The 60,948-nt window shown below is 39.6% G+C and overlaps 1 protein-coding gene across 2 annotated transcripts; it reads left to right on the top strand.

Moving 5' to 3' along the window:
• The first annotated feature begins 26,135 nt into the window (after nucleotides 1–26,135).
• MYB (MYB proto-oncogene, transcription factor) lies at nucleotides 26,136–60,502 on the top strand. 2 transcript variants are annotated; one of them, XM_079781360.1, is made up of 16 exons: nucleotides 26,136–26,185; nucleotides 30,453–30,570; nucleotides 33,029–33,100; nucleotides 34,619–34,711; nucleotides 34,959–35,179; nucleotides 36,873–37,107; nucleotides 38,541–38,621; nucleotides 39,078–39,182; nucleotides 40,474–40,728; nucleotides 41,617–41,967; nucleotides 43,494–43,636; nucleotides 44,862–44,976; nucleotides 45,065–45,187; nucleotides 46,039–46,149; nucleotides 47,804–47,911; nucleotides 59,939–60,502. In XM_079781360.1, exons 1-16 carry the CDS (start codon nucleotides 26,163–26,165, stop codon nucleotides 60,053–60,055), a joined length of 2,271 nt encoding a protein of 756 aa, XP_079637486.1. In that variant the 5' UTR covers nucleotides 26,136–26,162; the 3' UTR covers nucleotides 60,056–60,502. The 2 variants fall into 2 exon arrangements, with proteins under 2 accessions (XP_079637486.1, XP_079637487.1); XM_079781361.1 differs by lacking the exon at nucleotides 41,617–41,967.
• Nucleotides 60,503–60,948: the final 446 nt, after the last annotated feature.

Below are 60,948 nucleotides of genomic sequence, written 5' to 3' on the forward strand. Positions count from 1 at the left end.
TTTGAACACAGTTCTATCTCATTTACACAGTTCTTCAAAAAATACAAAAAGTTAAAAAGGACATTTTTATTTGAAAGCTTTGACTGACCATCCATATTCAGGAGGGAACTTGAGCTTTGTAAGAAGCTTGACTACACAGCCACTTTGCTTACTAGGGGGGGCGGGGGGCGGGAAACACCTCCAAGAAATAAAAAGCAGCAGAATCATAGCAGTAGTTTTCAACTCTGACATAGTCAAGTCGTCTGCGCAGTTTAAAAAAAAAAAACTGATTGGGGGCTGGATGAAAAAGGTGAAGGGATTAAGAAGTACAAATTGGTAGTTACAGAAATGACACAAGTATGTAAATTACATCTCAATAGTACTGGGATAACTATGTATGGGGCCAGGTAGGTAGTTGAAATATCGGGGACACCACTCTATAAAGTACATGATTTCCTAAACAACTATGCTGTACATCTGAAACTACTATAGAATAAAATGGAATGTAAACTGTAATTGAAAAATAAAAATTAAAGTAAAAAAATTTTAAAAACCTAAAATTTGGGGCCCATTCCAGAGCAATTAAATCAGAATTTCTTAGGGGTGGGGCCTCAGCCAGAGCATTTTTAAATGTATTCTAAGTCCTTCATATGCCTTTTCTACCTCTTCCACCCCAACCATGCAGTTAAAAAGAAAAAAAACACTTTGTTGTATAAGAAAGATAAAAGGAAATTTTTGTTGATGTTTTTAAATTCTTTTTGTTAATAGGCCTAATTTGTAAGTTGATATGGCTGCTTGTAATTGTTGTTTATTTTATAAACTTATCTAAGCTCTGCAACCAAAGTTCTCTAGTTTCAAAAGTTATACCAAAAGGCAACAGTAGATGGCCCACCTCTCTCAGAAAGAAAGATAAAAGAATTGTGTACGAAATGGAAGGATCAAAACTTTCCTTGTAAATTAGCTTGAGGTAAGGAATGAGTAAGAAGATAAAAGCATAATGAGGAAAATAAGAAATTAGAGTCTTTCCAAGAATAATTGAAAATTGGGTCAAAATAATCACACACACACACACACACACACACACACACACACACATACACACACACAAGCTAAGAATGGAAATGAGCAAAAGTGATTCCAGTGTATACAGTCTTGATTGATACTGATAATGAAAGTAGTGAAAGTCTGAACAGGGAAGTTGGCAAACCATAAAAGTTGAGTCCCAAAGTTCCCCCTAATCATGGATATGTTTTCCCCTTTTTCGGTGAAAGTGAGAATGGAAGATTGGTTTATATGGACAACATCTGTGAGGAAATTATGTCTTTCCCCTGACTGTCAATATGCACCATACAGAAGGGCCAACAGGCCAGAAATTTTCCATTGCATCATCTATTCTTAAAATTGTTTTCATTTTCACTTTTACCACTTATATTTTACTTCAGAGACACAAAGTAAACATATCACTCATTAGAGATGAATGAAAATTAAAATCTAGCTAAAGGCTAACTTTTATATGGTCGGTCAGTCTTCTAAAATGAAGTATTTGTCATAATTGAAATGGAATGTAAGGAGATTTTCTTTACTTTTTTATACAAGTGTAATTCTTAACTGAATAATAATATCCTCCTTCAAGAATTTTTTCCTGCAGGTCTCAGTACATACTCAAGGGATATTCATTTTCATTGAATAGAAAATAACAGATTATTATTTTCATTTTCCAACTGGACCAACTGAGAAAAAGAGGGGAAAAATGGTTTCACAAAGATCTTCAAATGAAGCTAATTTCATCACTCCCAATCCAGACTTCTAATCTAAAATGCCTTTTCTCACTTTACTACCTCTAGGCCAATAAAGATTTGACGTTACATTTTCACTGGTAAGTATAATTATGTCCTAGTTCGAGGACCTATCAAAACTAAATGCTCAGAGTCCAACTTTAGTCATTCATTTCAACTTTTGACCCAAAACTCTGGACCTGTGTAAACCCAGCTACCCACTTAAAGCTGTCATGGGGGGGCCAAGAGAACACATCTTTCCCACAGTGCTTATAACCCAACCCACGACTGAACTCTAAACCACACTAGTAGTAAGATTCTGCCATACATGCGATAGTACATCAATTTCCATTTCAGTAGGCCTAAAAAATTGTTGAACTTTAATTTCGACCTACAATCTGGCAGTGTTTGTGCAGTTACAGCCATGCATTGTCCCTACCATTAAGCTCTGATAGATAAGAGACTTTTTCCTTCAAGTCCATTCATTACCAGGACTAGTGAGCAGAGAGAATGGAATAATGGGGTTGGCCACGGGTAGACAACTGTGGCTAAAGCAATGCCAGTAGCCATGGCCATGAAGACAGGTAAACAGTGGGTTACAGCTTAACCACATCCTTCTAGCGTGAGGTCATTGCAACTTTGGCTCAGTTCTGCATACAAATAGTAAAGGTCTAGGGATGCGTTCTGATTTATTTATTCTACCTGTGGGTGTCAAGTTACTTTTAATGAGGCTGGTTCCCGTTAAGTGCTCAGATAGGGGCTGGCTGACAAGCCTTTTTAACAGTGCAGAAAATTTCAGCCAGTTTACACAAGTGCTTCTGCAAACACATGTGGTGGTGGTGGATAGAGTTGTCCTATGGTTCATTTAATTCTTGAGTACTTGATTAGTCCCAGTTGTAACTATAAACAAGTACTACTGCATCTACTCCTCTGTACACTACATCTGTGAACAGATCATGTAAATGCATATTTGGAATTGGTTTTAAATCTTAAAAAATAAATTATTCTGAACATTTTTAGGAAGTTTTAATAAATCCAATTATCATAGCATTTTTACACATAAAAATTATTCTATTGTTCTCTATTACCTCTAGAATAATGATTTTCAACCAGTGTGCCACAAGAATTTTTTAAACATGCAATACCTGACTTAGGGGTACTGACCTCTTTTCCCTTCGATTGTGAAATAAAAAAGACAACAGCCAAAACAACAATAGCTGTCCAGTATGTATGAATCAAAATTATATCTATTTTTTGTCAGATCAGCAAAAATACATTTTTTTGGTGTGCCACAGAATTTTTGTAATTAGTTTATGTGTGCCATGAGATAATAAAGGTTGAAAATTTCTGCTCTAGGAATGAATTCCAAACTGCCAGATAAGGAATAGGAGGTTTTTTATAAACCATCTCCAGCCTATCTATCCATCTTTATCTTTTACCACTCTCTAACACCTCTCCCATTCCCCAGAACATACCCTCTTCTCCTGCTACCCAGAACTAAGCATTTCTGAAGTGTGTGATTGGCCAAGATTGCCAGCTGAAGGTCTGTGGACCCATCCATCCCATAAATTTTGTTTGAGCTGTACAATGTTTAAAAAGATTTTTGTTTGGACATTTCACAGGACTTATATCTACTTGTGAAAAATGGAAGATTCCCCAATAGTGGGCCAACATTCCTGCATGGCATCAACCAGCTGAAGCAAGGAAAGGGCTTTCTGCTTTCAACATAACATGAGTCTCTAATTCTCCATAATCCCCACCCCTTTCCTAGACTAGTCATTCATTTTCTTATCAGCCTGGACCCTCTTGGGCCATGCACTTCACACTTTCATGTTATTCCCTCAAACTAGTGCCTCACTGGGAAATGTTCTTCTGTGTTTCTCACTGGTAAACTTCCACCAGTCCTAATTCAATGGCTCCTCCACTGTTAAGTCTTTTATTTGTTTCCTTCATCTATGATCCCTTATATACATGCTTATCATAGGACTGCTCACAATATTTTAGAGTTTATTATAAGCATCAACTCCCTGACTGCCTGTACCCTCAAGTTCAAGAATTTGGATCTATTTACTTCTTCATTGCCAGTATTTAGCAAGGTGCTGATAAACTAGTAAGTATCCAAGAGGTTCATGATATAGAAAAGAGTAAACTAATTCCCATGACATTAAAGGAGTGACTTTTTTTTCTGAGGCAGGCATCATTTGTACCAACAGTGGTTGAAAGTGGGGCAAAAAAGTAGTGTAGCAAAAAAGTTAATAATACAAGCAGAATTCTAGCTTAAAAACAAATTCATAAAGCAGGAAACATTGTACATACCTTACAAATGCAAATAGGTAAATAATAATAATAATAATAGTGTGAAGGAATCATAGACATGAAAGTATTTATACTTATAGTCTCTAGCTGAAAATATTTTCAACTGTAATCATATTGTTCTTACAATTAAGGAAGGACAATTTCTGAAATTGTTTATAAACCTATTCTTTTACAATATAGAGGTAAGAGGTTCAAATTCCCAGATGTGTTGTGGAAGAAAAAAATAAAAACCAGGAGAAAGTAACTTATTTTTCTAAACCTTTTACTAAAGAATGAAGGGGAAGAAAATGCTTTCATTAGCATCTTAATATTTTGACTCGTAGGTAGACCAGAGTCAGTTATACTTTTCCAAAGCAACAATGACCATTACATGGTTTGTAGATCTCTGATTCTTGCATCTTAAATGAATCCCAGTAAGCAATAAAAATAGGGAAACAGTTGAACAGTTGTTGACTGGGTGAGGCATATGAAAAGTAAAAATTATCTGCACACATCACAACAACATAGTTAATGCCCTGTACTAATAAACAACAAGTCTGGTTTGTGTGATGGAGTCTTCTTTATTACTCTAAGAGATACACATGCCCTTTTGTATAATTCTAGAGCATTTCCTTTAGCCTCTAACTGAAGTACTCTGACACATGTGTTCTTACATGCATTTAAATGTTTCCTTTACATTACCTACTATTACTTCTACTCCTACTTCTTTTCCATTAGTTATTTAAAAAGGAAGAAGAAAGAAGCATAGTAATTGACCTAGAAAGACCAGTTGCCAATTTTTTAAATGAAGGCAAGGAAGTGTAGTGTCTATAAGGTGACAAGTTTATGTGGGAGTGTTATTTTGAGTGACTTCAAGGAACCTCATATTTTTCTGGTATAACAGCAAGTTAGTGGTATGCTCTTAATTTTTAAAAAAGTGTTCTTTCTCTTACAAAATCCTGTTGAAGAAATAAAACATGCACATCTAAGTATAAGATACTAATTTCCTCAAGTATCTTCTATGAGGTTACAAAACTCATGATGAAATAACAGCCTCTTTAAACACTGTGTTCAGTATCTCTGACTTCAGTTTATGCCGTTAGAAAGTGCCTGGCAAACATTCATTCTCAATCCCAGGTCCCCCAAACCTTTGCTCTATAAGCAAGTAAGAAGTAGAAATGTTAAGAGGAAGCACTGAAATGTCTTATTCTGGGAAGAAGAAAGTATGTCTCCACGTTATCATTCTGAAACATCTATTATCATGGTCAAATCCTTTCCTGTCACCAGTTCTTTTTAATTAAATGTTTTATTTTACTTGCATGAACGGCAAATTATCAGCTTTACAGTCCATAAACATTTTTTAAAAACCTAATTTCTCAAATCCATTTTCTTGATCCTAGGAAGTTAAATTGTTTCCTTTGGACAACTAACTAAAGTTTCACTGGGATATTTAAGACATAATGACGTTAGTTATAGTTTTATTTCTGTTCTTTACCATAGAAAAAAATTCACCTTTGACTTTTAAGAAAAAGACAGGGTGGTGTGTTTTTTCCCCAATAAATTAGTTAGCATGGGATCTTATCTATCATTTCCCATTGAAATAAACGACCTCCCAAATACAATAGTGCCTACCGTAATTCAACTTACTTAACAGTATATGCTTTTAAAAGAAAGCTTCATTTTGTTTTTATAGCTTTATTCTGTGTTTGGTGGGTTCATTGCATTACCTGTTAACATGTGGTCCAAACTATTTGCAAATGGCCCCATTTTATATGTATATATCAAGTATCCAAATATAAATCTAAAGGAAATTAGGGATGGTAGCAATCTGAGACTTTTTTTACTTTGCCACTTACTGTGTAACCTTAGACAAATTATACATCAGAAGGTGGTTATGAGATAAAGAGAAACATTTAGCAAGGAAGGGGCATTGGAGATGTGGGAATGGGGAGCAGAAATATTAGAGTACACAGGAAGGCCTCACTGAAAAGGGAAATTTGAATGAAGACCTAAAGGAAGGAAGGGAGCAAGTCATGCAGATACAGGAAAGAACATCCAGGCTGAAGAAAAAGCAGGCCCTGAAGTAGGAGCATGCCTAGCATTTTTCATGATGAGCTTAAAGGCTGCAGAGATCGGAGTGGCCCGAGCAAGAACAATAGGACTCAGGTACAAAGCTGGTAGTGGGAGCACTGGGAGAGGTGCAAGGGATGGTGAATCATACATTTGTCATTATAGGGACTCAGGGTTTTACTCTAAAATGGAAAACCATCAGGTTTTGAGCAGAACTGGACTGACTTCTTCTTTAAAAAGATCTGGCTGCTATGTTGAAACTAGACTGAAGGTAGCCAGTCTAGAACAGTATAATATTATGAGAGATGATGGTGGCTAATAACTAAATAGTAGCAATGTAGGTGGTGAAATGTGGCTACATCCTGGATTTTTTTAAAATTAAATTTATTGGGGTGACATTGGTCAACATAGGTTTCAGGTCTGGGTTTCTATGTTACAAGATCTGTATGTTGCACTGTGTGCCCATCAGTCAAAACATCCTGGGTATTTTTTAAAGGTAGAGCCAATATGATTTCTTTATGGATTATGGAGAAATCAAGGATACAGTAGTCCCCCCTTATCCAAGGTCCACACATTCCAAGACCCCCAGTGAATGTCTGATATTACAAATAGTACCGAACCTTATATATACTATGTTTTTCCTATACATACAATAAAGTTTAATTTATAAATTAGGCACAGTGTGAGATTAACAACAATAACTAGTAAAATAGAACAATTATGATAACATACTATAATAAAAGTTATGTGAATGTGGTCTCTCTCTCTTTCTCTCTCTCTCTCTCATAATATCTGGAATTTTCAATGTAATATTTTTGGACCATGGTTGACCACAGGTAACTAAAACTGCAGAAAGCGAAACCACGGATAAAGGGGGACTACTGTAATCTCCAAGTTTTATAACTGGGAAAATGGAGTTGCCCTTTACTGAAAAAGGAAAGACTTGAAGGGTCTGGAAATGAGGACCAGGCTTTTAGCTACACGAGTCTGGAGTTCAAGAGACAGATCCAGACTAGAGATAAAATTTCAGAATCATAGGTATATAGAAGTATATAGAATATAGTATATGTAAGAAACTCTAAAGCAACAAGGGGATAAATCCCTAAAATAGACTTAGCAAGCAGAGCAGAGGAGAGCAGAGAAAAAGAATACAGAAATGCAAGAGGATGGGTTATGAGGGTTTGCTGCAAGGGGCTTCAGGGTCAAGGGTGTCAAGCACACTTCAGTGTAACAGGAAACTGGCCATGGGGCAGGGCTGTGAACAAATATGAGCAATTCTGCTTTCTCCTTGCCTGCCAACAGGCCCTGATGATCTCACCTTACTGTTAGTTCTTACACCTCAGCTTACTCTCCATATTCATTGAAGGAACACCTGCTTCATTATTTAATTCTAACTTAATTTTTCAACTGAACAGATAACAACTTACTAGAGGACCTACTACATAAGTAAATAATAGTTCTAAAGTTTAGAAAGGGAATGTTTATCTATTTACTTCATATGTAAAGAAAATGTAATGCTTTTGTGAAATTTGGTTGCACTTATTAGGAATCATTCTTATAGATTTTTAAAGCAGGACCTTGGGATGGGCTATGCTCGTTTATCACAACACTAGAGGCCCGGTGCATGAATTCTTGCATGGGTGGGGTCACGCCCACCTGCCCCAATGGTGGTCCATCGGGCTGGGCTGGCCAGGGGGAGGGGCTGAGGGCAAATTGGCTTGCTGGCCCAGCCCCCAATTGGATGTTGGGGGCCGATCGAGGGCCAGGCTGGCAGGGGAGAGGGAAGCAGAGGCTGATCAGGCCCTGGATCAGGCTGGTTGGCTGCCACAGTGTGCATCATAGCCACCAGTCATTCTGCCATTCAGGTCGCTGGGCTTTTATATATATAGATGGCCTGTGACACCCAGAGCTCCTGGGATTTTTTTGTTCATACTCTGCTTTTAGCTAACTTTTCCTCCCCACCCAAGGAACTCTGTTCTTGGGCTCTTCCCTCTGTCATCTTGCAGACACTCTCTTGGGGAGCTCAAACACTCCATACCACCACCACCCAATACTGATGATATTGATGCTCCTTATTTTCCACTGCTCAGCATCAAGCCAATCAAAACAGTACCTCACTGGGCATCTCCCATCTTCCATAGGCATTTCAAAAGCCACATATCCCAAACTACTATTTTTCTCTCTTCCTTATCTAGAATTACCTCTCCCACAAGATGCATCATCATTTTGTGAAGTCTTCAGAGCCAGAAACCTAGGAGTGACCCTTTGCCCCTTTCTCAATTTAATATCCAGTTAATTTTGTTAATTCTGCAACTTAAATGTTACTTCCTCCCTTATCCCATGTCTGTAATTCCTGCTTTCGCAATTATGTGTTTCTATGTCTGTGTTCCCTATTAGCCTGTGAATTGCTTAAGGAAGGATACTGGATCTTATTGTGGAGATGATTGACTAATTCCAGATTTCAGCAGAGGGAGACTAATTGGTAAGGGTGGGAGCTAAAGACGTCTGTGACTGTAGCAAGTGGCATTGAGAAGAAAGGGGCTGATATTTTGTAACAGAAGAAAGCATTGCAAAGATGATGTTGAATGGTGCCTCCTAGAGTGGTACATACACAGCCTGCACTGCCACATGCAAAGATCCTCCTTAAATACACTTGAAGTCATTAATGAGAATTTACTAAATGCCTGCCATGGTAAGCACTGGTGAGGAATGAGGAAGTGTTAGGCATAGTCTTCCTCCCTCTAGGAGCCTTTCATCTAGTTGGAGAAAAGAGATGGATGCACAATACATGACAGTGCAAAATTAATTGACTTACATGATGCAGACTGTGTCCATTGAGATTCATAATGAAAGACATCAAGAGTCATTAATATGAGCAGATTATAATTAAAATTTGATCCTATTTGCTACTTAAGATTGATATTTCTTTTGGCTCAATTGAATTGCCTTCAGTCTTCTTACACAGGAAGCGCAATGACATGGATCCAGTAGTCTGCAAAAGTAAAGGAAGGGAGAAGGCGTGCCTGATGTCAATCAACCAAGGGAAACACACCAGCTGATCAAGGAGGGGCATCATTTCACTTTAAAAGGAGCCTCTTGCTTCCTCCCATGGACTAAAAGTCTGATCACTTCGACAGGAAAGGCCACATCGAAAGGAACCGAGAGTTGGGCAAACAAGAGTTAGAACTCCACATTAGAACTTCAATTAGAGCCCCTACGAATGTGTGTTTAAATACAGAAAGAGCATTTAGAGCCTGGTCCAAAGAAACATCTTTGTGCGTGAGTGTGATGAAAACAGAAGCTTTCAGTTAAAGGCAGGACAAGAAAGGAAATGAAAGAGAGGTGTGAGGTTTGTCAGCCTTTTCCCTAAGCACCATCTTCAATTCGCAGTGAGTGCAGTGTAACTCCCCAACAAGACAGAAAACTCATCATGAAACTCGAGCCAGTGGCAAAGCAGAATGAGCAATTTCATAGAACAACAACGGACATGAGCTCTGCAGCAGAACTACAAAAGGAAGAAAAGTTAACTGTTAAACCCCCAACTGTTATGTTCTGCCTGGTTTAGAAAGAACAAAATTTAGAAGCCATGTAGTTTTAACTTTAATCCCCAGATGTAAATGTTTGCCTTTTATAAGCTTGCTTAGAAACTGAACATACTAGACTCTAGGAGATTTTTTTTTCTGTAATTTGTTGTGCATTATCAGCTATTTACATAATTACTCTAATTAAGCTAGTTATAGCAGTTCCTGTAAATATGTGAAAGATCACTAAAACATGTAATTATGTCCTTATATCATTAATTAAACTATATCAGCTGGGAATTACTGTAAATATGTCTGGAGGTGTCATTAGTCTGTGTAATGGAGACATAGACCTCTTTATTGAACTACAGTAAAGTCCTCTGCACTAATAATCCATGTAAGGCACCACTTAGGATTTTTAAAGTTCCAGATCTCAGGCATAAAAGAAAAATGTACCTTTCATACCCATATAGTTTGAAAAGCTGATACAGGTTTTAGACTTTATTCGCAATCTGGGTGGAATGCAAATTGACAAGTGGGCCCAGTTCCCTAGTGGCCATTCCTGGAATTGCAGCGGCAGAGGGCCGAGCCTGAGCCCTGAGTTCTTCCCCTGGAAGAGGCCCAGCCAAGGCCCATCCTGGAGGACTGCCCCCAGCTGTTTCCTCCTGGATTCTCCTGTACCTACAAACCATCCTCTTTTCTCAGCGTTTATGTGTGCATAGCTGTCCCAATGTCCCAGCCAAAATACTCGTTTAATAATAGTAGGACTGCCAGGTAAGACTGTATTTTGAAGGACACAAACATCAGAGGAATGAAAATCTCAAAGTACTGCATTTCTAGAAATAGAATTTCAAACCTTGTGAGCATGATTTGTGAGACTGAGAATCCAGCCTTTTGTCCCTTCAAATCAGACATCTTCTGCCTCCCTCGGAGGCGGGCCCTGCGATCAGCATTTGGAGGTACTTCAAGCCTTATATCAGGAAACAGTACACTGATTCAGTCCAGAAAAATCACAAATAGCTCTGCCAGGGGATGGCAAATGGTGGCCACAGCAGCTCTATCAGCTCAGAGGATGCTTGCCATGAAGGAAAAAGCAGCTAGGACTGAAAAGATGAGGGGATCCCCAGAGCTTCAGAAAGACACACAGGAAACCCCCTCCCTCAGAAAATAACAAACAGAGAAAGCTTTCAGTTCTTCAAGTGCAAAAAATAAAAGCTTATGACTATAATTCTGATTCTCTTTGGTTTAATGTTTATTTCTGGGGCGAGGAAAACTTTGTTCTTATAGCAAAATCTTACACAAGTTTCCATGTTTTTTGGAAATCAACATTCACATTTTAAAGGTTTCGATTCTTATTTGGCTTTGGGTGATGAACCCACAATGCAATATACAGATGCTGTATTATAGAGTTGTACACTTGAAACCTATATAATTTTATTAACCAATGTCACCGCAGTAAGTTTAATAAATTCTTTTAAAATTAAAAAAAATTAAAGTTTTAATTCTTTGAGGTGGACATTTCTAAGTTTGGGAAGAAAGCACATGATTTTATAATACTTCCATTTGTCTCTAATCTGTGTATGTAGTGGATAACATACCTGACCATGGTTTCATCAAATTCACATTTATGGACTAAATAGTTATTTAAAAACTAGATTTAAATGAGGACTTCTGCCTTCTATCAACTTCATTCCCTGAGGCAGAAATAAACTCATTCCATAAAATAGCACATAATAATATACCTCATTTTTGGGGTGCACTAATGACTTCATGAATATAATGACTACCATGAAAATTCTCCCCTTAAAAAATAAAATGAATATACTCATTATAATTTAATGAATTATGAGTTTCAGTGTTAGAAGCTTTGGAGAAAAGTGACAAATCAACAACAAATAATCCTTTCATGAAAGAAAATCATGTGATGATAATGTGTAATACAGAATACTGGCAATAGTATAATGTAAACACTGGTTTAGAAATTAAACCAACTTTTAGTATACAAATACTACAAATTCTGTTAGTTCTACTCCCCTATCTTTTCTTCCTTTGGTGAATTTTCATACAGGTTCAGAATAGTTTACATATATAAACTATTTTCCCACATATTCCTGAGGCAACATTGTCTTCGATGCAGTTTTGCCCTATCTGAGCCCCCAAAGTGAGGTGGCCTCAGCAGATCTCTCAGGAGGCTTCAGATGGGCAGCTTCCGTCTTGACCTCAGGACTCACCTACCTTCAGAGCAATCTGGTCTCAGGTGAAGCATGGCTCCGAAGGCAAGTTCCTTCCCAAATGAACCCTAGTAAAGGCTGGGGCTGGGGGAGCTGTGAAGAGAAAGCAGAAAACTGGAGAGATCTTACTAGTTTTTATCATCCCTAAGGTTGTAACTTGCTAACCAGAGCATCCCAGCAGTGGACATACAACAGTTTCAGAGAAGGGATCTGAGTCTCCTAGAAATCTCTGCGGCTTCTCTTTTGCTTGGCGACAGACAAACCATGGTCTCATTTGAAAGCCCTCAGTTAAGCTGTGCGATGCTACGTTCAAAAATCAAGGTTCTCTCACATCTATATTGAGGAGAAAAAGCAAAGTGAAAATAGCATTTTTCATACTGACCTGAAACTTTATTCCTTGTGGCAAGTAATTGCAGGAGGTAATCTCTTGGCCAGCCCAAGTACCAGTAAATAATAGTTTAGGATCACATACCTGGCCACAGAATTCATCTCAGGATATTGGACTACAAATGGAGTCCCCGATACCATCAATGAATTAACTCACCTCACTTAGGTAGGTAGTTGCTCTCACACAGTAGTTCAAGTGGCATTGGCATGAATGTTTACATTAAGGAAAACAAGAATCTAATATGTAATTTTATTGACTTCAGTGTTGTTGTTTTTAAAAATATATATTTTCTGAAGAAAATTGAATAAAACATTTTACAGCATGCTGAGTATAATGTGCACATTATGGGTACTGTATTTATGTTAGATAGAGTTAAGACCTGGGCAAAATTGAAAAAGCCAGGTTAATTCTAGGTTTCTTCCCAACTCCACCAAATGGGATACACTCACTAGGATTTGTCTTCTACTGAATGAGGTTTTTTATTCCAGTGTTTAATCTGATTCTCAACCAAACAAACCCCAACTCAAAACTGAATGCACACTAACATGTGATAGTTATAAATGGACCAATATGCAATAGTTTGAACAGGCGTGTGATATTACCTTAGGGTTACTGTCAGGTGGACAGGGAAAGTATCCTTGGGCAGGCCAGCCTACTGAAAACACATTAGACTGGGTTATGCAGGGGAAAGCCTCACCAATGTCTTCGCTGGTTGTTTTATATTATGGATAACCTAAGCTCTCTCCCACAGAACTTTATGCATCTTGTATGGTAGTTGCTATACTTCCCTCACTGAGCTCCCTCAGGGCAGGGACTTGTCAAGTTCACCGTTATCATCAATGCTGCAGGACTGGCTGGCAGCTGCGCTGACCTTCAAGACATTACTCTGCTGCTGCTCCTGCTCCTGCTGACCCTGAGGAAGGTGCTCAAGGTCTTCCAGCTATGCTGCCCCTGGGCTGCCTGGGGACCATGCTGGGGGCCGGGGCCGGGCCCGGCCTGCCCAGAACCCAGGAGATGCGGCCTTGGGGAGGGCAGCAGACAGACTCTCTTCTCAGGAGGAGATTGATGGGGTGTCCCAATCTATCATGGATTTTACATTTTAAACCCTGAGTGAGTGTTTGTCGGCCCCCCAAATAGTAATAAGGTGCTCTATCATATCAATTTGGCCAACACACTATTATAACTGTGAATCTTAAAAATTATTTTCTAAATCCCAGAAAAAAGGAAAGACAAATATAATTCTTTTCTACTATACCAAAGCAACATATAATTTGGAAGCCACATTGCCAGAGCTGCCTTACATCCTTTTGGTATAAAAGGGAGATCAAGAAGGAATCTAAACAAAAAACAAAACAAAAAAGAAGGTATCTAAATCTGCAAATGTAATTAAAGCCTTGCCTCTTTTATTTCTGGAATTAACATTGGTCACCTCTGACGATTTGAGTGTTTGCTGTTGATTCCCTTTCTTCTCTGACCATCAAATTATGTTGTCCCTAAAAGCAAAGCTTTCAGATGTACATGAAATCTGACTACAGTACTCCTAGAGCCCAGTTGTTTTCTTTAATGAGTGTATGTCTAATTGCTGCCAAGTAATTCCCATGGCTTCAGGCATGAATCACAGCCAGAAATGCCAATAATTGCTGACCTCAGAAGGTCATATAGCCTTTCTTTGGGAAATTATTTGGAGTAAATCACACTCAAAATCCCCGCGGAGTTTTGCTTCATTCTATTTGTTGCAATGAGTAAACCCTCGTAGAGGCCTGGAATTCCAAAACCCATCGCAAAATGAGTTACAGTCTCAGCTCATTCATTATTTCCAAAAAATCGTAATTGGATTATCTTTTCCCATTATTGAAAAGAAATTAAGAACCTTACCTTTTTGCTGGGGGTTGGGGGAAGGAGCAAAGTTTCTAGGAAAGCCCATAGGCTTTGGGAATTAAAAAGGCTTATGTTGAAATTCTGGCTCTAAACTTGAAAGATCATGTAACTTTGAACATGAACTTAAACTTTCAACTCTTTGTTTCCTTCTCAGTCAAATGAAGAGCATATCAGTTACCTGGAAATAATTAGAATTAGAGTTAGCTTGCAAAGTGCCTGCCATATAGCAAATCTTAATAAATGGTAGCTATTAATCTAGTGTTTCAATTTATAAACTGTATTTGTGTTCTTATATTGTTATCCACAGTTTAAAAAACACTTTGACCTGTTTTTACAATTTGATCCTCACTTTGATTTTATAGGATGGTGCATAGAATAGGTACCATCTCTATTATGTAGATGAAGATACAGGCTTAGATATTAAGCATTTTGCTTGAAGTAACACAATCTGTTTAGGAGTACTCGGACCACTCAGGGACTCTGACTCCAATCACATACATATTTCTGCCCTCAGAGTACCCTGCCTCCTCTCATTGACCCAGTCAGAATTTTCATTCATTTAAGCTAAAATGCTAATTATTCAAGTAAAATTCTAATGTTAGATAATATAAATAAAAACTATTGAAAAAATGTCCTCAATTTTAGCATTCAAAAATTCTGCAAACCTTATTCATAACAAAACAATGAGGGTGAGGATCAACAGCTTGAAGACAGCTGATTAATAAGTATCTTATATTAAACAATTCCATGTTCTATAGCCACACTGTCTAATATAGTAGCCATTAGGTACATATAGCCACTGAGCAATTGAACAGTGGCTTGTGTGACTTTGGAACTGAATTTTTAATTTTATTTCTTTTTAATTAATTTAGTAATACATTTAAAACCTGATACTTGCTTCAGTTACTGGAAAAATTTTAAGCATGTTTTGAAACAACTTGGGTATGTAAATGGACATTTTATAAATTCTAATAATGAATCAAGTATTTCTGGTGAGAGTTTAACATTTGAGTTGAGATGTTCTGTAAGTATAATATGCACATTGGATTTCAAAGAATTACTACCAGAAAACAAGGATGCCAAAAATTCTATATAATAAAGAGGTAATATGCAAATTGACCATCACACCCTCACAAGATGGCTGCCTATGACCAGGCTGGCAGGGGGGTTAGTGAGGGATGACCAAACAACTGAACAAGCAGGCTGCATGGGGCGACCAGGCCAGCAGGGGGGGGCATTTGGGGGCAATTAGGCTGGCAGGGGGGACAGTGAGGGGCGTCTAGGCTAGTGGGGGGGCAGTTGGGGGTGACCAGGCCAGCGAGGGGCAGTTAGAAGTGACTAGGCCAGCAGGGAAGAGGCAGATGGGGGTGACCTGGCTGGCAGCTGGGGGTGGGGGGGTGGTGACAGTTAGGGGCAATCAGGCTGGCATGCGGAGGCAGTGAGTGGTGATCAAGCCAGCATAGGGGGGCAGTTAGAGGCGACCAGGCAGGCAGGCAGGTGAGCAATTAGGAGTCAGCAGTCCAGGACTGTGAGAGGGATCTCGGAATGGAGAGGGTGCAGGCTGGGCTGAGGGGATCCCCACCCCATGCACGAATTTCGTGCACCGGGCCTCTAGTGTTCTTAATAATTTTTAATACTGATTTGCATTGAAATGATAATATTTTTAATATAGCAGGTGAAATAAAATGAAATTACAAAATTATTACAATTAGGATTGTCAGTTTCTTTTTACCTTTTATAACATGGCCACAAAAACAATTTAAAGTAAACATTTAGCTGGCATTAAATTTTATTTGGCAGCACCACTCAACAGGAAATCCAATTATCTATGAAACTAGAGAAAAGCACAGATAATATCACTTTTCATTTTATTGATAAATTTTAATTTTTGACTGGCCCTAGTCTCAGATTCTTCATTGCTAACATCTTTCAGGGATGCTACTTCCTCTGAGACAGCCAAACAGAAGGCAAGGACGTGTGGGGTGTTTTGTTGAGGTAAAAATGGAAAGATAGGCGAAAGGCCTAAAAAAAAAAATCCTGAAATTGACATAATTCTTGATTTAAAAGCTCTGTTCAATTTAACCCAGTGCATGAAACATTTATGGAGTATCTACAAAGTGAAAAATAACTTGTTACATGGAGATTAATAGAACCCCAAATATTGACTTCTAAAGTGCTTGTCATAAACCATCGCATCAGCATCACCTGAATCCCAGTAAGGCCAGTTGAGTTAGACTCTCTGGATATGTTTACTTAGGAATCTCTGTGCTGAATGGCAATTCTTATGCCACTAAAATATGAGACCTGCCCGGCCAGCATGACTCAGTGATTGAGCATCAACCTATGAACCAGGAGGTCACAGTTCAATTCCCAATCAGAGCACATGCCCGGGTTATGGACTCAATCCCCAGTGGGAGGATTTGCAGGAGGCAACCAATCAATGATTCTCTCTCATCATTGATGTTTCTATCTCTCTCTCCCTCTCTCTTCCTCTCTGAAATCAATAAAAATATTTAAAAATATATATATGAGACCTACTATTCCAAAGGGTGAGAGAGACATGAAACAAAGGTTGGATGTAATTTAAGTATTCTGTTAAAGGCACTGAAGCATTCACAGTGTGCCATGGAAGTCTTTCTTGAGCAGAAGGCCTCCAAACTGAGGCTGGGGTGATGATAAGCAGGAATTAGTCACCAAAGCAGGATGAGAGGAGAGCAGCAGGCAGAGGGTCAGAATGAGCAGGGTACCTGGGTACAGATCCTCATGGCATATGTAGTGACATGTAAGCAATGGACTCTTACTAGCTCATAAGTATAACATGAAGAGTCTTAGATATAATGCTAATGATTTTGATCTTTAACCTGTAGTTCGGTTGTTTTTTAGGGTGAAGGGGACATTAGTCGAGGTGGTAAGGGAGACATATATAGTGTGATGACCCAGATATACTGGTCAAGAGCCACTACTATAAGTAGAATTTTAAGCAAAGGAGTATTATGACCAGGTTTATGTTTACAAGTTTTTCTGTCTGGCAGCTATAGCAAGAATGGTTTTAAGGAGGCTAGCCCAGCATCAAGGAGTAGGTAAATGTCTAAACTGAGGTGGTAGTAGAGGGTATAAGAAAAGAGGGAAACTATGGGATAAATTTTAAAGAAGTGAACTTAACAGGAATTTGTGCTTAGTTGAATGTTGGAGCAAGAGAGAGTTTAAAGTGGTTCCTCAGATTCTGGCCTGACTAAAAGGTGGTGATGCCATTCACTGAGAGAGAACACCAGCAAGTCAGCCTATTCCAATTTCAAAACTTTGCTTGGCATGTTCTTTTGAATGAGTCATTCTATGCAAAAACTGTTGACAGTCTTCAAAAGGAGCCAATAAAGCTATAACATGGCACAAGATTATATATCACTCCACAGGAGCTGAATCAGGTATTGCATTAATAAAATCTGTTCCCACATTTTATTTACAAAGAAACCTATTTACTATGAAATGCTTTGGGAGTTTTAATCAACATTATCATCATGAAAATTCTGTTATTCTGAAAGATACCTTTAAGTATATTGCAGTGAGATTTTTTTCTAGGAAGGAAGGAAGGAAGGAAGGAAGGAAGGAAGGAAGGAAGGAAGGAAGGAAGGAAGGAAGGGGAAAAGAAAGAGGAAAGACACAATAGTGATTGGAAAAGATGTCAGTTTTACCAAATGAATTTTACAAAGACTAAGAAAGCTTTTCCTTCTTGCTGAAATTAAGCATTCATTGATTTTATGACTGGTTCAAAAATGGATGGCTCCTTGATGTAAAAAAATGGAATTCAATATTCTATAAAGATATATTAAAATAAATAAATAGAGATAAATATGTAATGATAGAGTGGAAAGGGAAGAAATAAGATACAGACAAACACTGTGTGAAAAAAGCATTTTTTTCTTTATTGATTAAGGTATTACATATGTGTCCTTATCCCCCTATTGCCCCCCACCCCCCTGCTTGTGCCCTCACCCCACTAGTGTCTGTGTCCATTGGTTATGCTTATATGCATGCATACAAAAAAGCATGTTTTGAAAGAAAGTCGTTCCAGACTCAAGTTGCCAAAAGGACAGCAATCTATGCAAATATTAGAAAGAAGGCACTGCTAGTAAGATTAAGCAATGGTTTTGATATAAGGTTATCATCTTTTACTTGAGGACTGAATTGAATCCATGTGAGGTATTGACAATTTGAGTAGAATTACAGGGAAAAAATGTAAGAATGAAAAGTTGGAGGCTACCATAGGGTAGTGGAAAGAACTCAGGATTCGGAATGAAAAAAACTGGTTTTCAACAATCCCAGCTCTTCAACTTATTATGTGCGTGTAACCTTGGCCAAATCACTTCACCTCTCTCAACCTTAGTTATCTCCACCTGAAAATGGGGAAAATAATATGGAGGGGGACTATAGACAGAAAGACAAGAACTACTATAAGGATTAAACGAGGTAATATATGACAAAAGCTCGTTGTATCTCTAAAACCCAAATATAAGGCATGGGGGTAGGGGCAAGCTAGGGGGGAGTGTCAGTGGGGGAAAAGGGGGGTATATGCAATACTTTCAACAGTAAAGAATTAGAAAAAAAACAAATATAAGGTATTATTGAGTATATTTTAAAAGCGCACACATATAACAGCTTCAACTAATCCCTCATGAATTGTCATCAGCACTACAGACATTTCTGTGTATACTTGTGCTTAAAATCCTGATCCAGAAACTTAGTATGTAGAAAGGTAGAAGATACTGTCTCTCCCTTCCAGTTTGTAACCAATAATCAAGATGAGATAAGGCACGTTATAAAATATAAAGTGATAGATATATAGATAGATAAATAGGTAGGTAAGTAAATAAATAGCAAAGGAAGGTATTAAAGATCATATGCTCAGTAAAGGGCAGGAAAGTAGGCCTTATCACAGCTGACATGTGCGAGCAATGATTGTGGATTAGGGAAGTCTAAGATAACCTCATGAGAAAGCTTGGGCTTTAGCTGGGCATGAAGGATGGGGGGGGTGGGCGGGCGCTTATGTAAGTAGAGAGGAGGAAGGAAGGCATTGCAGGCAGGAGGCATGGTGTAAGCAAAGGCCCTGAGATTGCCAATGGTTTTTTAGAGGGAGGAAACAGAGTGAACAGAGGGTGGTAGGAGATAAGGTTGGAAGGTAGGTTGTGTTGTGAAGTAGAATGACGTGCAGCCAGTGCACTCCAGTCAAGCTACACAGGTTGTCTATAGCCTGGGCCCATTCTGATTGGTCAGTACATGAGCCACCAATTATTAAACACCATCACCCCTGGGGGCAAGGTTGTGTGGGCACAGAAGCCAGAGCAAGCTCAAGACAGGGAATGCCAAGTTAAGGAGTTCAGATCTTATCTTTTCAACATTAAGAGGCCAATTATGAGTTTTTAAACATATGACTAAACCGCCAAAAGTGGTTATAGTGAGATTGATTCAGCAGTGAGGTGAGAATGGGTGGGGGAGAAAGAGATCATAGAGTGGAAAATAAGTTAGAAGCTGTGAAGGTAGTTCATGCTGAAGTAATGATCATCTAGAAGAGAGTGGTGACAATGGAAATGGAAAAGAGGCCTATAATGTGTAGGAATCATCTAGCAAAGGGCTCGGGTCTGTCTTTCTAAAAGCCCATGCCTAGTACAGTGTCTGGCAATGAGTAAATACTGTGTGTTTATCAATAAAAGAAATTATGAAAACATTGTCAGGCTTGGACACCTTATTGTTCTGTTGCTTATATAAGTTCCTAAGTGTTATTGTCATTGTTGTTTCTGTTAGAATTTCTATTAATAAAAGCTTGTTATTTTGTTGACTGACTTGGAAAGCTGCCCTTTTACATTTATAACGTACTAGAGGCCCAGTGCATGAAATTCATGCATGGTAGGGTTCCTGGGCCTGGCCGGCAATCAGGGCTGATCGGGGCCTTCCTTCCCTGGCTGCCGGCTGCTGGCCTGGGCTATCCTTCATTCCGTGCCTCCCCCTGGTGGTCAGCACATGTCATAGCAAGGGATCGCCCTCCCAGTCGAACTCCCACAGGGACAATTTGCATATTAAGCGTATAGATAGATAGATAGATAGATAGATAGATAGATAGATAGATAGATAGATGTGGGGAAGTGTAGAGAAGGAGGAGGAATTGGGTAAAATAATTGTGAGAAGAGATAGGAGAAAAATAAATTCTATAAACTTGTTTGAGGACTTTCCCCCAAAGTTTTGAGAAGATAGGACTGTCACTTGAGGAAAAGTTAGCTATTCCAAAAAGCATATTTTCTAAAGTAGGAAGAGGTAAGGCCTTAATCCTTTCAACAGTGTTTTGCAAACTGTGGTTCACTATCTATAAGCAGGGCACAAAACAATATAGGGTTCCTGACCAGGAGTTATTTAGGGTAGAATAGAACATAATAGATCAGATTACATGGTTGGTACTATGAGGTGAGTAGTGTTTGGTGAAACTTTTTTTTTTTAGCTCTGCATGAATATGTGTGTGTTTCTGTGTGTTGAGATGAGATGAAAAATGGGTTTCTTATTGTGAGTCACAGCCAAAAATATTTGAAAACCACTGCCCCAAATACTTTTCCTCAAAGTAAATGAAAACCTGTCAAAATCAGCTGACAAACTACATGAGTCTATCTAAAGAAGAAAAGGCATACACACACACACACATACACTGAGTGGCCAGATTATTATGATCTCTGAATGCATAATAATCTGGCCATTCAGTATAGATAGATAGATAGATAGATAGATAGATAGATAGATAGATAAGATAGATATATTAGAGGCCCTGTGCATGAATTTGTGCATGGGTGGGGTCCGGCCAGCCTGGCCAGGGGGAGGAGACATGGGTGGTTGGCCTACCTGCCTGCTGGTCAAACTCCTGGTCGAGGGGACAATTTTCATATTAGCCTTTTATTATATAGGATATACACTGAGTGGCTAGATTATTTTGCATTCAGAGATCATAATAATCTGGCCACCCAGTGTATAATTTCCTTTGCTCTGAAACAGATCTCTCCACCTAGCCCCTACAGCCAGTCTCACCTTTGAACCTCTTAAGTATTCTCCAAAGTCTTTTCCTTGATCATCTTTCTATACAAATGTATATTAGCAAATCCATGAGGTTGCACAATTGTTGCCTTCATGCAGATAACTCTTGAACATAGCATTTACTCAGTGTTGCCCTGGTCAAGGTTTAACCACCAGTATTCTGGGGGAAGGCCCTATTTATAGTACTTGCTGCTATTTGTGGTATAAATACTACATCCTTAGCCCTTGCAAGCTACCCACATGACTTCACTGAACACAGAATTGGAAAGATATACAGATTAGCATACATTACACAGTATTTCTACCATGCAGATATGATAGAGATAAATAACCTCAGGAGCATATGTAATAGTAAAGTGTAGCAAAATAATTAAGAAATGATTAGCTTTAAATATTTATTGCCTTTACATATATATTTAATTGTAGATTTATATAATTTCAATTTTAATAATGTATGTGTCTAACAACTGGCTCACAACTGGTTCACTCTAGTAAACCACTGTCTAGTTCAACCTCTCCAGCAGAGTCTGATTCCACACTCTCTAGCACCTGCCGAACAACTCTACCCGGATCTCTTCCATATGAAACCACAAACTTAACATACTGAAATCTAAACTCACTTTCCTCTTTGAATCTCCTTAGCGCACACTTCTCTTCCACTCTTGACTTCCCTATTTCTATTAATGGTGCCTCCAAGAGCCATCCAATCAGTTACTAGTCTTGAAGGTTCTGCCTATGTAATGTTCTTCTGATCTGCCCCCTCCTTTTTCATTCTAATTAGGGTTACTGTCCTAGTCCAGAACAATTAACTGACCTCATCCCCTTCATGTTCTTCTCATTCTGATTTATGTGATAATACTATTAGATTAATTTTTCAAATGTAGGTCTTCCATGACACACACACATACACATACACATACACACTTCTCTCTCTAATCTGGCCTTTAAAGCACTCCTTGCTCCAAGCAATCTAGACAGCTCCTTGTTGCAGTGCTTGGAATATGCCTTGTGGTTCCTGACTGTATGCTTTTGCTCACACTTTACCCTTACACAGGAGTGTTCTTCCTTCATCATGCAAAAAAACTCATACCTTATATTCAAGACTCCATTTCAATGGCGATGAAAATATGCAGGTTGGTTGTCATAGGAGCATATAAGTTTATGAGAATCAGGAGGTCGGGAACACACAGGAAATGCAAAATCCAGGAATCAGTAATTTAGTCACTATTTCATATGGAGGCTCTAGGAAACATTGTGCTTCCCCCGTGGTTATTACTAAAAGTTTACTGCTAGCCAACATGAGGTTTATCTCAAACCTATGGATTGCAATTATACATGATCCAGCTGTCTGTCATTCATTAACTGAAATCATCAAGAATTTTATGTATTTTCACCATTTGGTGTTTACTGTAATTATCGCCCTCTTAATGTTCTGACCCAAATTGTGTTGAGGTGGTGGGGAAAGGTGAGCAGTTAGAGACATAGAGTCCCTAAGGCCTTGTCTGTCACCATCATTGATAAAATTCATTCATCTTTGAGACACTGATCACAGGTATTAAAGAGCTACCACAGGCTCAGGATTTCTCAGTAATAGAAGCAAAAACGTTGCACTAAAGATTGTACCTTTTACACATCTTTCTTCCCCAGTGTTCAGAGTAAAATAAAATGCTTTACGTGCTTGCTTTCCTGAGGAGAATCGTGATGACAATCGGTAAGTGATTCCTTTTCTTCCGAATTTCAGAGATGAGGCTGACGTTTCGTAGTAAAGGAAGAAGGAACAGACTGACACAGCCCTGTGGTCACTTGGTATCAACTTTCCCGCGGACTTGAGTTAATTTGGGTTAGTGAGAGCCCGAATCCTTAGCGCAGGAGAGGTGACAGAGAATAAAGTAGGGGAAGGTGGTGAGAGACTACTGGCAAAGGTAAAAATGTATTGAGCCAGATTGACAGTCAGTGGTCTGGACACCTCTTCCACCATAATCACTTGGGTACTTGTCTAAGAGGCAGATTCCTGGGCCCTGCGTCAGACCTACTGAATCATTGTCTCCAGGGGGACTACCTGGGACTGTGCATTTTTCATGGCCACACCCAGTGATTCTGATACACACTGGAGACTAAGGATCACTGGTTTCATGTAGGCCTGCAGCCTGCATACAGGTTTTGAGCTCAAAATGATTTTTTACATTTCTAAAGCGTTGGTAAAAGAAGGGGGGGGGAGAAGAAGAAGAAGAAAAGAAAAGAAGAGGAAAGGAAAGAAAAGAAGAGGAAAGGAAAGGGAAGGGAAGGGAAGGGAAGGGAAGGGAAGGGAAGGGAAGGGAAGGGAAGGGAAGGGAAGGGAAGGGAAGGGAAGGGAAGGGAAGGGAAGGAAAAAGAAAGGAAAATTATACGGAACACAGCCATCTGGCCCTTTCTAGAAAAGTTTGCTGACTCCTGCTTAGTGCTTTGCAATTAAAAGCCTGTGTCTGAAGTTAGCACTATCCTAGCCCTGCCACAGCTAAAATAACTGATTCCGCAGATTTTTTAAAAATTGAGAGTAATGAAAAATATATAAGGTCATCTAAAAATGTGTTTGTAATTAAAGTGGGAAAAGGAAATGTATATAGTTACAGTGAACATTCTGCAATGTTTTTGAAAATATATTTTACACGCACAAGAATTTAGGGTAACTCCATTATATTCTATCCTCCCATATACTTACCAGGTGGCAATATATCCCGAATTAGCCTAGTAAGAATCATTGCATGTATACTGTTTATTGGACTAAACTTGCCCCCAAATATATTTTTGTCACACATACAAGGAAAAATGTGAACTGATACCCCAAAATGTCTGGGGAATGAAAGTAGTATAAATTCTCAAAACAACACATAGGAAAATGATGCACAAAGGAAATATTGGAATTTGGTATCTTTCCCCTTAAAAGGAGTTTAAGAATCATAGAGCCGTTTTAATGCCTAAGAAACCTAGGCAAGAGGCTATGAACTCACTTTGGGAAGGGTTCAGATATTCTCAATGTGGCAGAGGCTCAGCGTTTGGGAATCATGCCAGTTAGATTCATAAAATAATCCCAAAGACAGAATGCAATTCCTTTACGGGTGGTTTCTAGATGTCTGTTCTAGATATTTTTAAAATGTGTTTATTTTTGATGTGGAGAAACTTTGTTAAAGAACCTAGCAATAAACACCGGCTTTGAAAATATATAAACTTACAAGTGACTTGTCTTTCAGAATTGTGAACTGAAATATCTCACAATAATTTTGTTTCAGTGCTGTTGTTTTTCTCACAAAGAAAGGAATGTTTTAATCTTACTAGCAACTAACATTTTTGATAAGAATTTAGACTGTATTTCAATTTTTAAGAAACAAAGTTTAAAACACCAGATAAAGTCTTGAAACCTAACATGCTTCGCCATTTAATAAAATTATGACTCATTTCAGTAAGAAAATGCTTTTTTAGTAAGAAAAAAATGCTTTCTGAGCTAAGTTTGAACTGCCGGGGCACATGGGACACCCACAAACCCAGTCAGCAGAAGTCTCAAACTCCTATAAGATTAAAGGAAAAATAAATTAGTGTATACAGAGAATGAAAAAAAAAAAATCCCCAATGGTACAAGTCTATAAACGGAAGTAAAACTAAAACTCCCCTAAAATCCCCCAATCATCAATCCTTATAAATACAGCACTTATCTTCTCCCTTTGCTTCTCTTCGGGAGCCCCTAGTTAAATGAACACGAAAGTTGTGGACGATTTTTAATCTAGTAAAACACTAAGCATGGATACCGACCTCCGTATTACAAACTGTTTAACTTTTAAAACCGCGCGTGCAAACGTGGGGTTTCTTGAGTTCTGCTGGGGCGCGCGGCTGGGAGCCCCGTGGATTTGCAGGTGTGGGATCCAGCGCGACCCCAGCGCGGGGCCGGGCGGAGGCGTGCCGTGGGCGCCGCCGGGGCCGGGCAGCGTGGGTGGGGCCGGGCGTGCACCCGGGTGAGAGTGCAGGGCCTGTGACTTGCACGAAGGTGGCGTGTGGGCTCCAGGATCTAGGAGGGGACTAACAGCTCCGCGGGAGTGTCCCATGCGTGAACCGTGATCGCTCCGGCTCCACTCGAAATGTGTGTCCTTTTGCACTAACGAGTTAAATTAGAATTTTTTTTAAAAAAGACCTAGCCTAACTTCCCATGAAAATAGATGCTCCCATCCCTACTATCCGCCACCCCCGTCCCCATCTCCAGAAATCTGAGTTTTAAACCCGGCCTAAAACCCAATCCCTAAGGCGGCAGTCGCGCCCCCCTCCCCGCCCCGCTGCGCGCCCATCGCCGCCCCCGCAACAGTGAGTCAGAGCCCAGCGAGCTCGGGTTCGGGTGCCCCGGAGCACGCCGAGTGGGAAGGCGGTGGTGTGGTCACCGAGCAGGAGAGAGGCGGCTTCCGCGCGACGTGGCGCGGGCCCTCGCGGCCGGGGCCGGGGAGCGGGGTTGGCGCAGGAAAAGGCGCCGCCGCAGCCCCCGGCCACCCCTCCCTGGTCCTGGGCTCCCCGCCCGCGCGCCGCCCGGGCCTCGGGGCGCGCCAGGCGCAGCGCGGCGGCGCGGGAGCCCGAGAGGAGCGGCGGTCGGGCCAGCTCCGCTGCCCGGCGGGCGGCAGCCAAGGCGACCGTGGAGGCGGCGGGCAGGGCGCGTGCGCACTGCAGGGGCGCCAGATTTGGCGGGAGGGGGAGTGTCCAAGGCTCTTTGTTTGATGGCATCTCTGTTTACAGAGTTTACACTTTAATATCAACCTGTTTCCTCCTCCTCCTTCTCCTCCTCCTCCGCGACCTCCTCCTCCTCCTCTTTCTCCGGAGAAACTTCGCCCCGGCCGTGCGGAACGCCGCTGCGCAGCCGGGGAGGGACGCAGGCAGGCGGCGGGCAGCGGGAGGCTGCAGCCCCTTGCGGTCCCCGCGGCTCCCGGCGGAGCCCCGCGCCCGCCGCGCCATGGCCCGGAGACCCCGGCACAGGTAACGGGGAGCCCGAGAGGGCGGCCGCGGGTGGGGGCGCGCGGGGCGCGAGGCTCGCGGAGAGCAGGTGGGAATTCGATCCCGGATCTGGTGCGGGGCTGTCAGACCCTGCGAGTACTCAGGACCTCTGCCTCCGCGGCAGAAGCCGCTGGAAAGACCGATGAATGGAAGAGTCTGTGCAGGAAAGGTGTCAGGACGTCGGGAAGCACAACCTGCGGCTCGTTTTGCAAGTTGCGTTCCTCTGTCGGGGAGAAAAAGCAGAACGTTCCTGCGGGGGCATGAGCGGCGCCCACCCGCCCCTGGGAGCCCACTAGGTCCCTGGCTTGATGCCGCGGCTGTCGGCGAGGGAGTCGCAGCCTAATTGCTGGATGCATGACGATTTGTTTGGACTGGGAAATGCCGAGCATATGGCAGATATAGGGAAAATGCCGGATTGTGTGGTAGCTGCAGGTAGTTCATTTAAATTTCATTCATTCTTTATGGAGTCTCTAAGAAGAGCGTCAGCTGACAGGCGGCTGGAAAAAATATATATATTTTCGGGGAGGGAGTGAGTCTCTACATTTGCAAAATTGGTGTAAGCCCTGGCTTTGAAGGTTCTAATCATTATTCTCTGGGAAAGTTATTATTCCTAATGCCAACATTTCACACGCGCCGGCGCCGCACATGTCACCGCGCTTGGGGTGGATGGGTGAAGTCCCCTTAGGTTTTGGCCAGACGGAGGGCACCAGGGAACGGAGCGGGAGGAACACACGGGTCCGAACTGTCAGTTACTGGCGCCCTGGCTTCCACGCGTCCCTGGACTGCCCGGACTGGACGCGCGGGAGCCCGCTAAGAGCGGCCGGGTTCGGGGCTAGCCCGGCGGCCGTCGGCGTTGCCACTCAACGGAAAGGGACGGAGCCGGGCAGCACCCGAGGCGCTGCCGCGCAACCGGGACGCAATCCCCGAGGGCTCTCGCCCTGGGCTAGAGGCTCCTGGCGAGGCGCGCACACGTGGATGCGGCCGAGGTCGCCGGCTCCTCCCCGCACAAGTGCTCCCGCCGCCTTGGGTCGCCCGGGGCGGAGGAGGGGTGACCGGACGGACCCCAGCGAAGAGGTCTGGGGCAAAGTTCCCGAAGGCAAAGCAAACCCAACCCCTTGTCCTCCGGGTTGTTTGATTTTCTTGCACTTGATTTGTCTTTGAACCGGCTATTGCCGGTCCCCGCGCAGCACTGGGAAGTTGCAGGGAGCGTGGGTGTGGGCCCTGCAGCAGCACCCTCGGACCCTGTCTGGGCGGGTGGGGAGCCGCGCCGAAGCCTGGCTGGGCGCCGGAGGAAAAGGGAGGCGACTTGGGGGGTGGGGGCCGACTCCCTGCGCCAGAGCGGAGCGGGGGTTCTGCTCCTTAAGTGGTTTCACCTTCGCTTTTGAGACTGCACAGTAGAGAGCCAAGGTCGCCTGTTTTTTTTTTTTTTTTTCTGAGAGCAGAAACTGGGAGGAAGTGGCGGAGGGCTGGGAAGGGGTGCTGGGAGGAGGCTGGGTGGACGCTCCGCGCGGGGAGCCCTAGATTGTCCCGGCGGGGCGGGGCGGGGCCTCTGGTTCCCCGCGGCTCCCAGGTAGCGGAGGGGGGGAGGCGGCCTGGAGGGGCGGGAGCCTTGAACCTGCCTCACGGGGGGGAAGAGAAACCCGGCTGCGGGCCCGAAGCCGTTTCTTGCAAGGCCGGCGTCAACTGGGCAGGGATTATTAACCAGGTCAGCGAAATGAGTCTGAACCCCATTTCTAGAATCACAGTAGCGGCCACAAGACACTTCCTCCCGCTCCCCTCCCTCTTCCCAACCCCCAACACCTCTTTTCTTTTTTCGTTTCTTTGCACGGTTTGTTTCCTTGACAGAATGTAATATTCATAGTTGTACTCTTGTAACCACACCAGGTCTAGCAGGTGGGGGAGTCGAGTGCATCAAGCCTGAAATCAGCCTTTGAAAGTTCTCTGACTGTTGGGTCTGAGATCTTGTCAGTACAGATGAAGGAAAAGTTATTTCAGGCCCTTCGTAGAAATTAATCATGCTACTTAGGCGACCCGGACAACTCGGAGCAAGGAAATCACATGCAAATCTCCAAGGCGAGCCCCCGTGCCTAATCTCCTGATGCACCCAGGAGCGTGTGAGCAGCCCCGGGCTCGCCCTGCTCCCCTCACGGCTCCTTCAGGACCTGCGGAAGTCACACGCCACGTTTCCCCCAGAACGTTGCTTTAGGACATCTCTGCTTCTGTGCTTCATTTTTAAGAGGCACGGAAGTCATGGAACCATTATTTATTAGCACTGGAAAGTACCTTAGAAAAAAATAGAATCCAAGCGCTTTAGGTAGACGCAAGGAACTGAGGTCCTGAGAGAGAGAGGAAGTGATTTGTCCAAGTCAAGCAGCTAGGTGGAGGCAGAACTAGGACTGGCACCTTTGCCTCCAGAATCCTAGTCCTATTTGATGCCTGTTCTCTCTCAACTGATGTTGGCTGCCCCCTATGGGTGGCTGAGTATGTTGCTTGTTTCTGGGAGTTGAGCTGTTTTAAGAGAGAAGTTCTGAAAATGTAATCTCCAGATCTCGCCAAACCTAAAAAGTTAAATTGAGTTGAATCTATGGGTCACTTTCAGATTACTCTGATTTTCTTGGAATCCCGGATATTTCACAAGGGTGACACTTCATTTGGGGGATTTCCAAGGAGTTCCCTGTGAATCTTTCAAAAGATGCTGACCTACAGCTCTGGGCTTCTAATCATGGTTTCACTTATGATGCTTGTATTTTTTTTTATTAAGGGAAACTATTGTAATTATTAATCAGAAGTTAAGAACCTATGTTGACACTGCAGAACTTCAGGCTCTTTCTTGAGGGATAGACACTAAATGAAAGAAATGGTTATAGATTATAAGTACAGTTTAATGTCCTTTTTTGTGTGTGTGATGGCTTTTACTTTTGGATCACATCCTGCTTGTCACCATGCATCCTGGGCCTTCAGATTGTTGCCTCAAATAATAGTTTTAAATTATAAGAACCTCAAATTTAGGATTTTTGGCAAGCACTTTTGTTTGACTTATAAAGGGTGGGTAATGTATACTTATAAAATAGTTTGGGAAGACATATCTAATATGAATATAAACTTTCTTTTTAAAAAGAATAAGTTACATTATGATATTGCTTTATATCATTATTTTATTAGTCTCAGTGTTACAATAATAAATTTTATTGAAGTTCTTCAGTTAGTACATTTTTCTTCATATCTTAATTTGATAAGTAAAAATTATAAGTAAAAGCAAACTGTGACTGAAAAATTACTCTCATCTATTCAGAATATGATTAATAAACATTAAGTATAGAGTAACTTCAAAAGTCATCAAAATTCATAGTTTGGGTCAAGTAGGTAAAAGAAAAGGCTCTTTTAAAAAGAGTAATGGGTTCTTTTTAAACCCATCTTGGGGAATTCCTTAGTTTTGAATTAGGTGCATTTTAAGATATTTCAAATACCATTCAGTCAGAGATTTTTGAAAAAAGAGTAAGTAAGATTCTGACTATCAGGTGGCCTAATTATACACTTAGTCACTCTGGAAACTGAGTATTGTAAATGTGGCCACAAGTTGGATCACCTGGCCTAGACTTTTGAAGTGTTTGATATTAATGTTATTTACAAAGGAGATCACTTGAATGTTTTATTCTTCCTCGGGTTTTGTTTTTTTTTTAGATCCTTTCCTCTTGAATTCTCTTAGTCTTCTAATCTTGAAGGAATGACTATAGTTATATTGTTGGGTATATTACTCCCTGAATGTTTTTCTCTTAATAAAACACCAGTCCCATTGGAACAACATAACTGAGTTATTTATTGTATTTGGGAAATATTGTTTAAATATTGTGATGTATGCCGAAGATCTTGAGTGTATACTTACATAAAGGATATGGGCTCTCGTACCTTTTATTGTCCTTAATATTAAGTTTTAAACCTAAACCTTCATTGGTTGGAAGGTTGCCTGCCAAGTGTGTAACTTGTCACTGGTCTAACAGTAACAGCAGGTTTAAACATGCAGAGCATTAAGCAAGTGCCAGGTCCTTTGCTGTATCTGTGGAGACCAATAACAGCAGAACCAGTTTCCAATACTAGAGCAACAGAATGCAGTAAACAATCTTGTGCAAGTTTTCAAAGTTTTATCATCTTAACCTTTGAAAAGATTGTTGAGTTTTTGTGGAATTTTTGTAATCCAATAATTTAAACCTTCTTGTTTCAGTCTACATCTGCCCATTTTTTATTTCTGCAGCATATACAGTAGTGATGAGGATGATGAAGACATTGAGATGTGTGACCATGACTATGATGGGCTGCTTCCCAAGTCTGGAAAGCGTCACTTGGGGAAAACTAGGTGGACCAGGGAAGAGGTAACGAATCATGTTATTAAAACCTGGGGAGGAAAACCTAGAATGTATTAATTTATTAAAAACAAAATTTCAGCTAAACTACAGGTGCTCAAACTCATTGTCAGGCTCTTTGAAATTGTATCCTAGCCTGCATGTGCAGCATACTCATACTTACCTCTCACCGCTCCCCATAAGTGCACTATACCATCAATATCCAACCCTTTCGTAGTTCTTTGAATGTCCTCTTAATTTGTCTCATCTGTGCTTCCTGCTGCCTATCCTGTTCTTACCCTTTTGCTCCACAACTTCTTACTACTTCTTCATTACCTGTGAAGATATCACCTCTTCTTCAAAGCCATCCTTCACTTTCCCAGGATGCATCCTGCAATCATTGGACGCATGTTCTTATTATTGCTGTAACATATATGCCTCTTCCAGGAGGCGACAAGTCTACTGAGGGCAGGGCTACACATCTGTTCATTTTTGTGGTCCTTGAACCCAGAAGTGCTTAACACAAAGTGGACTATTAACAAATGTTCCCTGAACAAATAGATGAATTGCTATTTCCAAAACCAAAACAAACAAAAGCGTAAAAAAGACCTCATAGAACTTGTTTTAATGAATTCACTTAACATTCTTGAAATATAATCTCCAGTATTTCACAGAGCCATATACATGGAGATCTGTTCAAAAAGCAGTCGATAAACTACCATTTGACCCAGTGACCCCACTGCTAGGAATGCACCCTAAGAAGCCTGAAAGAATATATGCACCCGTGTGTTCATAGCAGAAAGAATCTATGCACCCCTTTGTTCATAGCAGCATTATTTACAATAGCTAAGATCTGGAAATAGCTCAAATGCCCATCAGTAGATGAATGGATTAAAAAAACTGTGGTACATTTACCCAATGGAATACTATGCAGCTATAAAAAAGAAGGATCTCTTACCCTTTGAGACAGCATGGAGGAACCTGGAGATTATTATAGTGAGCATAATAAGCCAGTCAGAGAAAGACAAGTATCACTTGATCTCACTTATATGTGGAATCTAATGAAGAAAATAAATTAATGAATAAAACAGATCCAGAGACATTGAAACATGCAACAGACTGACTTATTTTGGGAGGAGTGGGCGGAGAGAGATTAACTCAATAATTATATGCATATATGCATGGCCCATGGACAAACAATAGTGCAGAGAAGGCCTGAGGAAGGGCTTGGAGTGGAGTGGAGGGGGCCAACGGAGCTGGGGGAGAGAAAAGGGGACATCTGCAATACTTTCAACAATAAAGATTTTTTAAAAAGCAATCAATAATGGAAGGAGATATATCTGCTTACCTTTTTCTGATAGCTTATCGAAAGCTTGATCTTTGTAGGAATGAAAAAATATTTAAGGAGAAAATTATTAATGTATAGGAAAAGTTGCTTTTTCTTTGAAGTTTCAAAAATTTTACAATTGATTTTTTTTAAGATTTTATGTTAGAATTAATAGTATTGGCTCTTCTGCAGTTTCATTCCACCCTGCTTCACATAAACCAGAGCTCCTCTTGTTAGGCAGGCAGGATTTCCAGTAAGGTCCATAGGAAATACATAATTTACTTATGGAGATTTTGACGTAGATGGTTCTTAGACATATCGAAGTTCTATTGTTAACACTGGTTTCCTAATTCCCATGTCTGTGTCATACCAGGGATCCACATTGTGTGTGAAGTTACCTGTGCAAAAATGTGAGGGTTCTCTTTCACTTGGTAGATCATGTTTAGAAAGAGTGAACTGAAAGATTTTCCCCTGATCTTTGGTGTCTTCTGTGTTCTAACAAGTTTGTTCTATTAAGTTCTGTATTCTAGTAAGTTTAAATTATGCATATCTTGATACAAAAACTAAATGACTTTTCTTACATCATACATACCTTTAAGTTTAATTAAGAAAAGCTATCTTCCATTTTTTTATTTGTAAGAGGTTAAAATAACTAAATGTTAGGATGGTGGTTGAGCTAGTTCTTACTTGAGATCCTATCTATTGCCATGTCTAGTTAAATGTCTTGAATCTAACATTGGAGTTCTTTTTTTCCCCCCACAGAGTAAAACTTTTAATAGTTACCATGTTTTAAACATTCAATTAGCCAGGTATTATGCTAAATGTTTTGCATAGTTACTTCATGTGATCCCTAAATAACCCTGCTGACATCAGCATTCCCATTATATAGATGACAATACTAAGGCCCAGAAAAGCAAAATGATCAAGCTTATACAACTAATTAATATCTGAGTCAAGGTTCAGTCTTTGGTCTCTCTGACTCTAAATAAATCTATGCTCTAAATCAGTATGTCACATTAATTATCTGTTGTATTTGGATATTTTGAGAGATTTTTTTTGTGTGTGTGAATTAGGTTATTGAATTGATTCCCCTTTACTCTAACTTGAATAGAGTTTTACAGTAAATGACTGATGTCCTTGGATTACCTTTAAATGTCTTAGGATGAAAAACTAAAGAAGTTGGTGGAACAGAATGGAACAGATGACTGGAAAGTTATAGCCAATTATCTCCCGGTAAGTTAGTAATTTTTTCTTTCTGTAAAAGGAAATCTCCCAAAGATTTAAGTAAGATATTTTGGAAGAGTATGTTAAGACATTACTTATTTGCTATATATAAGAAGTTGGGGGAGAAATGCCTCATCCATATCCTGTAGTGTATATTATAATACATATAACTGGGGTTTCTGAATCTATTATTAAAGGATTTACAACATTTTCAAATGTTTGCTTCTTATTTTATCTTTTCATTTGTTAGATCATATAAATATCTTTTCATTTATAGGATACTATAAATTAGCACTCTGGTGATTTGTTATATGGTAGACGACTGACCTTGTGATATTTCCCCCAAGCCAGCGTCTTTTAAATTTCCCTTTTTAAAAAAAAAAAAAAAAATAGCCATATTTTGGTACCCCAGTTTAAAATTTCTGAGTCCTTCTAGACTTGTTTCCCTCCCCATCCCCTACACCTAAGTAGTGACTAAGGGTTCTGGAATTCCTTTATCATTGGTCTTTTAATTCTCCTCACTATTCTCCCTTCCCTCTTCTATAGATGATTACCGTGGCTTCCTAACTGGCTTCCCTACTTAGAGCTTTCCACTTTTTTATCCTTTAGCAGAGGGAGCTTCCTAAAATGCAGCTGTACCTTATCTTTTCAAAACCAACAACAGTGACCTAGTTTCACAAATTAAGTGCACTGCCTGGACCTGGCACACAGGGTCCTCCCATATGGCCCCAACATTCAGCTCCAGTTCTGTTTCTGACTTCCTCTCTGTAAGCAGATTTAGTTGAGTTCATGTCTGCCTTCCCTCCTCTGGGCCTTTGTCCCTGGTGATGCCATGTCCTAGAGTGTTTTGCATAGTTACTTCATGTCCTTTAAAGTCCATAACAAGAGCTTTTCCGGTCTCCTCATAAGGAAACATCATTTCTCCTTCTAAAGAGGTTTCTTTTCCCACCCCAATATCATTTTGCTTTGATTTCTTCTTGCATATGAATCAAATTCTGCCTTCTATTCATTACGTATTTGTCTTTTCCTTCTTATAAGATTACAAGCTCTTATAAGGTAGGGCCTATCTTTATTCATCTTTGTTCGGAATATTAACACTGGTGGCCCTAAATTGAAGCACATCTCTTAGTTTGAATGGGAGTCACTAGAGTGGGTTTCCATAAAAGCTTGACCTTAATATGGAATCCCTAACAGGCTTAGTCTTAGTCTTAGGTACTTTCACATGCAACAGACTGAGGTTAAGGTTAAGTTAAATTCACAGCCATACATGCAGTATGATGCTCCTTTTGTTCACATGGCAGGACTGTTGCCCTCAGGAGGAAGAACTTATCATTTTAGATGCAACTTTGATATGTTCTTTAGCTGTCAGTAATGAGGGATAGGTGGGCTCTCCAAACATGCCCTAGAATGTTCTTGATCATTGTCACTGTATATTATCTATGTATGATTCATGTTATAACAAAATGTTAGTGTGCACTTATCACATCATATCTATATGACAATGCATACTTTATCTTATTTGTCTAGAATCGAACAGATGTGCAGTGCCAGCATCGATGGCAGAAAGTACTAAACCCTGAGCTCATCAAGGGTCCCTGGACCAAAGAAGAAGATCAGAGAGTAAGTTCCTTCTTCATTGTTATATGAATCATAATTAAGAATATTCCCCAAACTACTTCCTTGAATATTTCCCAACTTGAAGAAACAGGTAAAGTGTGCAAACGGGAAGCAGAGGAATTCTATTTCCATATTTTAAATGAATGAAAGCAGGTTTTTAGAAATTTTCTAAAGATCTTGTAACAGAATGATTACACTGACTCATTACATAACATTAAAACATAGGTTATTTTTGTGTGTTTATCTGAAGGTGATAGAGCTTGTACAGAAATACGGTCCGAAACGTTGGTCTGTTATTGCCAAGCACTTAAAGGGGAGAATTGGAAAACAATGTAGGGAGAGGTGGCATAACCACTTGAATCCAGAAGTTAAGAAAACCTCCTGGACAGAAGAGGAAGACAGAATTATTTACCAGGCACACAAGAGACTGGGGAACAGATGGGCAGAAATCGCAAAACTACTGCCTGGACGGTAATAATATGTCAAAAAAATATATTGATTGGGAGGAATGGGGGAGTGGTTATTGAACAGTCTGTTTTAAATGTATCGTGAGTGAATTACATTCCATCGATCGTGTTTCATTCATTAAACCAAGACCCATAGCTTTTAGAACCGGAGATCTTAGAGTTTATCTGGTTGAGTACTTCCAGAATCCACCCAACCAACAGTGAGCCTTGAGCCAAGTCATTGAACTTTCCTCAGCTTCACTTTCCCCATATTTAAAATGAGCAATAACTTACTTCACAGGGCAAGTGTAAGTGTCAAGTAAAATACATGTCAAAGCACATTGTAAACTACAAGACTCTAAACACACAGAAGGAAACTGAGCTTAACAGTTTGTCCCTGCTCTAAGTTCACAGAGCTGCTAAGTGACCAGAAGGACCCCCCTATCATTTTCCTGATACCAGCATTTCATTATACCACTAGGCTTAATTTTTCTCTTTTAAAGAAAGACATAGTGTAGTTATAGAATTATCATACTGCTTCCAGGTTTTCAAATAATGTCAGTGTTATCCTTTCTTTCTAATGAAAGAGGCACAAAAATGACCTCATTCTAAGGGAAATGTATGGAAGCTCATTTTTTGCCCCTTCCCCTATTTAAACAGTTATAACAGATAATTTTGCGGGGGGGGGGGGGGGGGAGGGGAAGCTTACATAAAAATATGTAAGACAAGATATTTTAAATATTTTTGTTCTTGAGCTTTCTAATTCAAAAGTGGAAGAAGGGTCATTTCAAAGAAGGCCATGGCTCTGATGGTTTATCTGGTGTTCTCTTGTGATGTTCCCAAGCATTTCCTCCCTTGTGATTCAGTGGAGGCTTGGAGAATTCAGGAGGTTGATAAAAGGACTCCTTTTCTCCCATATGGTCTGAGAGGATATGCTGTTGATTCTTCTAAAAATTTAAGGGGCGATTGAACTTCCTCTTTCTTTAGCATACATTCCCCACCCCCCATCGAAATAGTAAAAGGGAGGCTTTTAAAACGGTTTTTTAAAATTGAGAAACTGTTTTCCTAAGAATTGAAACACTTTAGTAAAAATGCTTTGCAGTTTGAAAATACATTGGGAGTTAGCATTTCTCCCTTCTGGATCCCGTTTTCCATTCTCACCTCTGTCTGGTTACCAGAACAATTTGAAATGGTTTTCAAAAGATGGGAGATTTTTCACTCAAAAATGTCTGGCTGGTGCTATTGGCGATCAAGAGAGGACAGTGAGGTGGCAGCAGCATCATTATCATTCACCCAACTTTACTGAGGACCTGTTGTGACGTCTGTGTAGCCCCCACTAAGCCAAATCAAAGGAGCAATTTTCTAGGACAGCTGGAACTTTAAGTTGTATTACAGTCTTATACCAGTCAGAATAGATAGGAAAGGTAGTTGTATTGAAAATACTCTTGTCAAGGAAACAAAATGGTTTAAGGATTTCAATATTTATAGAAAACTACAACTCCATATTATGTAATTAAGAGAAATGTATGGAATTTAAATTAGGTAATAGGGAAAGCATGATTTTAGGAGGTAGAAAAGACTGAAATGATTAAAAAGAAATGACACTATTAGTGGACCAAAAGAAAAGGTCTCTGTTAGGAACAGTTTTCTGTCAATTAACTCTAATCTGAATTGAAGTTTTTGTTTGTGAAATTTGAATGTGATATATTTCTGTGCAGAACTGATAATGCTATCAAGAACCACTGGAATTCTACAATGCGTCGGAAGGTGGAGCAGGAAGGTTATCTACAGGAGTCTTCCAAAGCTAGCCAGCCAACGGTGGCCGCAAGTTTCCAGAAGAACAGTCATTTGATGGGCTTTGCTCATGCTCCACCGCCAGCTCACCTTCCTCCAACTGGACAGCCCTCAGTGAACAATGACTATTCCTATTACCACATTTCTGAAGCACAAAATGTAAGCCATTCCCGAGAATTTTGTTTAACAAGAGAGGTGGTTATTTTAGCTCCAGGTAATAATACCCTGTAGTTGCATACTTTTCAGAGAGCTTTCATAAACAGGATCATGGCATAGGTATTGTTCTTCCTGATATGGTTCTGGGAACAAGGGCATTAAATGATTTGTCCATGGTTACACAACTCATAGAGACAGTGTAGGCTACAATCCAAGTTGTTCGATTCTGATGCTGCTTATAATCTAATTTGGAGTTTAGTGTTTGAATTTAAACTTACTTAACAAGGCCCTGCTGAAGAAGACTGGGGAAATAGGGATGCAGCTGTAGTCAAATATTTTTGTCTTCCAAAATGAAAGTGAACATAATATTATATTTAAAGAGCAGATAGTTCAACATTGAAATTCAACAGATAATTGTAAGTTCCATTTTGATAGTGATGGAACAGAAATGCCCTAATTTATTTATTCTGTGTTTACCTTCATACTCCAAGACAGGAGCAATGTTTTGTGTTTTTTTTTTAATTTTTATTTATTGATTTTAGAGAAAGAAAGGAAGGCAGAGAGAAAGAGAGAGAGAGAGAGAGAGAGAGAGAGAGAGAGAGAGAGAGAGAGAAGAGAACATCGATTTGTTTTCCACTGACTTATGCGGTCATTGGTTGATTCTTGTATGGCCCTGACTAGGGATCAAACCAGCAACCTTGGCATATGGGGACGATGCTCTACCCAGCCAGGGCTCAGGAGCAGTTTTGTGACACTATTCTCTGGTGTCTCCTTTTATCCTTCTTGGATCAGTGTGATTCCTTTTTCATTTCATGATATTTATACTTAGGGAAAGAAATATTCTTAGTGGGTGGAAAGAGAAGAATAAAGAGAAAAAAAAAGCAAGAAGCTTTTATTTTTATAGTAACAATAAGAAACAGTGAAATTTACCCAAGAATACAGAGCTCATATGCAAATTCTACGCAAAACATATTTGTGAAGAGTTTTGACATGTATTTGACTACAGACTTTCCAGAAAGGTCTCAGTTCTGTGCTATTTACTAAAACTCATATTATCCCCAGAGAAATGTTTTTATTTATAAATAGCTAGTGTCATCAGGTTTTTCCCACCAAAACTCCTTTCATGCATTTATGAATATATTTTAGATGTATTTTTCTCTTAGGAATACTTCCTGTCAGGATCAATGATGAGCACTTAAAATTTTTTTCCCCACTATGTTGCTTTAGCTATTTAGCCATTGTTAAAAGCCTGGCTAAAATTTCAAATTAGAGGATTGTGTGTGTGTGTGTGTGTGTGTGTGTGTGTGTGTGTGTGTAATGTTTAGTGAATTTGATCAGTGAACTATTCTTTTTCTCAGTCCTCGAGCAAGCCAAGTGCCCTGAAGCATATGTAACCATGAATGATTCGTCCTTTGTTTTGCTTTTTTTGTGTCTAGGTCTCCAGTCACGTCCCATATCCTGTCGCATTACATGTCAATATAGTCAATGTTCCACAGCCTGCTGCTGCAGCCATTCAGGTAAGACCATTTTAAGGTCATTTCCTAAAGAACCTCACTAGCTGTTTAAGGCACCATTTTTGAGACATGCTTTATTTCTTTCTTCTAAACACATATTGTCACCTGACCAACTGAAGTAAAAAAAAAGCAGGGACAAGTGGAGAGGTGGGGGAGCTCCAGCCAGCCATCTACCAGTCTTCACTTCTAGAGTGAGTTTGCTCAGGGATTCTCGGATTCTCTCATATTATAAACAACTCATCAGTCAGCATCCACTTTAGCCTCAGATGTCACATCACTCTCTTACATCCAGCATAACATTCTCAAAGATTTCAACTGTGGCCCAATTCAGTTTGTATTGGTTTCACAGCCAGGTTCTTTGGGCTGTGTGTTCCCTCTTGACTACAGGCCACAACCATTGTGTTTACAGCTTCCATTCAGGCCCTTTTCTTTTTTTCCTTTCTTAACTTTTAATTTCAGAGACACTATAATGATGAAGACCCTGAGAAAGAAAAACGAATAAAGGAATTAGAGTTGCTCCTAATGTCAACTGAGAATGAGCTCAAAGGACAGCAGGCACTACCAGTAAGAATGTCACTGTGGGCTGAAATGGGAGGAGTGTGGCTTTACCCCAGTGCTCTTCTGTATCTTTTTCCTTCTCTCCTAAATATTACATAGTTAAGACTCTATATATCCATTAGTGACATTTAAACATGCGAAGTTTTGTGTAATAAAACCCAGTTGGTATAAGAATGTTGACTAAATTGGAAGTAGTCCTTTTTATGTTGCAATAGAAACTCAGCATCTATTAGTGATTGTCATCATTGATTTTTTTTTCTTTAGAAGGACTGGAATCAATTCAAAGACTATCAAAGATAAAATGAAAGAAACTATTTTGTACAAAGCTTTGTATCTGTATGATGCCTATTCATTTCATTTTTTCTTTATTATGTTTCTTAACCTAGATTTTCATACTTTATTATTTCATACATGATTTGATGCATGTTCGGTGTATACATGTGAAAAAGATGCATATACTCTCTCCATGAATAACATTAGCTGCTCTCTTTTGTGTGCATATGTGAAAGCTGTGCGAACCATTACTGAATGTTGACATCTTTTTTAGTGATTGAGCAGCAAACTGGGAAAGCAGCTTGTAATTTGTAACGTATGTAGTTAGCCAGCCAAGTAAATAAAAGAGATGTGATACAGAGTAGGTATTCTTAGGAGTAAAAACTTTGTTGGTTAAATAATACAATTATTATGTGCTTATGTTAGTTCGACCACTTTTTAACTTGAATGTTTTGCAATTTCTCCTGTTTCGTGGTCATGCTGAAAGGAGACTTCTGTTAATTTGCTCTTCTGCTTTCCTAACCACGTTGATTTGGCACCCCGTCTCTGCATCGGTGCAATCCTTTGCATTAGAAGGGGGTGGAAGCAACAAGAATATGTGCTGAGAAAGGCAACTCTAACTCTTGCATTCTCCAGCCTTTATGTAGGTTAGAAAGAGTAGGAGAATTCTTAATTCACAGCAAACATTTATGGTCCTATTGGAAATTATGTTAATAGATTTTTAACTCCATGTGAGAGTCGTGCTTTGTAACATAGTCCCCCTGCTTGCATTTTTAACAAAAGGATGACAATTAAGGTCATCGTGTAGATGACAGACTATACCACTATTAAAAAGCAGGGTCTTGCATTGATAAAAGGAAACATCTTGACAACTGTTTTATAGGCGCAAGTTCTGGATGATGCAACTACTTTTATCTTTCCTCCAACAGCATCTGATACCTTGTGCAACTTCATTGCTAAGTTCCTTCTCCCTTTCTTCTCCCCTCTCTTTCTTTATTCCCCCGCCACCACCCCCCCTCCTTAGACACAGAACCACACATGCAGCTACCCCGGGTGGCACAGCACCACCATCGCCGACCACACCAGACCTCATGGAGACAGTGCACCTGTTTCCTGTTTGGAAGAGCACCACTCCACGCCATCTCTGCCTGTGGATCCTGGCTGCTTACCTGAAGAAAGCGCCTCTCCTGCGAGGTGCATGATCGTCCACCAAGGAGCCATTCTGGATAATGTTAAGAACCTCTTAGAATTTGCAGAAACACTTCAATTTATAGATTCTGTAAGTAGATTATTCAGGCATGTTAATGTTTTTAGAAGGGGTGTGAGGAAACCCATTTCTCAAATCATTGCCATTTTCTAGAGCAACTATCATGTAATTAACATATATTAATGTAAAGGTAAAATATTATTTTAGTGTTTGTGTGTATGGGTTTTTTTTTCCCCCAAAGATCTGATTTCATAGGCTGCCCAGATAAAAGCTAGCTTTTCACACATTTCCTTCAAAATGCATATTTTTTTTTTAAATAGTGAAGTTAATGACCTAAAAGTAGAGCTTGGTTTATGGGAATGATGTTTGAGTTACCTTTTATTTTTTAATTTGTTTCCTTCTTTGTGTTTCTCTAGAATTGTGCCTTGCTTTTGGACAGCACATTCAGAATTATGTTTGCTCAGAGCTTAAAGCAATCTTTCAATATATTTGAAGTGCTAATAAGTTCATTGGTGGTACATGGCTTTCTCCACAAAACATTGATTATTGATTACCAGTCTCATTTGGTTCACTGAGACAAACCACCTTCAGTGAAACGGACTTGGGTTCAGCCCCTCAAAAGCAGACCCTCCGTTCATTCCCACTGTTTCCCAGTGATGAAAAAGCCTTTATTGCAGTTCAGCTTCCAATCAGTCCCCATGAGACAGGGGATAAACATTGCCAAGTGTGCCATCTTTTGCTTTGGATTGCATGCAAATGCTAGAGTACCCAGAGGTCCCTGCATCGCTCATGTAGGACCAGCAGTGTATCAGAACAATTGTTAATCCCGAAGATGTTAAACAAGGGGGCCTGGCAGGTGTTTCCTTTGCATTCAGCATCTCTTTCTCAGTGCTGTTTCAGGTGATGGCACATATCATGCACACACTGTCTCAGAGTTCTGCGCCTCCTACATTTTTTCAGGATTCTTCATCATGGTGTGACCTCAGCAATTTTGAACTCTTTGAAGAAGCAGAATTTTCACCTAGCCAACAGCATGCAGGCAAAGCCCTACAGCTCCAGCAAAGAGAGGGCAATGTGACTAGACCCGCAAGAGAGCCTAGTAAACGCACGTTGAGTGAGGGTTCACTTGGCCCGCTCAAGCCTCTACCTCCTGCGAGGCACAGCACAATTCCACTGGTCATCCTTCGAACAAAGCGGCGCCAGGCCAGCCCCTTAGCCACTGGAGACTCTAGGTCCTTCATATTTGCTGACGTCAGCAGTTCAACTCCCAATCGGTCCCCTGTCAAAAGCCTGTCCTTCTCCCCCTCGCAGGTAGAGCACAGTTTCTGCGCAGCTGTTACTAATTTCCAACAGACAATCAAGCCTTAATAATCTAGAAACTAATCCTTTGGAACAAATGACTAATTATTTTTACCCTCACTGATTTCGTTCCGTTGTTGAATCTAGCTGTTGCTAAGTCATACTGCCTCCCAAAGTTCAGGCTGTCTGTACATTGACTGATGATTTTTGTCATAATTCTCTCTTTTGGGTGATTTGAAAGATGGTTAGTTGCATGCGATGTGCTATTATTTCCTCCACTACTAGAGTTTAACATTTCTATCCCTTTCTCTTCTCCCTTCCCTTCACTCCCTTCCCTTCACTTCCCTTCTGCCTCTTTGTTCACTTATGTGATTCACTGACCCAGGGGTGGAGGGAAGCAAACTATGCTTGGGTTGCAACTAGAAATTTTAAAGGTTCCATTCCATCTTTAAGTGAAAAGGTTTGGGAAGAAGATGAGGGACAAATGCTTAAGTAAAATAATTTATGTTTTAATTTCAATTTCTCAATTATGGCATATTGAGTTGTGCCATAAGATTTTATTAGCATAGTTTTTTGCCAATGGATATTCTTATTTCATATAGTATTTTTTAAAGGGATGGAAATTATAATTCTTTTCAAAAACTTGGCTTCTTAATTATTAAAATAATTGAAAATAATAGGTAATTTGGCACTTTAAAACATTTTTCCAATTATGTCTGTTGAGTGTTAAGAGCAGCTTTAAGTATGAACAAATATGATGCACTCACCAAAACAATTTATCTTGCTTTTTGCTTATATTTTCCAAATTGTGTTTTAGATAATATTCATTCTGCAAGATTTGGATAGATGTTCCAGGAAAACATCCGCATACAAAGTATATAAGTTTGGGAAACACTGATTCAAACTAAGTTAAAGATTGATTTTAATACACTGATGTGCATTGTGAATGTCCAGGAGGAGATTATGATATGTGTGTTTCCCAAATTTATTTTACCTTGGAACTGTTTGAGGAACACCTATTACTTTCCTAGAACAGTGGTTGTTGACTAATGAGTTTGCCAACCACTGTCCTAGAACATTAATGTTCTGAGAGAGACAGCTTATTATTAAAAAATGTTCCACCTAATGTAGGCCTTCTATAATAATGGCTCAATGATCATTAAAGAGAGACAAAAGAGTATAAAAGAAAAACAATCATTACTTTCCCCAAATCACTGTAACACTTTTAATCTTCATGAAGAGTGCATCTTATTTCTTTAATGGCAAATGTCATTTATTGAGAATATTTTCTTAGGATTTTGCAATTTTTCCAGCATTGGCCCTAGATTTTGTTTTTTTTGGAAATCAGACTCCAAATCTTGGTGTTCAATTAACATAAAATGATAGCCTTGTCCAACATTACATGTTATGAGCATCTTTATTATTTTATATTGTGGGTCAGTAAAACATATTTGCTTGTTATCACAGTGTGATTTTTAAATTTGGCTCAATAAAGAATGACTGTTTGATCAAAGTAATTTTTTTCTTCCCATATTTAGTTCTTAAACACTTCCAGTAATCATGAAAACTTAGACTTGGAAATGCCTTCTTTAACTGCCACCCCTCTCAGTGGTCACAAATTGACTGTTACAACACCATTTCATAGAGACCAGACTGTGAAAGCTCAAAAGGAAAATACTATGTAAGTTCTTGGTTCAAGAATAAAATTATTGATCTTATTTACTTATAGTTATTTAAGAGAATATAGTCTCCAATGTCTCAATATAGTCCCCAGTGTCTGGCATCAACACTGTGATCCATTCGAATGTTATGGATCCACTTGTATGTATTTAATCATGTATATTCCACTTGTATGTATTTAATCATGTATATTCCACATTGAATATGTGCCCTGGGCCTATTATAACTATCCAGAGGTAGGTGGTGGGAGGATAAACTAAATTAATTTTTGTAGTTTACCTCAAATTTTCCCATATATGCAGAGGTAGTTTTATATAACTTTTCCATTCAGTTTTTCTGTTTGTTCAATAAGGCCTTTTCTTCTTCACTGAAAATAACATTTTCAGCCTCCTTTTCTCTTTGATTATACACTTCAGAATAAGAATGAGAATAGTTCTTTTTAGTTCATATTTTTTAATCTTATTTTTTTCTTTTGAAATTTATATAGATTAGGACTACTTCTGACACCCCCAGTAATATTATATGATACTAGAGGCCCGGTGCACAAATTCGTGCATGGGTGGGGTCCCTTGGCCTGGCTGGCGATTGGGGCCAATGGGGAGAGGGGGGTGATGGCCAGCCACGGGAGGTTGGCCAGCTGCGGGAGGTTGACTGTGGGAGCACACTGACCACCACAGGGCAGCTCCTGCATTGAGCATCTGCCCCCTGGTGGTCAGTGCACATCACAGCAACTGGTCAACCAGTTGTTCGGTTGTTCAGTCACTTAGGCTTTTATATATATAGATTATAGGAATGATTAAGCAGTCATTTATATTCAATAAAGGCTTAACCAATTCAAAGAAATGGCAGAGAACATCAATATGAGTTATAATCAACCTTTAATCTTATTATTTCCAAGTATAATAAGCAGTTTAAAATATCAACATGTTTTCTACTGTGGGCCCTGTTTTAATAATAGGTGAAATGTATTTGTAAATAACATCAGATCTTCACAATGCTTATGATCATTATAGAAACCCAGGGGCAGGCAGTACATGTGTTTTCAGAATGATTGATGTACAAAATATCTCTTTTTAAACAATACATGTGTGATTAATCAGCATACCCAATTCCATATCAATAACAGAGTCTTTTATTCAGTAGAAAAATATTAAGTGTAATAGGGAGAGCAGTGTGAGGGACATATGTTCCTGTGTATTGAGCCAACACTTGTTTTCTTTTTAAAGTTTCAGAACTCCAGCTATCAAAAAGTCAATCCTAGAAAGCTCTCCGAGAACCCCTACACCATTTAAACATGCACTTGCAGCTCAAGAAATGAAATATGGCCCCCTGAAGATGCTAGTAAGTGTGCAAAATTCTTGGGTTAGTTGGCTTGTTAGTTCAGGCAGAACTTTTCCTCTGATGCAAACATGCCCACTCTTCCCTTCAGCCTCAGACACCATCTCATCTAGTAGAAGACCTGCAGGATGTGATAAAACAGGAATCTGATGAATCTGGAATTGTCACCGAGTTTCAAGGAAATGGACCTTTACTGAAGAAGATCAAACAAGAGGTAAGTTTGCAATCCTTTGAAAGGAATAGGCTGTGAATGCTGTTCCCTTTGTTCCTTATTGACGAGTCTGCATCATCACTGTGGAACAATACCACTTTTCCTACAAGGTTTTCATGCCAGAGGCAGTTCAGCGCTGTGGTCAGACTGCAGGCATGTGGCCTGTCATTTGGGAAGCCAAGCCACCTCTATCTACTTCATGTTTGAACAGAAAACATGCTGGAGAGGATAAAGGAATGAGAAGGAAGGAGCTTTTTACTTATTTTTGTCCCTGGCTACACAGATAGAAAGATTATTGATACATATATGTTTAATTTTCAGATGTCATGGAGAATTGAAATTAAAATAATAGTATTTTTAATTCGTGGTGTAAAAGAAAGGGAATCTAAATTGCAAGGATCAAAGCTTGAGCTTCGTAGCAAGAAACGTTTCTAACAGCTTAGATACGGTGCCTCTTGAATTTATTTTCATATAGGGATAAGTGATTAGGAGACTGGCTAGACATTTACTCTTTTTCAGCCTAATTGAGATGTAATTGACAAGTAAAGTTGTAAATTGTTTAAAGTGTACAACGTGAGGATTTGATATATGTATACATTGTGAAAGGATTCTCCCTCATTGAGTTAATTAACACATCCATCGCCTTACATATTTGCCCTTGTAGGTGAGAAAATTTCAACTCTTCTTTCTTAGCAGATTTCAATTATACAATACAGTGACATCAACTATAGTTACCATGCTATACATGAGCCTCTCTGACCCTATTCATTTTACAGAAATTTACTCTTGAGTAGAACTGTTTCCTGGTAAATTCTGGTTCTAGAAACAACAAAGCACTTCCTGTTTGCTTTTAGGTGGAATCTCCAACTGATAAAGCAGGAAACTTCTTCTGCTCCAACCACTGGGAAGGGGAGAGTCTGAATACTCAGCTGTTCACACAGGCATCACCTGTGGCAGATGTGCCTGTAAGTACACATCCAGTTGGTGCACACTGGGTTCTGTGTGTGGCACGTGGGCTACTGTGGTTTCAGCACTCCTCAATGCGTGAGCGAAATATTCTCTTGCATAGTATTTTCTTACAGTTATTAATGTTGAATATAAAGTAGAGGTTTTGTTTATATATTGGAAATAGATTCTATTCCATTGCAGACTTTGTCATTATTTGTTTTCTTAGGATTTGAAAGTCCTTGCCATTTAAAAAATCTGCTGTATGAACATATGTATTTTCCATGAAAACAGATTGTTAATTTTTAAATTTTCTTTTCATTTATTTATCTGTCTTTTAAATGTAGTATTTCCTTGTTAAGTTGTCACCTGTTTGGTTCTATGTAGCATGTGGCATAGTGTTATAGTGTCTATAGTCGATGCCCTTTATTGTACCCTATACTGGATTGCTTTGGTTACCACCATTTTTTAAAATAGATTTTATTTTTTGTAGTAGTTTTTGGCTCACAGCAAAGTTGAAGGTACAGAGATTTCCCATATTCACACTGTCCCCACACACGCACAGTCTCCCTCATTATCAACATCCCCCACTAGAGTGATACATTTGTTACAGTTATCACCTGAAGTCCATAGTTGATATCAGGGCTCACTCTTGGTGTTGTAAATTTTATGGGTTTAGATAAATTTATGACATGTATCCACCATTATAGTATCACACAGAGTAGTTTCACTAAAAATCCTTTATGCTCCACCTATTTATCCCTTCTTCCCCCTCAGCCCTTGGCAACCAACTGATCTTTTTACTGTCTCCATGGTTTTGCCTTTTCCAGAATGTCATAGAGTTGGAATCATACAATATGTAGCCTTTTTAGACTGGCTTCTTTCACTTAATAATATGTACTTTTGTTTCCTTCATGTCTTTTCATGGCTTGAAGGCTCATTTCTTTTTTTAGCACCAGTTACCACCATTTTTTAAAGTTTCTAATTTGTAAATGATTGTCCTTTATGATGAATCAAAGCTAATAACAATTGCTAATATTTTTTTCAGTATGTACAATGTGATAAGTACTATTCTAAGAGCTTTAGATACATTAACTCATTTAATTCTCTCAACATCCTGACAAGGTTGGTAACATTATTTCTATTATACCAGCTGAGAAACTGAGGCACCAGGAGGCTTAGTCACTTGCTCAAGATCATATAGCTAATAAGTGGAGTTCGAGGTTAAAACTCAGAAAGTCTAGTTTTAAATTACATACTTTTAACCATTGTATTATACTGCCACTAATTTGTACCTCTGAAATATTTTTGTGTCAATATATAAAATAAACAGTTCTTGAGCTTAATCTCACTAGTTCTTTAATCTCACTAGAGATTAGTAAAACTTTCATTTTTAAAGATGTATTTAATAATTCATTTAGCAGATGTTTTCTGAGTGCCTATGTCATGCCTAGCATTTTTTCTTATTGGTGTTGGCCGCAGTGGGATTAGGGTTAGTACATAGTTAAGTTCTCCTTTTAGCTCATTGAGAAGAGAATTTCTGGCAGATACCTGCATTTCCCCCCTCTAATGTGTATCATGTCATAGCAATCTACTCACTGTAGTGTCAGAATTGTGTTGGCTTTCATATTATCCAATTTCATTTGAATTTCAAATTATTCTCTTTCCTTTTAGAATATTCTTACAAGTTCCGTTTTAATGACGCCAGTATCAGAAGATGAAGACAATGTTCTCAAAGCTTTTACAGTTCCTAAAAACAGGTCCCTGGCAAGTCCCTTGCAGGTAATTAACATTCCAACATTGGTATCTTAAAAGTCATTCCCTAGGGGTGAGGGCTGGGCAAAACCTGTCCTTCCCCTGCCCAGGGCTGGGTGCAACAATTGAGATGGACTATCCAACCCCAATCAGGACTCCTCTCTCATGTGGGGTGAGGAGGACCCCTGTGAGCTACTGAAGTAAAGTCCACTTTGACAATCAATCAATCAGTCCATTGATCGATAATCCTTTGATAAGAGTTTTTAGACATAGAGGAGAGGTACTTTTAACAACTCTTGATATAAAAACTCTGTTGTGGCTTAGTGGTTGAGCATCAACCTTTGAACCAGGAGGTCAGAATTCGATTCCCAGTCAGGGCACATACCTGGGTTGCGGGCTTGATCCCCAGTGTGGGGCATGCAGGAGACAGCTGATCAATGATTCTTTCTCATCACTGTTTCTATCTCTCTCTCCTTCTCCCTTCCTCTCCGAAATCAATAAAAATATATGTTCAAAAAATTAAAAATTCCTTGCTGCCACTCATATGAGACATGCTGGAAATTTTTATTAGAGCAGATTCCCAATGCATGATGAGATGAAACATTTCTTACTGTGTCTGAGACTAAGATCATATATTACACATGCGTCAATATCTCCTCTGCTTTTAAAAATTCTATAAAGTTCATTGGTATAGTTTACTTTTTGTTCCAAAAGAATTTTTATGTTCCATCACTAAGCCATCAACTCAAGCCTCTATTTAGAGTTTAAATTGAGTTTGAAATGAGCTAGCTAAAAAAAAAAAAAATTACGACATATTTGACTATGAGAATAAGAAAGTCAAGTGTCAATATCATGGGGCTAACTTGTTGCTGCTGGGTTTCATCTCAAAAGAATTTCTCTTGTAACTCTGAAGTCAGTATGTGTAGTGAAATACAACAAATTCCAAATTAATCCTGCACCAGATGTAAATAAGAATGCAAATTTACTCCCCTAAATTATTTAAAGCAGTTCCCAACATTAAATAGCCCCTTGCCCAGCCACCTGCAGAGTGCTCCCCTGCATCTCCCCGAGCTACACAGAGGGGAACTTCACAAGCTTTGGAGCATATAAATAACCTGGGTTTAGAAGTGGACAGTGAGTTAAGTGTACTGGAATAGGATGTGTGCTTTGGGAGCTTGCCCTTTCTGTAAAGGGCTTTCCCATCTTTGGGGAGGCCTTCTCTCTGCAAATTGTGAGTATCTTAAAATGTCCCCCTTTTAATGATTTGTGATATTTAGCATTATTTTTCAAGTGATATAAATAATATAATGCAAGTAATACAGCTGGAAGGGCTCTAGGCACATTTTGATGCTTAATTCGATCAGATTGCTTTCCCGTGGCCTCTATCTGATCCAACAGGCATTGGTGAAAGGTGACTGTTGACCGAAGTGTGGATAGGCAGAGTTGGTGCGTGGGGGGCACCCGGGGTGGTTCCTGGGTAGGCCCCGTGTGCAGAAGATTCAGAATATCACAAAGAATTGGGAGATGACAAAGGGAACGAACTCCACCAGGGCACAAGAGGGACACAGAAGGCGGTTTAGAAGGGTGTGAAGGCAAAGGGAGCTACTTCTTAGTTTCACCTAGCGCTGGTCCTGGCTCCAGAAGGAAGATGCCTTCCTTGTTTTTCTTTCCCCTTCCCTTCCTAAATTACTTGGCCCTTGGTTTCCACAGCATAGAACTTGACTACGTGCTATTCGTACATTAAGGTAGATTAAGTTTTGCATATATTTTGTAACTTAGCTTGGGACTCAACCCACATTTATAACAGTATATAAAAAGGGCATTCTAAATTTCAAAGAGCAACTATGTAAAGTATACTTAAGTAGTTATGATTAAGGTGAAAACCCTTGGTTATTTTTCTAAAATCGAATCCTGAAAGTGTTTGGCATAACCAAATAGTGGTTAGCCAAAACCATTGGGTTGAACATGGTACTGATATAAAATATATGTTATCTAAAATTGGCAAGTAATCAGTACAGTTGGCCCTTGAACAACATGGGTTTGAACTGCTCTGGTCCACTTATATGCGGATTTTTTTCAATAAGTATATAATAGTAGGCCCTATGTATTCACAGGTTTCACACCCACAGATTCAACCAATCTTGGATCAAAAACAGTATTTTCAATCAGTGATTGGTTGAATCTATGATTGCAAAGGGCTGATTTACACTATCCTCTATAATAAAAGCCTAATATGCAAATTGTCCCCTGGGAGTTCGACCGCTCGCTACGACATGCGCTGACCACCAGGGAGCGGCGTGGAGCATAGTGGGTGTTGGTGACGCGGTGCTGGCAGTGGAGGCACTGCTGGCCCCGATGGGCCCTTATGAGAGCAGAACCACAGAGGGATTGTGGAGCAGGTAGACAGGTTATGCCAGGCCAAGGCAGGTGTGAGCAGGGCCCAATTGCCCTGCCAATCTCCCCGCAGATGGCAACCTGCAGGGGGCGGGGCTGTTGCCCAGCTCCCAGACACTGGGGGAGCTGGACGGGGGCCTGATGATTCAAGCAGAGGGGAGCACATGGGGGCCCAGGTGCTGTCCAGGGCCCAGAGGTCAGCTGGGACCTGCCCCTCCACGCCAGATGCTCACGCTTCGATCGCCAGCCAGGCCTAGGGACTGCACCCATGCATGAATTTCGTGCACCGGGCCTCTAGTTTTATATAAAGTACTTGAGCATCTGTGAATTTTGGTATCCAAGGGGGTCCTGGAACCAATTCCCCATGGGTAACAAAGGACAACTGAGTTTTGGAGAAGTCAAAAGTTATACACTGATTTTTGACTGTGCAGGGATCAGTGTTGCTAACCCTCACATTGTTAAAGGTCAACTGTATTTATAAAATATGGATTGTCCATATTTTTACATAAAGTTTTTAATGCTATTGCATTTTTTAAAAATCAATATGAAACTTTATTATCAGTATATTTATATTTTATTTCAAGAAAACATTACTTATTTTTGAAATTCAAAATTAAGTAGTAGCTCTGTTTTATTAATCTATATTTCCAGCATGTTAACAAGTCCTATCTGGAACTCTAGCAATTCTGACATCTGTATACTAAGATTAAGCCAGCAATGTACATCCATCGGTGAAGGTGGTATTTGTCAAATCTACTAAACTGAATAACTGAGACCCAAAAGTTAATTTTAGAGTCAATCTTTCTGTCTGCACTATATGGTTTACTGATTTACACTGCTCAAATTTACTTACTGTTATAATAGGTAACCAATTCATTTTAAGAAATATTTGTTAAATGAATGAATCCTACACACCAAGTATCTCCTTTGTTTTGTGACATGGAGATCTAGCTTCAGATACCATAGGAATATGTGATTTCTAAAATGCTTCAAACTTTTATGATAAACATTGAAAAATGCATCAAATAATTCTAAATATTTAAGCACATATTGCCTATACTTCATATAATCCTAGTTCAACAATATATAGGTTTTTATGCAATTTGGTAATTTTGTTTGTTTAAAACAGTGCTGTATCATATGTATCCATTAATAATTTGACCTAATGATCTCTCATGGATGGTATTATTGAACATATTGTGCCTTTGTTAAATGATGTGGCTATTTGATTTAAAAGTACTTTATATACATTTAACTCCTATAAACTTTATTTATACTTACAATAAGTCCAATATTAAGTGAGATTTTTAGCGAACTACATATTTTTTTCATAGTGCTTTTAATTAAAACAACCAAATATGACTCCTACAGTATTTTAAAATTTTGAGACTTCTAAAATAGTTGCCATTTGTAATAGTGCAGTATTACATAACTATTATCTATCCATCTAATTGTCTAAATAACTTTCCTTAGGTATAAGAATAGTTTATTGAAGACTACATAATTGTTAAATTCTGGGTTCTGTCATTTCGGTTTTAATCATCCCTGGCTTTATTAGGGCAGTAACACTTTACACAACCAATTACTGTTATTGAGGCCCAGATACCGGGCCTTAAGGTTCAGCTTTTCATGTACATATAAATGCACATGCTTATACAGAGATATGTGTAAGTACATGTGATATTTTAAAACTAGAACTGCAAGAAGCTATGAGTTTAGCATTTCATCATGATATATCTTAAACATACATTGACGTATAGAAAATATTCTATGAATTAGACTTAACAATTACTAACACTTTGCCATATATACTTCATCCATTTTTTATGAAGCATTCTAAAATTCCAGACAATGCAACATTTTATTCTCATGTATCTCTAAAAGTAAGAATATTTCCATATATACCTTAATACTATGATGATGACATTATTAACAATATTTCCCTGATATTCTAATTCCTGGGCTATATTTAAATTTCCCCATGAATCCAGAAAATAATCTTTTTATTGTTTGTTTGATCAAAATTGAAACTGTTTCACACGTTGCATTTGGTGTTTAAGTCTCTTAAATCTCTCTTAATCTTTTGACCAATGCTGTCCAATAGAACCTATGCCATGATGAAAATGTTCCATATGCTGCTGTCATGTGTGGCTAGTGTCTTTGAGGAATAGAATTTCCCATTTTATTTCATTCAATTGGCTTTAATTTAATAGCCACATATCCTTCCTTCTGAGACATGTTTGATATTTGTGTCTTTTGTGTAGCTTAAAATATGTGAGATTTTCACCTTGGACCATTCTCCTCACGTTGTGTGGGGGTAGAGAATGGAGTCTAAAAGCTCAAAAATGATCACAGTGTGGAAATAAACATTCAGCCTAGAAAGCTTGAGCTGTTCAAAAGTTACCCTGAGAGAGCCTGCGGCGTACACACACACACACACACACACACACACACACACACACACACACACTCCCTCCTCGGCAAAAGAAAAGAGGTGCCTATTTTCCTCAATATGCTTTCAATTTGCTTTACATTTTTAAATAAATACATTTTACCACCAAGCATTTCTTAAGATCGACATTTTTATTAGTAGATCTGAAACTGTACTTAAGTTATAAGCCTTCTGAACTTCTGTATTTTTCTCTTAAATTATAATTTCCTTTTATTCCTATTTAAAACCCAAGTGTAAAAGATGTATTCATATGCTTTTCACTCACTCACTTTCCTCTTTTTGGTAACCACAGAATGACAGCCTTAAATTTTAATTTCCTGACTTGGCTTGTCATGGCCTTAGTTTTCTAAAAAGTGAGTTTAAGTCAATTTCTCAAGCCATTATAATTTAAACACATTTGCACAGCATCAAAAAATCTTAAAATATTATTGCAAGCAATTAAAGCTCACTTTTTTCAGCTTCATGTGTTTTGGATTGTTCCTATTTTTATATAAATTGCTTACGATTTTTTTTAATAGGGCAAAACCTTTTTGCATGCTCGGCGTTGCTGAGGAGTGTAATAAATTACCATGCAGGCAGCAGGAACCATCCTTTTCTAACTGCATGCATGTCTTTAATTCATTAACCTCTTCAGATCAAAATGCTCTTGTCTGAAAACTAGGACCATGGCACATCCTTCACTCATCCCACAAGGTTGCTGTGAAGTTCAAGTGGACATCATAATGCTTTCAAAATGGCAGCTTACTTGTCAGTGTACATAGATGGTGTCTGTTATTAGGGAAAGGGCGTGTGCAGCCCTGTCCTTAGAAACACAGGCAAGGAGGCCTCACCAGCGACCAGTCTTCTTGCACTGTGGTGTATTATTTCCTCTAGCACACTCTGTCTCATTCCTTGTTCCACTCATGCAGAACTGTGTCAGTGGGTCACCAAAAGAAAGAGCTGATTCAACTGATTCCTGAAATAGAGGTAGTCAGATCTCATTGGTGTTATGGAAATGAAACAACTGATTTACTGGTTTTCTCTATTTTTTCTGTTACTTGTGCTGGCATGTCAACAGATATGGAAACAGGCTCTCTCCATGTGACATCGAGCTTTCCAGGCATTCTTTAGTACAGTGTGTTGTCGTATACATTCATATTCATTTGGTTCTCCTTTTGGGTCACTTTTTCCCACTTGTCCTGGCAAGAATTTTGCATAACTGTCAGTAGTATTCCAGTAACCTGCTTTTAAGATATGTTATATAATAAGCCAGTTTGGCGGGTGGGTGGGAAATGGGGGGGAAAGGGCGGATAAATGGTGATGGAAGGAGACTTGACTTTGGTTGGTGAACCCACAATGCAATATACAGATAATCTATTATAGAGTTGTACACTTGAAACCTACTTAATTTCATTAACTTATGTCACCCTAATAAATTCAACAAAAATTTAAAAAAATAAATGAATTAAGCAAGTTTGCTGGGTATAGTTTTGGGGTTGACCTGACAAAGGCTAAATGAGTAGGAAGGTATGTCAAGGTCTCCAATTCAGGGTGCCCTGCCCCAGATATTACAAGATGTGGTGATTTTCTTTGGGTTGGGTTGATAACACTATGACATTGAATCTTCCTCAGGCCAGCAAAGATAGACTGACTTTGGAGCAATTTGGCACTTGGCTTAATCTTAATAGCCTGGAACTAATATGTGACTAAGGAAAGAGCTATTCTTCCAAAAATTTGTAACACCCTAGGCCAGTGATGGGCAACCTTTTGAGCTTGGTGTGTCAAACTTCGCCAAAAAACTGAGAATAACTCGGGTAGTGTGTCACTTTGAGGAAAAAACATTATTTCTCAAATGTTTCATCCTCGGCATGCGGCGTGTCATCAGAAATGGCTACGCGTGTCAGTGCTGACACGCATGTCATAGGTTCGCCATCACTGCCCTAAGCTATGAGATGTAAACGGTTGGAAAATCTATAAAGATGTAAGGTGAAGAGACCCCTAGAGATATCTGGGACAAACTCCAAATGTAGGCAAAGTCCCTGCATATTAGCAATTGTTAACTAAGGCTTGGATGGGAAGTGGAGGCACTGGTGGATTGGGCAACTTCCTGGGCCTTCTCTCCCCTAACTTTTAGGACTCTTTAATATGAAAAGTTAACAACCCTGAAATTAGGAACAGTTCATTGTTTTGTGCATTTATGCATAGAGTGGCATTTATGCCTGAGAAAAGTCTGGAAACCATTAACCTTATCTTAGTGACAGTTCATCTCAGGTTCATCGTTGACTTTCAAGATACAACTAAATATTTCTTTGTTATCTCTTATAACTGATACATTTTAAAAGCATGCCCCTTTGGGAAGGAAATCTGACTTTTATAATTTTAGCCCAAACTATCTTCTTCAGATGGGTTAAATAGAATAATCAGATCATTCTTATTCATACTCTTGTGGACATCTTTCATACCTGCTTATCATTTAAAAGAAAAACATAATATCATCTCACAAGTTGCTTTGGTTTTTATGATTTATGCAAATTTTTTTATTAGGCCTGCAGATTGCAGAGCACATATCTTGCCAAGGCTTTGGACATCAGCAGCTATCGTGTGAAGTTGCTATTTGCACATAATGATAATAGTAGTTGTTGTTCAGCATGGTGAAAAAACTATTCATAGTCTAAGTGAAAAATGTGAAGATAATCTGACAGAAAACCACCTGCGGACATGGTCTTGTCTCCTTTTATTTCTTCTGTTTTCTACAGAGGATCTGAGTGTTTATTTAAAGTGCTTTAGCAGGTTATCTCAGTGAAAGCTCTGACAGTCTGTTTACAGTTCACTTCTGCCCAGGGGCAGTAAAGGTAGATTATAGGATAAGCAAGGTGACTTGCAGGCAAGAGGAGGAGGATGTGCGGTAGGATTATTAATGTTGAAATAAATCTGGGTAGAGTGACATGTCTGCAATAGTACCATGGGTTAGTAACTTAACAAGAATTCATGTGCACAAATCTGTAATTCTTATCAATTCTTTATTGTAAATGAAACTAAAATTTAAAGAGAGGGAATGAGGAGGATGCACAAAAATCTACATGACAGTATTAAAAAATCTTCTTCCAGCACAAAGACATTTAATCCTTGTTTGTCAAGACTATTCTGTCTGCGTGAAAAGTTGGCCCAGGGCCCCAGGGCTTCAAGTTGAGGAGGGAGAAGGAAATAGCACAAGAGGAGGCAGCTGCCATTTGGGCTGTTGGACCTGAGTGTTTCTTTTCTTACCCAAGTACTCGGCCTTCTGCTCTCCCTTTCATGCTGTAGGTGTGGGTATGTGTCCACTCTGACCAGTTTTATTCACTCATCGCTGTAACAAGTGTTTGCTTTGTGCGCTCACGGTGCAGAAAAGGAGGTGCCCGCACACTTACCTGTGGCTTATTGTTCTGCACACAGTGGCTCTTGTACACAGTGGTACTCTGTCCTGGTGTTTGCACTGGGAGAGTCAGGTGTTCCCAGTCGTCTTGTCCTTCTTAGGCCCTGAGCTTCAGGGCTTATATGCCCCTGAATTGCTCTGCTTTCTGGAATTTGAATATTTCAGTCCATTTGATTTATTTCTTGGTAAATTCCATTTTGACTTAAGAAAAGTTGACTGAAAAGTTTATCTCAAAATCCTAGTTTAAAATATATGGTACCTTCCTTATACTGATCATATTTTAAACATCTGGTCCTGGAGGAGAGCCAAATACGAATAAAGCGATAGCGTGTGGGAGATCCAGCAAGAACACAGCCACATTTCAAGTTGAAAATATATTAAACTGATAATACTTGGAATTAGATTCTCCCCCATTTTTTGAATGCGTTCTTTCAAAACTTGTATTTTTGGTTTTTGTGTGTATCTTCATGTAATTTTAGATTTACATATAAGGTATTAGTGTATTAAGATATTTCATTTTGCTACTTCTTCAGACACTAGCTTTGTAAGATCCAAGTACTTCAAAGCACTGCATAATACTTCATGGTAGGCATCCACCATAGTTAAACTGTTTGCTCTCAAATGGTAGTTATTATATGTCACACTGCTACAATGAGTACAAACGTGAGCTCAAGATTTCAAATTATAGCATTGCATTTTATTTTTTAATTGGGTTTCTTGTGTCAACTTGATGTTTCAATACTGCACTGGAAAATGTTAACACTCAAGTAACTAAAGCATGAAATTTGTATGAGAATTATCTATTTGTTCGAAACTAGAGAAACATCACCTATTCAGAACTATTTCATAGGAGGCTATAACTACCCTGATCATTTTTGTTTAGGAAAACATTAAAGTGGCTCAGTGGCAGAAGTCAACCCTGATGCCTGGCCTCTTTGTCCTGCCATCTTTGTGATCCACTTCCAGGAAAATATTGCAATTATAATCCACCTTGCTATGTCGTATAGTTCAGGTTACATGTGGAGCCTCTGAGCCTTCAGAGTAAACATGTGTAAACTTGGCCGGTGCCTTTGATGGTGGTGGTGGAGATGGGTGGCAGATTGGGCAGAAGTGAGAGAACCCAGCGTGTGTCCTAGGAAAGTTTGCAAGTTAGACACATGGTGCTATAAACCTTATGTCACTGAAACTTTGTCCCAGCCACTGGGTGAGGAAACCCCATCACCACGTTCAGTCAGAATTATCATACTTCTTTGCTAAAGTCTGATAACTTCGACACCCCCAACTAAGTGCTTTTTTCTGCATTCCAAGGCCTTGCTGGCCTGACCCCACAATTGTCCACTGGTAAGAACCCTAATGGAAGCAGCTTCTTACACTCACTAGGGCCTGGGTTCACATTCTTGCTTCATCACTTCTTAGCTGGGTGACCTTGAGGATGTTCCCTAAATTCCCTCTTCCTTTTAAATTGCTGGTCTGTAAAACAGGTGCAGTGTTTCACGTGTGTTGTGTGAGAATTAAATGAGATGATCATGTAAAACACTTGGAAGCATGGGAGGTGTGTCGTAAGCACCTGTGAAGGGTCATTTAATGCACCGTATCTCTTCCTCTCACCTAGGTCCTCCCACAAAGAACGTGCAGATCTCAGCTCCCTGACTCCTTCATGCTATTTCTCCACCTGGGTTACACGCCTCTCTGTCCAATCTATCTAAATCCTGCCTATTCTTGCCCTTTCCCTAGAGCAGTGATTTTCAACTGGTGTGCTGCAGAATTTTTAAAACATGCAATACCTGACTATTTAGATACTGACCACTTTTCCCTTCAATTTTCAAATTTTAAAACAATGACACAGCCCTAGCTGGTTTGGCTAAGTGGATAGAGTACTGGCCCGTGGACTGAAGGGTGTCAGGTTCAATTCCGGTCAAGGACTCAATCCCTGGCCCTGGTCGGGGCATGTGCAAGAGGCAACCAGTTGATGTGTCTCTCTCACATCGATGTTTCTCCACCTGTGTCTCTCCCCTTCCCTTCCATTCTCTCTAAAAATCAATGAAAAATACTCTTGAGTGAGAATTAATTATAACAACAACAACAAATGACACAATAGCCATCCAGTGTGAATGAATCAAAAGTATACCTATTGTTTTGTCAAATCAGAATTTTAGTAACTAGTTGATGTGTGCCATGAGATGGAAAGCGTTGGAAATCATTGCCCTAGAGTGTTGCCCTGGCAGTTCCTGGGTGTCCCATCACCTCCTCCCCTGGGCCTGGCACCACACTCCATTCACACTGTTCTGGCTGTTTCCTGAAGGGAGCACGAGGCTCTAGAAAGCAGAGGCCTTTCTTTTCTTAATTCTTCTTCTGTCCGGTGGAAAAGAAAAATCTCTTTGATGTCAATACCAGGCATAGTTGTGCTTTTTAAAAACCATTGGTTTAGATTTGAGTTTGTGTTTCTATTTCCCTCTTTGCACTGACTGCTGGAGAGCTCAGGGCCAAAACTGAGGTTTACACTTGGCATGTGCATTGTGCTTCATGGGAAGTACAATTATTATTAATTTTTATACATTTATTTGTAACCCTGCCTTGTCCACTTTTAAAACTCTGTTATCTTGTCTTTATTTTGTGAGCATCTCAGATCCTTTTGGGAACTAAGTTGGGCACAGAGAGTACTTATTTTGGTTTGGAGCAACACGGAGGGAAGGCAGGAGCCGGGGCTGTGTGGAAGACAGACCTAGACTCAAAGCCATGCCATCACTTACCCTGGCAGTGGCCTTGGGCAAGTTATCTCCACTCTCTGAGTGTCCGTTTTCTGCCCGACTCGGGAGAGAATGAACCCCCCTCATGGGGTAGCAGTGCTGTGCAAATGAGATCATGTGTGTGAGGTGCCAGGCACTGGACCTGGGTCTGGATGCTGCGCATTCCATCTTCCAGTGTGTCTTTGAGAAGTAAGCTATCCTGAGGCAGCATGGAGGGACCTGGAGAGTATGACACTAAGCGAAATAAGCCAGTCAGAGAAAGACAAGTATCACATGATCTCACTCATCTCTAGAATCTAATGAACAAAATAAACTGAGGATCAAAATAGATCCAAAGACAGAGAAGTATGGAACAGACTGGAATCTCAGAGGGAAAGCGGGAGTGGCTGGGTGGGAAGAGATCAACCAAAGAACTTGTATGCATAATGCATAACCCATTGACACAGACAACAGGGTGGGGAAGGCCTGGAGTGGGGGATGGGGGCTAGAAAGGATCAATGGGTCATTGGGGGGGAGGGGGAGGGAATATATGTAATACTTTCAACAGTAAAGATTTAATTTAAAATAATAAATAAATACAAGTAAGCTATCCTGGTAAACAGATATTCTAAATTATTTATTTAATTGCTATTAAAAAACCATATGCCATGTTTAGTAATTGGTGATCAATTCTAGCACTTATAAGAGCTTTTTCTTTCAGAGGACTCACGCACTCACGAGTTTGCTTAATGAGTAAATAGAGCTCACCTTTGGTGTCTAGGGAATTTTTATCCCATTCTTGTCTTTGTAAAATCGCCTAAAAGACAAAAGGCACTCAAGTATGCAGATGTGGCTATATCTTAAGATACTGATTGGAGTGGATTTTTTTCTCTTAGGTATAAACAATTTCTGCTGGATTCCTGGGTGTCAGAGAGCTAAGGTTTTATCTGACCAAGGCTCCCTGGTGTCCACCACTTGCTATCTGGAGGTCAAAATTCCCTCTGCTGGCTGTGCTAGGATTGGGACTCTGTTTGTATGCTAACATATGTGCTTCCTGTCTGACCTTGCTGTTGTCCTCTTTTCCCCACCAGCCTTGTAGCGGGGCCTGGGAAGCTGCATCCTGTGGGAAGATGGAAGATCAGGTGACAGCCACCGGTCAGGCTCGGAAATATGGGAATGCCTTCTCAACCCGGACTCTGGTCATGTGAGACGTTCCCAGACAAGCATTATGGTTTTCAGAACACTTCATGTCGACTTAGGATATGTCGTTCCTCTACATGAAACTTTTCATGAAAGGGAGAAGAACCTATTTTTGTTGTGGTACAACAGTTGAGAGCGGCACCAAGTGCATTTTAGGTGGATGAAATCTTATCAGATTTCACCCAACTAAAAGGATTTTTTTAAAAAAAATAAATAACAGTCTTACCTAAATTATTAGGTAATGAATTGTAGCCAGTTGTTAATATCTTAGTGCAGATGTTTTTAAACATAAAGCGATTTACCTGTATTTTAGAGGATCCAACAGACCAGTATTTTTTCATGATGAGATTTTTGAAATTTTACCCAAAATATGGTACTCCAATATTTCACTTTTCTCAATCACTAAACACAATGCATTACTAGAAACATTGGTTTAATACCATGGGATAATTAATCGAGATTGTAAATGCTCATTTATGGTTACTAACATTGGAGGTACACTTATTGTACTAAACCATTTGATGAGTTTTTTGTTGGCTTGCTTTAAAAATTATTACTGTATGAAATAGTTTTATAAAACAAATTATATTTTTATTCAGTAATTTAATTTTGTAAATGCCAAATGAAAAGATGTGTCTTGCTGCTATGGTCTTAGCCTGTAGACATGCTGCTAGTATGAGAGGAGCAGTAGAGCTTTGGACAGAGACTTGGTGTTAGGTAATTGACTATGCACTAGTATTTCAGACTTTTTTATTTTTTATATGTATACTTTTTTTTTCCTTTTGTAATACATTGGAAAACTTATTTGGGAGACTTATGCATTTGTTTTTTGTTATTTTTGTTGTTGTTGTTAACTGTGGTTCATAAAGGTTGCACTTCTTTTTTGGGAGATCTATGTTAT

Source organism: Cnephaeus nilssonii, assembly GCF_951640355.1.
Source record: "Cnephaeus nilssonii genome assembly, chromosome: 9".
NCBI lineage: Eukaryota > Metazoa > Chordata > Mammalia > Chiroptera > Vespertilionidae > Cnephaeus > Cnephaeus nilssonii.

Excerpts from the sequence above, each read along its gene's own strand:
- MYB (XM_079781360.1), top strand. The coding sequence starts at position 26,163 with ATGGCCCGGAGACCCCGGCACAG. Across the intron at positions 37,108-38,540 it reads ACATTTCTGAAGCACAAAAT|GTCTCCAGTCACGTCCCATA; the intron begins GTAAGCCATTCC and ends TTTTGTGTCTAG. Across the intron at positions 45,188-46,038 it reads TGAAGAAGATCAAACAAGAG|GTGGAATCTCCAACTGATAA; the intron begins GTAAGTTTGCAA and ends GTTTGCTTTTAG.